The sequence below is a fragment of the Vicugna pacos genome, chromosome 18, assembly GCF_048564905.1.
Source record: "Vicugna pacos chromosome 18, VicPac4, whole genome shotgun sequence".
NCBI lineage: Eukaryota > Metazoa > Chordata > Mammalia > Artiodactyla > Camelidae > Vicugna > Vicugna pacos.
This window is the reverse complement of record NC_133004.1, coordinates 3,982,110-4,053,665: the sequence shown is the minus strand read 5'-3', so window position 1 is coordinate 4,053,665 and position 71,556 is coordinate 3,982,110. Positions and strand designations below refer to the sequence as shown.

The 71,556-nt window shown below is 41.9% G+C and overlaps 1 protein-coding gene and 1 long non-coding RNA gene across 3 annotated transcripts; both read right to left on the bottom strand.

Annotated features, from left to right (window-relative positions):
* Positions 1 to 14,578: 14,578 nt before the first annotated feature.
* LOC140686868 (trafficking protein particle complex subunit 9-like) lies at positions 14,579 to 45,252 on the bottom strand. Its single transcript, XM_072942046.1, has 3 exons — positions 45,211 to 45,252; positions 28,168 to 28,222; positions 14,579 to 15,026 (listed from the first exon to the last, which is right to left on the bottom strand). Exons 2-3 carry the CDS (start codon positions 28,213 to 28,215, stop codon positions 14,847 to 14,849), a joined length of 228 nt encoding a protein of 75 aa, XP_072798147.1. The 5' UTR covers positions 28,216 to 28,222; positions 45,211 to 45,252; the 3' UTR covers positions 14,579 to 14,846.
* Positions 45,253 to 45,398: 146 nt separating this feature from the next.
* LOC140686881 (uncharacterized) lies at positions 45,399 to 70,050 on the bottom strand. 2 transcript variants are annotated; one of them, XR_012060861.1, is made up of 3 exons: positions 69,822 to 70,050; positions 68,266 to 68,435; positions 45,399 to 45,435 (listed from the first exon to the last, which is right to left on the bottom strand). It is a non-coding gene; the product is annotated as an uncharacterized lncRNA (long non-coding RNA). The 2 variants fall into 2 exon arrangements; XR_012060862.1 differs by lacking the exon at positions 45,399 to 45,435 and adding an exon at positions 47,263 to 47,318.
* Between the last annotated feature and the right edge of the window lie 1,506 nt (positions 70,051 to 71,556).

The following is a 71,556-nucleotide window of genomic DNA, read 5'->3' as shown; positions in this document are numbered from 1 at the left end:
AGGTGCAACAGACTTCTTTTCAAAAAGCTATTGTGTCTGGTTAGAAATCATCGAATCCATGGGTCAAGGGAAGAATAAAAACCTAGTGACCACGTGACTGTTTCAGGAGCTGGTAGTAAAATGACAGTTGACAATTGTGTAAATTAGATATGATATTGATGTCCAACTGACCCAATGAGTTTTAGTCCATGTGCAAAAAATATATCAAGGAATAAATACTGATTTATGTTTTCTCAGCTCTGTTGCCCCCCTTCAAGCCTGCATTCTGATTGGGAAACTAAGAACTTCTACTGCAGGGAGGGGGATTTTCAAAAAAGGAGTGTCCCCCAACCGAGAAAATAAAGAAAAATTAGACGTACACTATAGAGACACAGGGAGATCTCTTGAGCCAGATGACACTTACTGTGAATTAGTAGGAGGCGCAGCTTTTTGATGTGTTGGGTAACATATTGCTGACTTTCTCAAGGTATTGCCCACGGTTCTTGAGAAGTGATGAAGTGGGGCCAAGGAATTAGCCTCCGAATGCCCTCTGCCATGGATGTTGTCTCTATTTTCCACTTTTAAGCTTTAGCTTAGACAAGTTGCAGTGTCTTGCCAAGTGAGCTACAGACAGTAAGTGCGTCTTGAAGCACACGGCTCTTTCCTCCTCACTGCAGCAGAGAACCTCTGCATTGGAGCATCCTGAGATGTCATCAGTGGTCATTTTTCATGTTAGGAATCAGTAAGGATGCTATGTTCACGTGGATGAGGAGGGTAAGGTTTCGGTCTCTAAAGTGGTAATGATGGGTTGACATTTCTACTAAAAATGTCTCACATCAACAAATGCGTGTCTGTTCTGGACCAAGAAGAAACAAATGTTTCAAAAATAATAGCTTGAAAGGTCAGTGGGATAAGTCAGGCATCTTCTTCATGTCTTCAAGTTCGGGTATCAAACATGGTTTTCCTATCCTGAGTGATACTGACAATTTGTCATGCTCTGTGCCTCATGTATACCGAAGAATTTCCTAGATAAAATGTCTAGAAATTGTATCATTCTTGATATGTGTTAAACCGGGGGAGATGAAGGAATTAAAATTGGTCCCTAATATGCATTGATTTTTTTAAAGACATCAATTTTATAGAAACTTTTGAAGATTTAAAGTGACAGAAAATTGCAAAGCACCTTCTCCTTCTGGTAGAAAACTGTTCTGTTTTCCTTTTTTGATGAATGTGACATAGAACCAGTACTAATATTGTTTGTATTGCACTTAGGGTTTACAGAGTGATTCACAGCTATTCTCCTTTTTCATCTGTGCAATGACGTCTGGAAGATAAGATTTCCTAGTTATGCTTTTTAATGTCTATTTCTTAACTGTGTCTAAAAGCAGATTGATTGAGATCCATTTGCTCAATTTAGAAGGCTGGACTGATTAATTGTGTCAGAACATTCCAAGAGGCAGAGGAAAGGAAGAGACAGGGGTTCTACATGATGGAAGCTGTTCCTGAAATAATTTGACCAGCAGCCTTATCCATTTTTCCCATGGCTGGGAACAAAACACAACCCAAGAAAAGGAAAACAGGTAGCCCATGTGACTCCAGCCTTGTCACGTAGAGTCACAGCTGTCCTCCTGTGCCTTGGAGAAGAGGATGCTTTGGGTCTCTGTTCTACAATCTCTGTTTGGCTTTTCCTCCACAGTGTCTTATTTTACTAGCATATGCTGAAACTTGACTTACATTTCATAGCATTAAAACAAAAATCAGGAACTCTATCATTTATTAACTATTTGGTAAATAGTTTTTGGTGAAACTTTAACTTTGTTATTAGGACTTACCATGGCAATGTACAACAGCTACTTCCCCAGATAACAGCAGTGGCTTACACATGCTAAACTTGTATTTCCCTCTTACATAAAGAAGTCAAGCAATCGGTACCGCAGGGCTGGTTTGCATGAAGGCCCCGGGGTCAGAGAACCAGATGCCTGTTATTTTCAGCCCGTCAACTTGATGGCCCAAAGTGGCTGCCTGAGGGTCAACCATCAAGTCCACATTCCAGGCAGCTGAGAGGAGGGAAGAAAGGTGCTTCAGTTCCCTTTTGGGATGGTTCTGTAAAGTCCCAGGTAGCTTTCCTGCTTTTATCTTGCTTTAGACAGAGGGCTGAGAGACAGCTTGCTATGAGGTAAGCTCAGCTGAGGACCAGCCATCTCCCTCGAGGGGAGGGGAGGGAGGGGGCGGGGAGGCACCTCTCATCCTGCACGTGATGTAAGGCACCATGATGAGGCGCCAGTGGCCTCCTCAGTCCGTCCATTGCTTCGGGCTGCACTGAGCGGTTGGTAACGATTGAGATTTTCATGTAGAGCTGCGTGTATGCTGGAACAATTGCTCGGTTCATTTAAACTAGTTGCTACCAGAGCACGTTGGAGAACACATTTGTTCTCACCTTCTAGCCAGGGAACCTCCCGCCAGGTTTCTGTCCTGCTGTTCATTTCCACGTTATTTTCCAAGACTTCTGGAGGAAATGTAAGCAGCCTGATGCTCAAATGCTTTTCTGTGTGACTCCCCCCTTGTTCTTTGAAGGAACAGCAAATTGCCAAGAGAACAGTGGACAAAATGCCAACACCCCATTTAATTAAGGGTCTGAGATTTGGTGTTAGGAAATAGAAGAAATTTCCAGGAACACACTTAAGAAACATTATTTCTTTCAAATGTGATTTGGAACAGCAAAGGACAATATATTTTATAGCACAGCTTTTAAGACAAATGAATTGGCAGTAAGTTCCCATAATGAAACGTCCAACAATTCTTTATATGTCTCCTGGAATTTCCTTGGTTCTTGATGTAAATTTTTAAAAATTAATATCAGCTTTCTATTCTTTCTGTTCCTGTAGTTGTAGAATTAATGTGAATGTAGCTCGTTGTCTCACTGAGAAAGCCTCCTGGTCAGCCTTCTAGCTAAACAGCTTGTGTACGTTTTGGTGGCAGGTGTGCTAAATAGTAGTTTTCAGGCACTTGAGCGATGCCCATCACACCAGCACTGCGGGAGCCTATTTCTCACCCACGACCAGGTGAGACCCTCCTTTCTTCCGCTGCCTCACCCAGGTCCCCATATTCTGATTCTTTCTCACGACCCATTTTCATAAAGTTCAGCCCTGCACCAGCAGAGGAAGCCTTGGTTTCTCAAAGACCAGGAAATTAGTTCTAGATTTTCTGTTATAGGACAGTGTATAAAATCAGGCAAATTGATATGTCTTTTGAGGTCTCAGGATCCCTGCATTTAAAACAAGAACTTGAGTTACAATACTATTCTCTTCCACTTTTGAAATTCTAAAGCTCCACACAATAGCTTTTTTTAGTTGCTAAAATTTTTCTAGACTATATTTTTCGAAGTTTCACAAATATCTGTTAATTTATATTTAAAAATGTTATATTTAAGAAATGGAATAATTATTTACATTTAAATAGGAATTTAAATCAAGAAATGTTTGATACTGGATGTTTACTATGAGTTCAAGTATGTAAACTTGATTTCTGTGGTACTGTCGATAAACCACAAAATTTGAGAGATGTTGGTTAAAGTTTATCTGGGGCAAAATGAGGACCAGAATCCAGGTGACAGTATCTCAGAGAGCTCGGAGGAACTGCTCTGAAGATGAGGGGGAGCTCAGAATTATATAAGATTTCAGTGAAGAGGGACGTGCGGTCCAGTACACGTTTAGGCAGAGGCTGCTGCTAGTCAAGGAGCAGGTGTCTCTGTTAATGATTTTAGTGCTTTTCTAGATAGGAGGAGATGCAAGAGTTTGGGCTCATAAAATTTCCTGAAAATGTCTAACTATCTGAAGACTTTTCTGCCCATTTTCCCAGAGCACAGAGTGCCCCATTCCTGATGTTCAGAGGGTGTTGGAGGCCAGCAGTGCAGTGGCTCATGACTTAACCAAATCAGAGGCAGATGACAAGTGCCAATTTTTAGTTGACAATATGTATATATTGTAGGAAAAAATATTACTTTCCAGCCCTACCCGTGTTCTAGTTTTAGTTAGAGATCAACGGATTACTGTGTTAGATGACTTAGGTCAGACGAGGGGGCGACGGATTCGTCTCGTGAGTCGGCCGGTGTTCTATGTCAGCCTCCTTGATCACATTCAATTTCCTTTCTCTTCAAACAGCATGCTTCTGATTTTGTGAAGTATGGAGCCTATCCTGAGCACATGGGGTCTGAAGGTGGCCCTGATCCTGTGGTCTTTGTTTATTCTGTGAATAATGGTGTGAAACTTTATGTGCCCAAGCTTCATCATAATTTCAAACTTAAAGGATTTAAATATGGGAGATGGATGCCAAGTTCTGGGAATAGATTTTCAGGATAACAGCCAGGATTGGTAAAAAGTAGGGAGAATGGATACAGCCTTCAAAAAAGAAATGCTATTTTACAATTTCTGGCAGATAAGTTAAAGTGCTTGTTGGGATTCTATCAGGAATGTTTAATTGGGAGACTTGTCTTCCATTTTCATGAAACAAAATAATTTTATTATTTGTTCAGTGCCTACTGTCTGGCAATGAGGTAGCCCGTTTGCATATAGTTTTATCATTTAATCTCTACAGAGTCCTAGGAAAACACACGTGTCACAGGTGAGGGAACCAAGAACATCCAGGGTATGTGGCAGGAAGGCAGATGGGCTGGAGGGCTTACGCTCCTTCAGGCTGAGACAGAGACACCAAGGTTTATTGACAAGCATGTTGCTGAAGTGGTTTACTCAATACTTTCCTTCCTTCATGAAGTGGATCCCTTGAAATTGTTTATGTCTGGCTTATTTCCCCTCTCTCCTCTGCCTCAGGACTTCTCATAAGTAGAATGAATTTGGCCTGAACATATTCAGAAAAACCAGAAAATATAAAATTAGGCCACACAAATGTCTGATTAGTCCTTGTAATTCAGTACATCCTAAAACTCCAAGAAACGCAAGGAAGGTGTGTTACCTTTGGGACTGAGTGCATTTGAAGTGTGAGAAATGTCGTGTGATCTGGTAAAGGCACAGGCTCTAAAGACAAAGATCCGGGTTTGGATCCTGGCTCCACCAAGTACTGGAAACATGACCACCCATAGCCTCAGTTTCTTTATGTGTTGAATGGGCTGATGGAGCTCACCTCCAAGCCGTCAGGTCAAAATGAGATGATATGAGTGACTCACAGGCAGAATGTTTGACATAGTGCTAGTTGCTCTTGCTGCTTTATAATGTCTTCTTAGGTAATTCCGTTCTCTATTGGCTTGTGAATACCTCCTCATTTGGTTTAAGAAAAATAGCATGCCTTCAGAATTTTAAAAAAAGGAATGAAGATATACTGATTAATGCTGGGTGTATTCTTATAGGTCATTTATTAAAAAAAAAGTAGGTGTTCTCTAAAGAGAATTTATTCAGTGTGCCTAGAATATGATTCAGTTAAATATGATTTTCCTTTAAATTCTTTTCAGAAATTTCCTGTGATATTTTTATTGAATAGTAGTTGAAGTTTTCTGAGGAGGGGTTACATTCTAAAAAGTTTATTCTGGTAACAATTGATACATTAAATTAATTATTGATATCCCTGGACAGCTTAAAGCCCTTTTTTTTAATATATATAATTTTGGGGGTTAGTTCTATGACACTTTATTGGGCAGAATTATTTCCCATTTCCATTTTACAGGCAGAGAAGATGAGTCATACGATACTCATTATACAAGAGCAGCAGAGGCTGATTAATTTGGGCAGAAGAGGAAAAGTGTGTGGAGAAAAAATTCTTGATTCTCAAACTGGACACATTCTGCGGTGCTGTGCAGCTGAAACGGTTTTGAATTTGTTTCTCCGTTGTCCTAGATTTCGGCCCATGTGCCTGGAAAGGTCTCTCAGGCAAACATGCTAATTTAAGAAGTTTTTCATTCTAAATGCTCTTAAGAGGATTAAACAAATTCCACAGCAAATAAATGAACATGTTTGGAAGGTTTTCCACCCTCATGCAATTTCCAGAAAACAGACATTATTCACTTGCTAAACCAAACACACAGGTATATTAATGAGCCTGGCTCACATGACTGGACAGCACGGAGGGAGCCTCATCTATTGCCGTGAGTTCTGCTGCAGGAACCGCACCTGAAGGTTTAATTAGAATTTATTTCCAGCGAGTGCTTCTCCAGCCTTTTTCTCCCCAATGTAAGAAAGCGCCCTCCTTGCCTGGCCGTTAGTGTGCAGAGCCCCGCGGCTCACACAATCCCCTGATCATCAGGAGGGTGATGGAGCCAGTTTGCTTAGAAACGCTTAGCTACACTCGCAGCGGGGATCATCAGTCACTTCTGTGTGTTCACCCCCCACGTGCAGGGGAGAAAATCGAGTTTTGCTGGAGACAAACGCTAATTGACCACCAGTTGTTTCAGAGGGACTGTGATGTTGAAAACTGGAGTCCCTTTCATTTTTATATGTTGGATGCAGACAAACTGCATGGCGACACCCCCACTGTAAGTACACCCACCAGGGAGGGGGTCGGAATTTGGATCTGCACGTATTCAGATCCTGGCACTGGTCAGCTTACTGTGTTCTCGCTGGGTTTGGGAGACTGTTTCCGTAGTGATTAATTTGGTTTCCAATAAATTTGCACAGCCGTCTCCTTCAGTCGAGTTCTGATGAGTTCAGTTGGGAGGGGCATGTGAAATTGGGGCAGGCAGAGAGGTGCAATGAAGACTAGACACCATCTGGTTTCCTCTCATTTTTTATGGGCCCAAAATGGTTGTCTTCTTTTCTTTTCCCCTCAATCCACCCCTTCATGTCAGGGAGTCGTCTTCAAGAATATCTTCCTAAAATATAAAGTAATGAAGAAGGCAGTGTGTCCCTTTGGTTGATTTCGTTTGAGTTGGGTTCATTATTAAAGATTTTCTGGTGAGGATTTTATGAGCTCTTAAAAGCTGGAAGAGCAGCACAACCAAGGAGAGAAAGTCAGAGAAACGAGTCAGCGGCCCCTGTGAGGTCTGGGGGACGAGGGCAGGAGGTGGTGCAGAGGCAGCACCGTGGCCTCCCCTGCAGCCCTGAGGGCAACGTGCACATGTAAAGCCAGCGTCTCTTGTCACCATGTGTTCTAACAGGACTCCCACTAAAAGAATGCTTGGAGATTTGGGGAGGCCTTACCCTTTACCCTCTTGTCAAACATCTTTAATGCTGACTGTATTTATTCAAGATGACACAGAGATCACCTGCAGAGCTTGAGGGAGCGGTGCTTGCTTCCTGTCTTGCCCGCCCCAGGCTCACTCATCAGACTCCTGATTCTTGCAGGCACTGCAGTGCCCGTGGGGAGACCTCTGCTCCTGGGGGTCTCTGCTCCTGTGGTGGGAGCTCTGCTCCTCGGGGAGGTGGGCACGGGAGTGCTCACATTGGTGCTGGTCACACCAGCGCTGATCCCTCTCCACGTGATGAGCCCTTTGTGTAAGTAGTAGAGGTGGGATCCAGAGTCTTCCTCTGTCTACAGAGTTCTCCAGTAAAGCCAACTTGGAGGAAAGAAAGAAAATGCCTACTGTTCCATGACTGTGTCCTAAGGGTTTAAAGCTCACTGTGGAGCACACGTGAGATCTCATCCAGTAAATACTCTGGGGTCTTGACACTGACTTGTCATGAATTTGGCATTCTCATAATGTTATTTCTCTTATAATATGTCTAAGCAATCATTTTTGTGTGATGGTTATATGTGCATAAATGTCCTGAAGAAACTGTTGTTGATGGAAGTGTGGGCATCAGTGATACCACAAGGGCTGGTGGTCCTGGGGGCTGTCCGAGCCCCACACCATTTGTTACCAGCAGTCTTTCAGATTGCATCTTATTCCAGAGCTCACCGGGGCTCCCATCTCTCACTATGTGTCTTGAGAGGATATTTGTTCAGGGGGGAGGGGACAGGATGCTTCCAAGTCTGGGTTCTGGGGTTCCCTGTCTAAAGGTGGCACTGGCACAAATCCTTTATTCATGGAGTAATGAAGCCCCACAGTCTCGTGGCTAATTGGGCCTCCCTGTCCTTCTTCATGTGAGGAGCCGGAGGGTTTGGGTTAGGCCCCCAAACCTGTTATTGGTGAGCTTTCAGCCCTATCACACCACCTGGGTTGTCCCGTTTCAGTCACATGACTTTGATTTTTGCAGGTAGGTGTGACTCCTGGACAGTGCCTGGGACATCCAGGTTTCCCCTACAGTAGGGACAGTGAAGAAATTTCAACCCATAAGGTGTGTTTGGGGGCCTCGAGGACAAGTAGGGACCCACAGACAGATATCTGGGTGGGTGGCGATCAGGCCCGAGTCTTGGAAGGACAGAGATTCCATTACTGTTGTAACAGTGAACTTAAGGGAGGAATTCGGGAAGGTCTGATGCATTTGAGATTAAAAGTATTATCTGGCTTTTATTGTTAGAAGTAGTGGTTTTTAACCCTTAAACTCATTCCCGCTTTTTATAAGAAATATTTTGTAGCCTTTCTTTTTTGGTGCCCGGAATTGAACATCATAGAAAGTGTAACCTAAGTATAAATATGATAAACAAATAGACAGGTAGATGGAAAGATGCGGTACCTCAATTCTTATATTATGGGGTATTTTATATTTATGCTAATTAGTGACCTCTCAGGACAAAAAGCACATACAAAGGAAGTCACTTCTAATAAACTATTTTTCCAAGCCTTACCTAACTGGGAAACAAGTGGCTTCACAATGTTAGAGCACCTTCCAGGCCCCGGGGAAATCTCCTTGTCACAGTTACACTTGCTGATGGTGTCTTGTGCCAAGTGCAAGCACATGCGGTTCGGAAGCTGCCCGGAGGCGGACTCCGGGGATTCCTTCTCCGTCGCAGCTGTGAGGGAGCCTTGCCTTTCCTGACCACAACCACAGAGGCGATTTTAAGTCTCTGAAAACTGCCATACCAGTGTATATCACAACCCCCACAAGATATGTTGAATAAAGTAGAAAACTTTAAGTGCCTCCTTTAAAATAGAAATAAGATATAAAATAAATCATGATTTAAAAAATTCTAGTGCCCGAATTAGTGCTACATTACACTGGATGCATTATTTGGTTAGACAACTTCATTACTGCTTTCCATACCACATCTTCTAGTTAGATTTTATTTATCTGTTTTTTCCCTAAAGAAAAAAATCATATGAATCATTCTTGTGTCAGAGGTGATGAGCAGAGAGCAAGTGCAAAACCAGAAATCGTGATGCTGGTCAGTCTAATATCAGCTTCGTCACTGCACAGATCATGTTAACTCATTTTACTGCACTTTTTGGAATTACCTTCTTACTTGGAAAAACCTCTGTGTCAGTTAGATTTGTTAGTAAAACAATTCTTTTTCTTACTTAGTGCATCAGTGATGTTTTCAAGATGATAAAAAATTTGCCCATGGCATTTAAACAGTTGCTTGTTCTCGTAATTCATGGCTCACGGTCTCGTACTTGTCACAACTGGAGAACTGTGTTTTCTGTGTGCAAATTCTCATTGCTTTGGGGACACAGGGACACGTGTCCTTACTGGATGGAGTATGATAGTAGTTGTTTGCATTCTCTCCCTAAATCCTGTGTTATGATTCCTGTTAACTTACAAAATATGAATATTGTTATTTACCTAAATAGCTAACATCGCACCAGTGATGAATATCAAATTGGCCCAACTAGGAATTCCAATATTAAGTGAGATAGTAATTTCACAACCCACACTTCCAAAAATTTGGATTGATGGTTCAATTATACCAGGGACATTACCTGTTTTAATTGAGTCAATCACTGCTTTCTTCAATAAAATTTCCATTACATCTGCTCTTTTGGTTTATTGTTCTTCAGTGTTTTGTTTGCTTTCTTTCCCAAATATATGTGATTTTGGCTTTCGTCATTGAAAATCCTTGCTGGTTTTGCTACCTCATGCTGGAGAGGAAGCCTTGTGACTGTTTTATAGTCACTGGTTTCATGGTTGTATGAGTGCTTAATGCCACCTTGCAGGGGTGTACAGACCTAATGAAGTGTGTACATAAAAGGCTTAGTCTACACTGAGTGCAGGGTTAGTGTGAGCAGCTCATGTCATCAGTAACATAGTTAATCCATTACAATCATCCTCTGTTAATCAGTGTTATCCTTCTAACGTCTCCAGGAGAGGAAATGTAGTATTCTAAATGCAAATTTTTGCCACTCTTTTAGTCATTTCAACACCTTTAAAGCTTTGCATAATAGGACTGTGTGCCTGCTATTCCTACTTCTGCTCCTGACCCAGGACGCGGTCCCCACGGCTGATGATCCACAAGACACTGGATTCTTGGTCCCATGGCTCTGTGTGTTCTGGGACATCTGGGGACTTCAGCACTGTTTTAGGGTCTTTGGGTCCCACCTCTTCATAGCATTTCTGAGATGAGATCTGTGGTTTCACCCTCATTCTTGAGTGTACGGTGCATTTTTTCTAGAACCAACACACACCACCGTGGCAACACTGCTTTGACCATGTGCTGGGCCAGCGAATGCTTGTCAGTTCTTGGGTTTAAATTTTCTGTTCTAATTTCTAAAATGGGGTATATTGACAGACACTCTCCATGTAAACAGAAGCTCTGTGGGGTTTTCAGCAACTTCTAAGAGCATAAATATTCCTGAAGCAGCTAAACTTCCTCCCAACAAGTGAGGAGCAAGCAGGCAAGTCCTGGGTGCCTGTGGCGGCCAAGCTGTGCAGCCCAGGCTGCTCACTGAGGAGCAAGGAGAAAATCTTAAAAACCTACTTTCATGCTGTCTTTCACAGAATCTCAGAAATGAAAGGTTTAATATCTAAAGAGGGGTGATTTTTTTAAATAAATTTTTTATTTTTTTCCTTTTTCAGTTTTATTAGGTAGAATTATTACAGTTCAACTTAACATACACAAATTGCATGTAAATACATGTATAGAGTATACTGCATTTTTTAGTTTACATATATGTACTAATTACTCTTTCTAAGAACAGATTAGAAATTTAGATTTTTAAAATTACAGTTACCAGAGGAATAAGGACATCTACAAAAGAATAATAAACAGAATATGGTAATCCAATCACAAAGGACAGTCAGATGTGCTTACATATATTCAAGAAATCAAAATATTTAGTTCATTTGTGGTCTTATCATTATTGCTATTAATTTTACATTTCCCATAAATGAAGTCATGTGGCATTTTTCTTTCTCTTTCAACCCCAGTTCACTTAGAATGACGGTCTTCAGGTCCATCCATGTTGCTGCAAATGGCATCTTTTATGGCTGAGTAGTATTCCATTGTATATACGTATCAGCTCGTCTTTATCCAGTCATGTGCTGATGGACATTTCTGTTGTTTACATGTTCCTTGTTCTATGTCCCTTCTGGCAACAATTACGGATTTTAAATATTTTCCACTTTAAAATCCTTCCTGAAGGAGATGTGGTAACTGGAATCAAAAACAGTTACAGCACAGGGTGGTGTGTGATGGGCCCTGGGGGCTTGGTAGAAAGGTTGGCAGTAAGGATTTCAGATTCTTATCAAATGATTCCACCTCTTGTAGCCCTGCTGACTGCCTCTCTCACGGCCTGCCCTACAAGTCTGACCAGTCCCTTCTATGAATCCTACTGTATTGTGCACAAATTTGTCCAAATGGTGTCATCCAGCAGGGACCTTAAGTGAGGCACCCAAGCTCCTGTGTTGGTTTCTTTCATCAGCCCTTAAACTTCCTTGGGAGCCAGGACTGTCTCATTGCCCCAAGGATCCCTAATGCCTAGTGAGATGCCTGATACAGCTGGTATTTAACGAGCACATCGGTCAAATGGAAAAACCTGATTAAAGAAAAGGCCCTCATTTTTCAGACATGCCTACCTGATTACATAGGGTAAAATAACATGTCTTCTTGGATTTGCTGTCAAATACCTCAACAAAGGACAAATAAAAGAATGAAGGTCTGAATAAAGGAAATATGGAAAAGTTTGTGAATTCCTTAATCTGGGTGATGGGCTTACTCTACTATACTTACTGATGTATACTTAAGTTAGTTTATAATTTTACTGTCATTAGCAGAATAGCAAGTATTAATACTTATTAATTGAAATCCTTAGAACTGACCAAACTTACCCCACACAAAATCCTTAATATCCAAGTAGTCTGTCTTACAGAAATCTTTTCCCACAAAGACAGGAAAAAAGGGAAAGGCAGATCCGTGCAGTATTTCCACATTGTCAAAAGACCAAAGGCCGACATAAAAGAATAGGTTGCAGAAAAGATAAAGAGGCTGAAATCAATGTCCGGAAAACCTAGCTAAGAATCCTAAATAGCCGAACTTAACTAACCTCAGCACTGCCGCATCAAGAATGGAGCAAATAGCACCTAGTGGATTTTATTTTTAATAAATAAATAATGATCCAGTTCCTACCACAGGCAATTATGATAAGACTGAGTATAAGTTCCACCAACAAATAGTGTACAAATCATAATTTCTACTTGATTCAAACTGCTTCTTCTATAAAATTTGGATCTTTTTATTCTTAAGACAGATTTGTGGCATATGACCTAGTGATAAAATTTTCAACTGGCTTGTATTAAAAAAGTTCACCATAGTGAGGGTTTATTACATCAGCTATTCCTTTTTGGGAAACCCATGTGCCTTGTCACTCTCTTTCATAAGATTTTCTGTGGAAAATTCCATCCTTCATTCAGGAAAAGGCTGAACAATATATCTTATGGAAAACCGTCATAAACTGCAACCCAAGAAAATGAAAATGACACTGAGCATCCCGTGAAGCAGGCAGACACACACAGCGCACGGCTGTGTTCCCGCCTAGACTTTCTGTAACCAGCAGGGAAAATTTGCATTTAAAGAACTAAACATAAACACTTTTCAGGACCTGAGCACACAATTTTCATTTCAGGGTTTAATGGGCTTCCATTTAATTCTATGAGAAATGTATAAAACAACAGAACAACAGCTGAGATAGGGTTTAAAGTAACTTTTATGTCTTAGTGAAAATAAAGCCAACTGATAGTTATCATTTTTACTTTATTTGATCTCACTCTCTTACTTTACCTCCCCAACCTCCTCCACAAAATGATGGTGAACATCCCCTCCTGGGTCAGAAGGCGAAGTAGAAAGTACCAATCACATGGAGGTGAGATTTGTTGTTTTGTTTTTCAAAACGAACAAGTTTCATTCATGTGATTTAATAATTAAAATCAGAAACAATGTCTACTCAATAAATGGCAGCCAACACATGTCGTTATAGCTGCTCATCAGGTTTGGCCCCACGTTACACACTTTTACATGGACATGTGCCATGTGCTGTCATGGGAAACGGTGAGTGGAGACAGGGCCTCTGCTCTCACAGGGCACACAGCCTGGTGGGGCAGGCGGTGTTCAATCATTGCCCTTTTCTCTTTAATGTACTTACAAATTATGGGAAATGCTATTTAAAAAGAACAAAATGAGTCAATGAAAGTGAAAAATACAAGGACAGTATTTAGGCTGAGGGAAGACAGGGAATCTCTTTGAAGATCTGACACTCCACTGAGACCCAAAGGACAACTCCGGTGCTACAGGTGAAGGGCAGGGACACACTGATAAAGGGCTGACATCCAGAATATACCAAAATTTCTTTAAACTCAACAAGAAGGATGAATAACCTGATTAAAAAATGACCAAAATGCCTGAACACACACCTCATCAAAGAAGAAATCTAGATGCCAAAGAAGTCTATGGAAAGATGCTCCACAGCATCTGTCATCAAGGGGATGCAGACTGAAACAGCGAGGTATCACTGCACACCTGTCAGAACTGCCAAAACGCAGAACACTGACAGCACCAAATGCTGGTGAGGCTGTGGAGCGACAGGAATTCTCATACATTGTTGGTGGGAATGTAAAATATCCCAGATACTTTGGAAGACGGTCTGGCAATTTTTACAAAATTAAACGTACTCCTAACATATGATCCGGCAAATGTGCTCCTTGGTGTTTACTCGACGAAATGGAAACTTATGTCCACACACAAATCTGCATACAGATGTAAATAGCAGCTTTATTCATAATCACCAGAACTCAGAAGCATCTAAGCTGTTCTTCAGTAGGTGAATGGATAAGCTGTGGTCCATGCAGAAAATGGACTATTATTGGGTGCTAAAATGAAATGAGTTATCAAGGCATGGAAAGACACAGAGGAACCTTATATGCATATTACTAAGTGAAAGAAGCCAATTTGGGAAGGTTCTGCAACTGTCTGATTGCAACTGTATGGTGTTCTGGGAAAGGGAAAACCACAGAGACTTAAAGATCAGTGGCTGTCAGAGGCTAGAGGGGAAGGAGCAATGAATGAGGTGCAGCACGGAGCATTTTAAGGTCACTAAGACAGACGACTCTGTATGATGATGTGATGGTGGATACATGTCATTGCACATCTGTCCAAACCCACAGAGTGCGCACCACCAAGTGTAAATCCGAGTGTCAAGTATGGGCTCTGGGTGATGATGACTTGTCAGTGTAGGTTCAACCATTGTCACAAATGCACGCTCTGGTGCAGGTGTCAATAGTGAGGAGGCTGTGGGGACAAACTACAGTTCATACACCCTATCCAGCCCCAGCCACTGCTGTTAATAAAGCTCTGTGGGTGTGTGGACTGTCCGGCTGCTCTGGCGTCTGAACAGCAGAGCTGAGCAGCTGCACCAGAGATCGGGAGGTTTGCAGACCCTGAAATATTTACTCCCAAGCCCTTGACAGAAAAAGTCTGCTGAGCCCTGTTCTAAACGAATCAAAATTCACCCTGATGAGACAGGACAGCAGGGCCCAAACCAGGCATGGTTAATGAGACTGAAGCAATGTTTTAGTTCCAACACCTTTGCTGAAGTCCTGCAGGTCCAGCGACAGAATTTAGCCAGGAACCGTCTGCAGGAGGAGGCGGGAGCAGGCCTTCCCGCCAGGCTCCGGGATGCCGGGGGCCTCGCGCCGCAAGGGGGCCACCCGCTTGAAGGAGGCGGACTTGCAGTGGAAGCCGATCAACTCATAGAGCTCGGAGAGGAGGCTGCACTGCTGAATTCTCTCCTCGGAACGCTGAAGCACAGGGAGAAAAGCAACAAGCTTCTGAAAGAAACATGTCAGTGAAAAAAGACACGTAAAAAGATTTTCCCATAAAACAGAGACCCGATGACACAGGAAGGAAGAGGAAGGCTGACTCAGTGCCCTGACGGGACCGGATGCAGAAATGCAGGGAAGCAGCGCTGTGCAGAAGCTCCAGACCCCTCCGGGCCCCACCTCTCCGTGTTCCGCCTGTCCTTTTACTAGAAAGGCCCGTATTCCCTGAAATAGAGGAATCTCCTACCTAAACATGGGACACCGAGAAGGGAAAGAGGAAAAGGAAGGGAAAGAAAAGGAACAACAGTTCATCTAGACCCTAGGGTTTGGGCGGGACTTTCACCAAACACACAACCTCTCAAAGCACAGAGCGCACAGTGAGAAGCTGACAGTGTGACTGCGACTTCTTCTCCTTAAGCACCAGCTACCTGCCAGCACACGCTGCACCCGTTACTGAATCATTACAATCATCTCAGAAACTATTACTACCCGGCTCACAGGCAAGGAAATCTGAAACTCGGGGAGGAATTATTATCATCCTGGACAAATTCCCACAGACCAGAAGTGTCAGAGCCTCTGGCAGACCATGGACTAAAATGCTCCTCATCACCACGGGCCCTGAGCCTCAGGCTGAGGCCACGTCAGGTCTGCACGGACCCAGAGCACAAGTCTGTGGGACAGGGAATGCTCCCACTCGAAGTGCCAGGCGAAGACCCTCAGGAAGCTATCTAATGAAACCAAATCCCCAAACTCATTTCCAACCCACTGCTCTGTCCGGGAGGACTGCTCAGCCCATCTGTGCTGTCACCTGTGCACAGGCTGAGCAAGGGGCCCAGACAGGGACGTGACGTCCCAGTGGACGTGGCTCGGAGAGCGCTTCTTCACAGGACAGACTCTCCCGGCTTCCAACGCTAACTCTTCGTTCCATTTCCAACTGGAAAGGAAGTTTAGACTTGCTTTCCTCTCCAGAAACAAAGAGAGTGTTAACATCAGCGGGAAACTCAAGACTGAGGAAGAGTCTCCAGGCCATTTGGAAGGATAGGCCGGGGAGGGAACAGAGACAGGGATCAGAAAGACCTGTGTTCCAGTCCAAAGTCTGCACGTCACTCGCTTTGACAGTTTCCTTTTTAATGCAGGTGATAAAGTCTAATTATGATTGTTGGGAAAACTAAATGAAATAACGTACTCCACTAGCATAGGTGTAAAATCCTCCATGAGTGTTCCAGAAATGGACGTGATCGTGGTTAGTTACTGTCTGCCAAGTCTTGTGTTCTAAGCTCACATCACCCAACCAGAGATGTGCCAGAGAATGCCTTACCAGCCAGCAGCCTTCTCCAACTTGGAAACTCACAGTGTCCGAAGAGCAGGCAGTGGTGGATACTTTGGGGCACTCTGGAGGTAGCACTCCAGTGATGACTTTAAAAAGCTGGGGAGAATTTAGGGGACCATACAGTTCAAATACAGAAAACTCATTCCGTGTCTACAAATATTCATCTCTAGCCATGATGATTCAGAGAGGAAATACACATTCAAACGTACATCATTTTCCCACATAAGTGCATCAAAACAATTTGGAAAGAATGTAACTTTCTTCTCTAGATCACACAGTGGGGATTACAAGGTTTGTACTGACAGCCCTACTTGTAAGTCATCTGCAAACGTAACTGGGTCCACTACCAGTCATCATCATTAGAAGAGAAGGATGGAAAAGAGCAAAGCCAAGCTAATACGCTCCAGCCTTTTGTTTGGTTACGATGTCACAGAGGAGACGGACAGCTCAATAAGGAACCACTCTGCCGTGATCACGGAGCCTGGGAGCGGGATGGGCGGCAAGATGTATGATGCACCAGTAGCTGTGCCGCGCTTCTAGGCAGCTACCAAGACTCACCTCGACAAGATATCAAACGTTTATGCCCACGTCCTCATCACCTGACATGTATTAAAGAGAAATGAAAACATATAAAAGGCCAATACCCTTGGTTGGTACACCGTCCAAAGAGCAAAGTCACAGTTTGACAACTGGCCATCACGGTTCCCTGGGATTCATTCTTGGAGAACCTTAAAAGCCTCTCCTCTGTCCTCAAGAAGTGCTGCATACTTGTCCTATCTTTGGCTCAGGGATACAGCACGTTCACGTGGACTTTAATGCCTGCACAGATTTGACTGTCTTTCTCCAGGTTCACTTGTCCATTCTGAAGAGGCCTGAGTTAAGTCCATCTTCCATAAGATCAACTCCCTCCAGTGAGAACTCAACGAGCCTGCAATTACAAGCCAACTGAACAGGACTGTCCTCAGCTAAAAATATCACCCACCCTTCATTGCTTTCATAATCTCCTCTCCTGGCTAATTGCAACAGACCAACAACACCCTCCACCAAGTTCCCAAACTATGTCAAATAGAAAGTAAGGTCCATAAAAGAGGAGACAACTCCAAAGTCACCTCTGAATTCCTAGCATATAATAATGTCAATAAATAGAACTATGATTATTGCTTCTTTCCTTTAAAACCTTTCTGGTTATTTAAGTGAGACCATGGAAGGGAGGTATTTGGGTCCAGTATCTTGATATAGAAGACTCTGGAGGCCTTTTTCGGAATGGCAGTCCACTGAATCTTCAAAACACAACTTCTCTTTCCGGGAGGAGCTGAGATTTTCTATCAGGAGTTTGTGGTCACTCTCGTGCCATAACAGCTTTAAACTAAATCCTTACTTTGTATATGTTATTTTTCCCCTCTTCGAAAAAAATTGACTTTCCTTATTTCCTTGCCTTGAGGAATGTATTTTTTCTTTTATTTCAAATTCACCCTTTTGTAAAGCAGGATTCTCAGGATGTACTTGGCCTTACATAAGAACAGCCATCCAACACCCAGTGTGAGAGGCCTCGGGCTCACCTCCTGCCCTCCTGCCAGGGCAACTGAATCTCAGTTCAGGAGCCAACCTGCACCCCAGGGCTTCTAAGGCACACATATCTCCCAGAATCCCTACTTTCTGGTTTGTCTTGGCTTCTGAGGATTTCCCCTCATTTTCTTGACAATTAGCCTTGCAGCTTGAAAGATGAAGAAGGAAGGTTTTATTTCTTAATATGCATTTTAAGGAACTTATGTAATGAAGGTTTTCACGAGTTTTTAGAACCCTCCATCCCCGAGACAGAAAGCATAATAGATATTTTCTAAATTTAGCTATCATGTGCATCTTTTCTTTGCTTTTATTTTCTTAACTGCTAACAGACATTTTTTAATTAAAAAATAAATTAAGGCCCCAAATAGGATAGAAAATTGAAGGGGCAAACAATATTAAAGGGCAAAGACAGAAAAATGATAAGTACTCTACAAAGTTAATAGAATACATACACTATGGATCAGATCAGCAATTCTCAGTAACAGCTAATTGAAACCTGACCATGAGGTAAAACGTCTCTCCTGTCAGGAGATGGCCAACAGAAAATAGAATTAAGCCAACAAACTAAAATTCTAAGTCTGGTGAGGTATAGAAGTCTACCAGCTAAATGTGTCCTCTTCTGGAAAAGAGGGAGAATCACCAGCTCTTTTCTGTGGAGCCTGATCCCAGGAAAGGGCGGTGAAGTGAGCTCTGTAAGTTCCCAATTAGCAAAGTGAGTGATGAATAAAGAGACGTGAGCTTTGATGACAGAGATGATACTACTATTCACTTGTCCTGTCAAGTATGACTTCATACTCAGTGATCAATACCTGGGCGTCCTCAGGGATTGAGATTATAGGAAAATGCACAGCCCGGGCCCAGACCTCCTCTGTGAGCTCGTGACACTGCACTTAGATATCTCAAGGGTACCTCCAACTCCACCTGTAAAGAGCTGACTTCACGGTGCTCCTCCAATAGCCGTCCTGCCCAAGGCCCCTGGTCTGGGGGCAAGATCTCCCTGCCTCTCCCAGCTCAGGCCCATCACTCACAGTTGTGACTGGACCCCTCTTTCAGGGCCCAGATATCCTCAGTCACCAAGTCCCACCACCCACAACTGACCTACCATGTACTCACTGGCACTCACTCAGCACTGACTCTGTGCTGCGGACCACACTGCACACTGTGCACACGTTATCTCACTGGATTTCCACAGCAGTCCTGGGAAGTCGGTACATCATTGCTTCAATTGATTAGGTAAATTGTTTCACTTCCTTGAGTGCGTCATCCAAAGTTTCACGGCTACTGAGCCACAAACCTGGGACTGAATATCACTTGAAAACTGAACACTGCTACACCTCACAGCCACCGTACTCTGACTCATCACATCATCTCCTGCCGAGCCTTCTAAATGTTTCTAAGCATTCTACAAGACAAAAGTGACCTACGAGAGCACCCCACTCCCCTACATAAAATCTGTCAATGATGGTCCACTGCCTTTAGGAGAATGCCCCACTGGGCCTGAGCATAGCCCAACGGCCCGGCATCTGCGTTCCCTGCTCAGCCACGCCACCTCACCCACCACGTAGTTCTACATGTGCCGTGTGCAGACAGGGATGCTGATTCTGTTCAACCCGGGGCTCGTCTCACTCAAACAATGATCACCCTCTTCAGTGGTCACCCTCTTCAATGCTGACTCTCAGAAAAATGTTTTCTCAGGATGAATCAATATCTTTTTCTTTACAACTTTCCATCATTGATAATGAGCTCCCCACAAAAGAGAGAAGACTTAATCCTCAGTCTCCTTATCTGTAAAGTGCGAAGAACAAGGAACTATGAGAGTTTTTAAGAGAAATAATTTTCATGTGAGGCTGCGGGACAATTCCCAACATACAGTAAGCACTCAATATGTGCTTTCTTAATATTAATAAAAATAGATTCCATTCTAGCAACCTTCAATCACTGCTTTATGGCTTTGTCCATAAGACCACCAACAAACTGTTGGGCGAACCGCTTTGAGCAGATCAGCATAAGCGTACTGGGAGAGGTAAACGCTGACTCCATTTACAGCTGCAGCCAACCAGCACTACGGGGTGGGGGCAGTTTGCTCAAACTCTTACATGTTGCTTGAGCATTTAGTTGTAGCTATTGAATAAAGACAGGTATTATTTAGTCAAAGCTCCTGAAACATAAATCTTCAAAGATTGATGCAAATTAGGTTTCAAGTACAACACACACACTAGAAATTATTTGAAAATTTTACTCTTAGATCCTCTGCACATCAAAAGGGCATGTTCTTAATGTATCTGACTAAATACACTGAAAGGATTATTTAAAAGTAATTAAGATGAACCACCCTGAATAACCTCAGTATCATCTGCACAAAGCCCCACCCAAGGGTCTCATTTCTCACGTCCACATAGGTGTTCAGGCAGCTTAACCTAGGTCTTGGTTTCTTATAACACAGGGATGGGAAGAATTGTGGATAGATTTATGTAGCAAATACAAACCTAGGGTATTTGCTGTGAAGGAATCCTAGAAATAAATAAATTGATATATAGTCCCACCCTTAGGAAGCTCAGCCTTTCCATTTACAACAGCATTAAAAATAAAATGAGAGATACATTTAACAAAATTTTACAAGATTTGTACATTGAAAATTTTGAAGTATCACCAAAAAATATTTAAAAGATCTACATATATTGAAGGCATCCCATGTTCATGGAATGGTATACAATATTGTCAAAAATGTTAAGACTCCTCAAAGTGATCTACAAATTTAATGGAATCTCTATCAAAATTCCAGCTGACTTCTTTCTAAAAATTGAAAAATTGTTCCCAAAATTCATATGGAAATGCAAGGCGCCCAGGTCAGCCAAAACTATCTTGTAAAAGAAGAGCAAATTTGGAGGACTCACTCAAAGGTTACTACAAATCTATAGTACTCAAGTCATTATGGTACTGGCATAAGTTTGGAAGCATAAATCAATGAGACTCAATAAAAAATCCAGGGGGAATACTTACATTTACAGTCAGTTTTCCACAAATTTGCCAACAACACTCCATTGAAAGAATAGTCTATTCAACAGATGGTGCAGAGACACCTGGGTATCTGCAGGCAAAACAATGAATCTGGAATCTGGACCCCTGTATTTTATATAACAAATAAATATTAATTCAAAATGGATCACAGACAGAAACGTAAAAACTAAATGTATAAATTTTCTAAAAGAAGACATAGTATAAATCTTTGTGGTCGTAGTATAGGCTATGGCTTCCTGGATACAATACCAAGGGCACAAGTAATTAAAAAAAAAAAGCAGATAAAATTGACTTCATCAAAATTAAAACCATTTGTTACAAAGGACATAATCAAGAAAGTGAAATGAAAGAGGAAGGGGGTAGCTCAAGTGATAGAGTGCGTTCTAGACAAAAATAAGAACAAAGAAAAAATCTAATTACCTCCCCTATAAAGAAATTGTTTTAATGTTTAAAAAAATTACAGTGAAACGACAGTCTGCAGAATAGGAGAAAAATTTTGCAAAGCATATATCTAATAATAGGCTAGTATCCGGGATATAAAACAAATGCTTACAACTGAGCAATACAAAGAAAATCGACCCAATTTTTAAATTTGCCAAGGATTTAAATAGATACACAATTGGCCAATAAGCATATGAAAAGATGCTCAGCATCAATAGCGAAATCTAAATCAAAATGAGATCTCATTTTACACACACTAGGATGGTTATAATCAAATCTTGGACAATAACAAGTGTCGGTCAGGAGGCAGAGAAATGGGAACCCTCAATACACAGCCGTTGGAAAGCGGCAATGGTGCAGCTTCTTTGGAAAAGCCTGGTGTTTCCTCAAAAGATTAGAGTTATATGGCTCAGCAATTCCACTCCTACATATAGAGTCATCCCTCAGTATCCTCGGGGGGTTGCTTTCAGGAACACCCCACCCTGGATACCATAATCCAAGGATGTTCGAGTCCCTTTACAATCAGCCATCTGGATCCATGAAGAGGAAACTACAGAAGTGGCGGGCCAACTGTACAGCCAACAGAATGAAAACATATTCTCGCAAAATCTTTCACATCAATATTCATAGCAGTATCATTCAGAGTAGCCAAAAGTTACTAACAATATCCATCCATCAATGAACGGATAAACAAAATTACCAAGAATAGTCCGACAAATTTTGGTCATTGAATCTTTGCCAAAGGAGGTGAGAACATACAATGGAGTAAAGGCAGCCTCTTCAGCAAATGGTGTAGGGAAAACTGAACAGCTGCATGTAAATCAATGAAGTTAGACTACTCCCTCACAGCATACACAAATATGAATTCAAAATGGATAAAGACTTAAACATGTAGACAAGAGACTATAAAACTTTTAGAAGAAAACATAGGCAAACATGTGACATATATCTCAGCAATGTTTTCCTAGAGCAGTCTACTCAAGCAATAGAAATACAAGCAAAAATATACAAGTGGGATCTAATTAAACATACAAGCTTTTGCACAGCTAAGGAAACAGTAAGCAAAACTAAAAGACAACCTATGGAATGGGAGAAAATATTTGCAATAAATGAAACTGACAAGGGCTTAATTTCCAGAATATGTAAATAGCTTTTATACTTAATAAGAAAGAAAAACAAACAATTCAATTCAAAAATGGGCAGAAGTCCTAAAGAAACATTTCTCCAATGAGACATACATATGGCCAATAGGTACATGAAAAAATGTTCAATATCATTATCAGCGAAATGCAAAACAAAAGTGCAATCAAGTACCAACTCTCACCAGTCAGAATAGCCATCATTGAGAAGTTCACAGAGAATAAATACTGGAGAGGCTGCGGAGAATTGGGAACCCTCCTACACTGTGGTGGGAATGCAGTTTGGTGGAGCCATTGTGGAAAACTGTATAGAGGTTCCTCAAAAGACAAAAAATTGACCTCCCATATAACCCAGCAATCCCACTCCTGGGCATATATCCAAAAGGATCATTAATTCAAAAAGACACCTTCACCCCAATGTTCATAGCAGCACTGTTTACAATAGCAAGACATGGAAACAACCTAAATGTCCAGTGACAGATGACTGGATAAAGAGGTTGCAGTATATTTGTCCAATAGACTACTATTCACCGATAAAATAATAATAAAATAATGCCATTTGCAGCAACAAGAATGGACCTAGAGAATGTCATTCTAAGTGAAGTAAGCCAGAAAGAGAAAGAAAATTACCATATGAGATCGCTCACATGTGGAATCTAAAACAAAACAAAACAAAACAAAACAAAACAAAACAAAAAAACCAAAGAAACAATAAGATAAACTTATCTACAGGACAGAAACAGACACAGAGACACAGGAACCAAACTATGGTTACCAGAGGGGAGAGGGTGTGGGAAGGAATAAATTGGGAGTTCAAGATTTGCAGATGCTGAGTATGTATACAATAAACAGCAAGTTTACACTGTATAGCACAGGAGAATATATTTAATATCTTGTAGTAACTTATGTTCAAAAAGAATATGAAAATGAATACACGAATATTCCTATTTAACTGAAGTGTTATGCTGTACAGAAGAAACTGACACATTATAAACTGGCTAGACTTCAATGAAAACATTTTTAAATAGACCAAAAACGAAAAAAAAGAAAAAGGATATTATCAAACAAAAAGAATAAAGTACTGATTCAGGCTGCAATATGGATGAACCTTGAAACTTTATACTAAAATAAGCCAGACACAAAAGGCCAAATAGTGCCCTTTAAGGTGAACAGTATCTAAGTGTTTATTGTACTACTCCTGTAAATTTTCCGTAGGTTTGGATTCTATCAATATCAAAATAAAATGTATTATTCATTAAAAACATAAAACACTTCCTCACAGGAGGGCTTTAATTGTTAAATGCAGAAATGCATGTAAAGCTTTGGAACAACATTTTGCACGTCCACAGACAGTCAGTATTGTCACTGCCACTCAGAGGGTGGTGCCAGCGCTGATGAGAGCTGCCTCCACTCGCTCCCCTGCAGACAGTTGTGAGGGCTTGAGCTCTGACAGGCAGGGTTTGCGTGAAACTGGGTCAGACACATCCACGTCCCAGACTCTGCGTTACCCAAATTTCTTATACAAACTGCAACATGAAATGTAAACACGCTAGAGGGATGTATCATACAACACAGGGAATACAGCCAATATTTTTCAGTAACTGTAAATGTAGCATCTATTGTACAGCTGAAACATATATCATATATTAAATCAGCTATATAATTATAAATAATTAAAAACTATTTTAAAAATTTTATCACTGTAATAGCCAATTCGGTTTTTAAATAACTACTAAACAGCTTAGAATGTATAAAACCATTTAAGTGTGCTGTTTGTTTACATATTATTTACTTAGAGCCTCCTGCTAAAAGAGAAATTAATCAAATATTTTCAACACAGCTTAACAACCATAACAACAAAAAGGCAAAACTGAGTGAAGAGAAAATGGAGATTCAATGCTTTAATGATACCAGGGGGAGATAAAGTCATAAAAATGGATTCCATGAAGTCAGGGCAAGTGTTATAGGCCGACTAGAAATTCACCTGTAAAATTCTTGGCAGCTAAAGAAAAAAGAAAAAGATGATAGGGCTGGTGGTAGAGCATGTGCTTAGCGTGCACGGGGTCCTGGGTTTAAGCCCCAGGGCCTCCACTAACAGATAAATGCACCTAATTACCTACCACCCCAAAAGAGCCCCAAAGAAAAGAAAGAGAAATTCTTTTCCAAAAAACCTTGATATTAAATTTGGATTAAATACTTAAAGAAGAAAAATAGGAAAGATAAGTGACACAGTGAAGGAAAAGCCCAGCTGGGCTAACAAGCTAAGTCACATATCCAAGTGTGATAAGTGTCGGTTTACTGACCTAAGTTTTGCTGGGCTAACTCGTAAATCCAAGGTCAACAATTGTCAGTAACGTGATCTGTTCCAAATTGATAAGCTTCAGTGCACTGATTCCTTGCTTTTTCTTGTTTGAGCCTTATTGGCTAAGAGCCCCATACTTGTAATTAAGCCTATAAAACCTCATGTGCAGGTCTTGGAGGTGCTCAGACCTTCAGAACAGAAGCCGCTCTGAGCCCGCTGGCGTTGTAAATCTCAGTACTCCAACCCTCCGAGTGGTGCTTGTGTCTTGGCTGGTCTGTTTTTTCCACAACAACACAAGCGATAATGCCCGTGACATAAATCTGCGGTGGCTGCTGGCAGGTCACCATGTCTCACGTGGGAAAATCTGAAACATCCTTCTCACCACTCAGAGTCATCATAAGCCAACCCCACACCTCCAACTGTTAAATGCAGGAGAACAGGCAGGGCCCGGACTTTGCTCTCTCTGTGTCATCACAGTGAGACAGGATGGAAGGGGGCAGAGAACAGCCATTCAAGGAAGGCCACAGCAATTAACAACAAAATGGTGAAGGATTCAACCCCCAATAGGCCTTGAGGCTCAGGATGAAGAGATTTAACTTCTAGCAGAGCTTGAGCTTCATTAAACACCCATTGTAATAGTAACATTGTGAATAACCCGGCCCCAGGCACCAGGGCAATTGCAAGGCTAGCCACAAAAGGTCACAGGGTGGGAAATGGCTTACTCACTGGGAATCCCGGCCCCTTGCCCTAAGGCTGGTCCTTCTACTTATTAGCATATGAAGCCACCAAGCCCAAGAAAATGAGCAACACAGCGCCACCTCGCGGGCACCCATCTCTCTCCCTCTTCGGAGAAGGCCCACACTCAGTCTGTGGAGTGTGTACACACTTTTAATCTGAGCATCAAACCCCCACACGTCGTGACGTTTCTCTTGCATTTCAATGTATCTCTCTGAATAAATCTACCTTTACTCAACACTGGCTTGCTCTTGAATACTTAACTGCATGAAGCCAAGGAACAAAATCTGGTTGGGCACATCCCAGGGGCTCAATCAAAGCCTGGGACACAGCCCTTCTCATGCCCTACTTTTTTTTCTTGTATCAAAAGGACTGGGTTGTGAAGGGAGCTCTCAGGCCCCAGCTAAGGGACAGAAGCAGCCAACAGGGCTCCAATTGGAGGGAAGCCTCTCCCCCAGCAGGGGACTTGGGGGTCGGCCCGGTTCTCTGTGTTTGTTGTGATGACACCCCAGCCAGAGAGCGTTCTCCTAGGCCTGTCCTCACAAAACCCTTCTCTCCAAAATACAAGCATATCATGTCACAATCCTTTTGTTCAACCAGGAAATGTTCAACCCACTTTTTCCCTCCCCAGTAAAGTACCCAACTGTCCTCCCTCCCATCCCACCACTTCTTTCTTTGTGAGAATTCTGCACTCTCCAAACACCATCCTGAACGCAGGTGCCTTGCTAGCTGGACCCGAGATGCTTCATTCTCACACACCCTGTGTCCTTTCACTTTCCCCTTTCTACCTTAAAAAAGCCTTTCCTGAGTCACCCACTCCTCTGATTTGACTTTCACAAAATACTGAGGTTGCAGTCACTTTGTAAATACCTCCCAGGTTTTGGCTGGGTTTCCTTCCCAAGATCTTCATTAAGGAGCTGCATGAAGAAGTTTAAAGAGGCTAGTCTTACATCTGAGCGGAGGAGCCTGCATAAAATTAAAATGGCTTTGAAGAGAGAGTTAACCAGGAACAGAGAGGTCGCAGGTCGTTGTCAACAGTGTCATGAGGCAAAATGTTCTTCAAACGCTCAGAGTGGTTTCTGAACGCGGAGTTGGCAGGGAGGAGATGCCAGGAAGTGAGTGGGGTGAGGGACACAGGGTAAGCTCCCCCAGCTGGGGAAGAATTGGATTTTTTTCTAGCTTTCAAAACAATTTCTTACTACCTTTTTCTCTTATTGTCACATACCATTTCCTACGAATTAAGAATATCAATGTGAGTCATTTGGGCCGCTTCGGAGAAGTTACACGATGCCATTCACATGGCTGGGATATGACAGCCACACCAGTCTAGGTGGAAAGACCAGTGGGGTATTTCCAAGGAAATCACGGGCATGCAGCAAACTCCCCATTTTCAATTACCTCATCTCAAAAGTGGGGCCAATAAAACTACCAAGCAAATTGCGTGATGATTATGGCCGACATGTGTTTACTAGGTAATTGCCCGTGACAGCTGCAGCTGAATGGGGAGTGATTATGATTAACAAGGCCCTGTCTACCTGGCCACATGCGCCCTGCCTTCCTGCCTTGGTGCAGCAGCAGAACTTGTTTAGCTGAGATGAACGCCCCCAGAGCAGCCCTGACGGGAAAACCCCCAGCTCTGCACGGCAAGGCCTGTTTCTTTCCTTCTCAGAGTTGATCACAGTTTGCAGTCGTCTGTTTTTATGTTAATCCCTTTTCTAACTGCCTCTCCTCCGGAGTTTTTGCTCAAACAGCGCAGGGCAAGGTGTTTCTTGCGACCTGCCGGATATTCTGGGCTGGGAGACAGCTGAACCCACATCTGGCTCTGGTGCTGAACGGAGAGGGCAGAAGGCCCAGGGACCCATGCTGAACTGAGGCCCCTGCACCCAAAATTATGGTCTGACTTTGGACAAATACTACAGTGTTTTTACCCTGAGATTCCTCATCAGTCCATGAAAATAACTGCCCATGGCACGTAGAGTTTCAAGGATTAAAGGAAATCACCAAATTCACAACCTAGCCAAGGGGCTGCCAGTGCGTCCTCAAAAGACAAATGCTGCCTTTCGGCTCTGACACACGCCAAGCGTGGCGGCCGCACACGGTAAACACTGCTAAGTGCCAGTTTGTTAAGTGCTTCTTGTGTGCTATAATACTCTTTAGAATTTACAACAATCCCAGGAAGAAACGAATATTATCACGCCCATTTCACATATTCACCAACAGGTTAAGAGAGGTTACATTCTAGTCCAAGGCCCTATGTTGGTGAAATGGCGATTTAAACCGGAATCTGGGCCCAGGCCTTGGCTCCAACTCTCTCCCATCCACCTGACCACTTGCCTATGAATTCCACCTGTCCAACACACAAGTTTGCAGCCGGCCAGCTCTTAAATGCAATGTGTGCCAACGTTTCTCAATGTTGGTTAATTACCATAAACTGTTCTCAGAAACCACTACAGAAAAGAAAGGTGGACTTAAGGAATTCTGCATTGCGTTCTCCTGTAATGTGCAGAAACCCTTCCCTACACCACTAAATCCTTTTGTATGCTTCCTCCATGTTTATGTATGCACACGGCTTACTAAAGTAGAAGGTACCTGCAGTAATTCCATCTCGGTTGCTTTCCAAGGTTGCAGATTATCCATAATCAGCCTGTGAACGAAAATACCACAATGTGAATGAAAATACTGCAACCATGTCAGTAAACAAAGAATGCTGAAACCAACTCATTAGCGGCTGCCACCACCCCCAACGAGGACAGGCCTGCAGCCCAGACTCTCAGCCACTCACAATGGTGCCCTCTGGGCAGACTCAGAATAAGAAAGGACAGGATACTTGCCCTAGATAGCTAGGTGCTCGTCTAAAGTATGAATTCAGTGAGTCCAAAATATTTGCTTCCTCCCATACATAGAAAAGCACTAAAGTCCTGAACTTGAGATACCTGGCTTTCTTTAGATAACAAGCAATCTTTTATTGTTCCAACAACCTGGTCTTTGTTGTAAAGCCCCTATATATACTAGCTCCTCCGCAACCCATTTGGAGTAGTCCCTCAGAGAGATCTGACAGGCTGTCATCCCGTCTCGAGTCCTCCCACCAAATAAAACATAACTCTTAACTTTTAGGCTGCACATGTATTTCAGTCAACAGTTTTGGACACCATGAAGGGACCCACGGCAGACTTCTCTCCACCTGGACTCTCCGAGTAACTGAAGCCTTGGTACCAGCAGTGGCCCTTTGTGCCCATCAGCCTCCTCGGGGAGTCCAGATGAATTTGGGTGAGTCTCTCCTGTTTCTCAGATCTCACATACTGGCTGATGATCCTGAGTTTCATCTGGCGGTGTATCCAGGTACATGGCCCTCCAGTTGAAAGAAACTGGGGTGAATTACCCACCCAGTGGAGACATACTGGGTGGGCCCTGGTTGTACAATAAAGGGAAAAACCCACCTTGAGGAGACGTCCGAAGTGGGGTTTTGGAAACATATGAGGAAAATACTCACCAAGTGGAGACATCCCGAGTGGGTCCAAGTTGAAAGACACTGGGTTCAGGACTGAGTGGTCAGGTAAGAGCCTGGTCTAATGTTTTCCTCAATTTGGTTACATCCATTGAATTTTTCAGGATAAAAGTAAAACTCTTATGAGGAACATTTCAACTCCAAAAATGAGGCCCTCCTCCTGGCTGGTAACAGCTTTCTCGGGTGACAGAGAACCTTGCAGGAGTGGTATATGCAAAGACTTCATGCCATTAGAGTTGTCCCTGTGGGAAATCTTACTAGCAAATTTATTCTGAGAACCCGACCTTACAATGGGGAATAGAACATTCAAAAAGAAAAAAAAAAAGAAGAACAGAAAAGTAATTAAAAGAAATGACAGATTGCCAGGCTCCAACTGTTACCCCAGCCAGGTTTATATACGTACAAAACTTACAACATTAATTGGGAATTAGAAAAAATAAAAACTCACTCTGAATGTACCTAACCAGGCCCGATAAAAACATTTTTCACAATTCTGAACTTATAAAAACAAAATCCCCTTTAGGGGGAACTTGGATTTCTCTTCCTGTGTCCTTGAAATGTAAATGTTGTATCTTTCTCTGGGTGTTTTAAGTGTGTGTATGTATGTGTATATATGTGTACTTTTTTTTAAAGGAAACCTTGGACTCTGCCATACAAAACATAGAAGTATATTGTACATATGGTGGCCACGCAAATAAATTGGATTCTAAGCAATTCTTTGTACCAATATTCAGATATTTTACCATCTTAAACTTTGTTGCATCAGCCTGGACCACAAAGGCCTTTAGCTTTTGGAGAGTAAACCTTTGAAATTTATTTAGGCAACACCCCACTCTCATGTGGAAGGGCCTCTTCAACTGATTTTAAAACAATCACTACATATATATATTCTATATATATAGAAAAAATATATATATATAAAAATATTTATATATATATTATATATATATAAATTGATGGCCATATGATGATCCTTTAATTTGGAAAAACTTTTCAATTTGTGAAAGTTGAAATGAGATCTCATTATAAACAGCTGTTTTATTGGTACCTATTAAATCAAGTTTAAAGGTAGAAAATTATATCTAATGGTTAACCTAAGAACTTAGTTAAAAAAATAAACCTGGTTTGAAAAGCTACATTTATGTTTTTCCTTTCCGATAAATGGTTCTAGAGATGCTAATAAAAACTTAGAATAATTAATGTTAATTAGTTTGAATAACTGGAAAAAGGATCGTAAAAATTTTGAAAAAAAAAAAGAACAGGGCTTATCCCAAATGGATAAATATTTTTATATGGTTACTTTGAATGAGGTAAATAAATTGCATATTTTTGGATTTAGATACAAAGTTTTGATACTACACTATTTAAAGCTAAAAAAAAAAGGGACAAAGAGATCAACTACTGCCCCCCAACATTAAAGTTTAAACAAGTCCGTTTTATTTACCACAGTTTAAAATATATGTATATATAGACTGACATACTTGATCAATGATTGGGACAACAGACCAATTAATCAAATTAAAAATTGAGAAGGGCCTAAGCTCTTTGGCTGAAACTTGGGCATCCTAGAGACTGTTCTATAAAATTAGATACAATGCACAAAAAAAAACAATGCTTCTGGCACTCCTTCTAGAAATAAGAATTATTGATTAAACCTAATAAATATAAAAATTAAAGGTATAAGATTTAATAAAATTGAGATAAATTTTGTAAAATTGGTATATTTAAACGGTCTTTATATAAAACTTTTGCTTAATTATGTTGTGGGATAGATATATTTCAATGGAAATATGCCTCCCCTTCTTGGTATTATAAGGCTGGGCACATACCTGTCCCTCAGAAAATATTAATTGAACAAAGTAAAGGAAACCAGTAGAGTTACATGAGCCATTCAATATAACGTAAAACTGAAATCTAATATTCAGTGGCTAATAAAAAATATAATAAATGTTTTAACCTGGGTTTAACTTATAACTCAAGGAAAAGAGACCTTACTAAATGCCTTATGCAAGCTTTGGAAGACATGATAAAGTAAACCTTAAAGTTTTAAAACATGGAATTCTTCGTTTACTGCTCTTCTCACTGATACTAAAATGCCAATTAAGGAGATAAAATTGGGTATGGGTGACAGCAGTTCTCTGGGGACCTGGACGCGTGTGTCTTTGTCTTGCAGATCAGAAATATAAATACAACAAACAGTGACCTAGGATTGAGCCTAATTAGCTCAACAAAATAAAACTTAAGGCCAAGAAACTTTTGGCATTTGAGAACTCAGAACTCTGACGGGTCCTTCAGACTTTGTGAAGCAATCTTAACTGTCTATTTCATAAATAGTAAGCCTTAGTGATTTGAGCCAGCAAATTCAGCTTACTCCAACTATTATTACACCTATCTTATAAGTAAGTTTAATAGTTAAGCTATGAGATCTCTTGCTTTTGTCTGTTTATAAGCCTGTGTACACATTATAGATGTGAGATATTTCTACTGCTAAAAAAGAAAAATCAAAGTCAAAGAGCTCTGCTTAATTGATGTAAAAAATAAGAGCTTAAAAATTAAGTATTTTTAAAATAAAAACTGAACAAATTCACTTTCAGCATCACGTGAAATGGAAAATATTCAATATTAAGGTAATATTTAATATTGTTTAGTTTAAGTATGTTCTAATTAATATAGACATCTTTAAAGTCATCAATATTAAGTATAATAACTTTGCTGTACCTAGGTTAAATGAAAGTCAAATAAGATCCTGTTATATCTGTTGCAGATTTGTCAAAAAAAAAATAACAGTAATGGGGTGTGGTAAAATTTTAAGGAAATTAAATGCAAATGAGATGAGAGTTTTGGGTAAATTTTTAAAATATATCATTAAAATGTATGCTTAAGATAATCTGTAAATGTTTGGTATCTTTAAATTCTAGATTTGTGCTAAATTAAGTTAAATGATAGGATTTTATTAAATAGCTATGCCATTTTCAGATAAAATAAAATTGAAAGATGAATTACTTAACATTTAACTTCCTCTTACAGTGAAACTAAAGGTGTTTAGAAATATTAATAAATGGTTGGTGCCACCCTGAAATAGTCTCTATTAGTAAGGGAATGATCTCAGTTTCCTACCAAAGTAATATAAATGTGTAAAGGAAGACGTAACAATGGAATTATATTTTGTTAATGAAACATAGTGAATTTCTCCTGAAGCTGGTTATTTCTGAATGGAAGAGAAAATAAGGGACACACTAATATGAGTATAGAAATCTGTGGAAGGCTTGTGGAAGAGGAAACCTGAGGAAAGAGTTTTGTACGTGGTTAGAATTGGCTAAGTTTAGAATCAAATTGGGCAAAGTAAATGAATCTTAGAAGTAAGCTGGTACAAGAATAGATTTGGTTTTCTCTCTGTTAAGAGGAAAAATTTTTCTTAAAATGTTAATCCACCTTCAATAACAGATTGTAAAACTTCTTATACCACTTAGCTGGTATGTTCTGCCTTTACCTTTGATGTATTTTCTTGTTAATGAATAAGTACTACTTTACAGTGATCTATATGTTTATCTGACCAAGTGTTCTGAAGTCTTTAAAAAGATCCCCAAGTATCAATTTCTAATTAAAGTTCTTTTAATCTCCAGTTAAGTTTGGGATGCTACAGAGGGCCCCTGAAACATCCCAAGGAGAGATTTTGAACTAGTAAGTTTCATTTGCCATGTTAAATATCATGGTATTGTCAAATGAATCATAAATCTTCTAAGGTTATATTGCATGAGAAAATATTATTAATATAAATACTGTAGAAATTATATGGACTCCCTAAAATTCAGGTATATCTGAAATGTTAAAAGTGATATTTCTGGGTATAGTGACGAGGTTTCTTTATAGATTATTGTGTAACGGTGTTTAACCATGCTTTTAAATCTTTTGTCATATATAGACAGCTAATTGTTTTCTTCTCATGATTTTGAAAATGCTTGCTCTTCATGGAGATTTACTGATTTCTAATAAATTTCAAACTATAGCACTGAACTAAACAGGGTAAGAAATTTTTAATATGCAATGAAAACTATGATTAAAAGGATTACTTTTGTGGGACTGAGTAAACTGATGAATATGGTTACAGTTTTTGATTTTGTTTGAAATACTACTGGTTTTAACCTGTTTCCCATTCATAAAGAAACTCTTCCTCTTAGGCTAGTTATGAATCACAGAAATTTGATAAATTATACCTATGTAAGCAGACTTGAAACAGTTATCTTTTCTCTCTATATGATCCCTCAAGAGACTAAAAACTCTTAGGTCCCCAGTGGCTCTATGAGACAAATGAGGAAGATCATCTCCTAACAGATATAGGAATCTCAAGTTATTTTAAGGATTTTAAAGAGGAAAGAATTTACCTAAATCTGTAAGGCAGAAATCCATGACAAGCACTTGACATGGCTTTCCTGGCCTTAGCAAATCTTATTAACATTCTACCCTGAGACACCGTATTAAAACTTCCAACACAGCCAATTTTAAAAACCCTATATGATCAAATAATCAGACTTTACATGTAAAGAAATTAATCTTGATTTAGCTGTATTTGAGAAAAATGAGTGTAACTTTAGAGAGAGAAAAAGACTTTATTTTAGTGAATATTAAATTCTAGTTCTGTTAATCGAGGTCTATATTTACTAAGACACTTCCCAAATCATTCCTTGCTGTTATGTCACATTGCTGTACAGTTTAATTGAATTATGAAAAGGATACACTAGGTTTGTTTCTGAAGCTCAGTAATCTATCCTTGGGTTAAGTTCCAATGCCCCATGACCTGCAGCCAGGGGATTATACACACTGGAACAGGCATGACTTAAAGAACTGTCTCCAACCTAAACGGAAGGACAGTTTTTCAGGTACTCTTAACTAGACCATACACACCAAAGCTGAAGGAAACGGACTTTCAGATTCATTTCCTATCAGAAACAGCCCCTGCAGTGCACTGGCCTATAGAGCACTGCTCACCTTAAAACAATGCCCAAATGGAGAAAAAGCTACCAGGCCAGGATCAGTAGGAGACGAGATCTGAGGTAGAAAGCTGACCCAAGACACCAGACCAAGTTTGTATAACAATTACTTTGACAATTTCTCCTAAGTTTGTTTATGAACTACTCCAATTGTTAAGTTTATGGTAAATTACCTATGTATAGTATTTCTGTGTTACCTTGGTGGGTTTCCTTACTCCAGCGCTCCAACTAGATAGCCCTCAGAAACGTTATTTTAAAAGAAATTATAGTTATGTTTAGGCAACTGTTGATCTTACAAGGTGAGAGACCTCATCTGGCCAATTAATACCTGCTCTGACCCTGACCATAAATATGAAATTTCTCATAAGAGCACTCAAACTCAATCAGAAATACAAGCAAAATTTTAACCCAAAAATATAGCTTCTAGACTATTAAATTCTTACTCGTGACTTCATTAACGTTACTACCTGTATTACTTATATCCTGTCTATTTTATAAAATTGTTGTCTCTTACATTTCCCAATGTGTAACTAGGCCTACAAGATTGATGATGGCTAAACATCTTGAAGAAATAGATAAAATTTATAACCCTGCATAAAATAACAGTAATAGTGTGATTCTGGGTATGGGAATTAGCAACAAAGGGTAAACATTTCCTGGATCAGAAGAGACTAGTAAGACAGGCGATCCAGAGAACTTTTAGTATCAACAGGGCCTGATAAAAAACCTAACACCTTGAATGGCAGCTCAGAAAATTCTTCACCTGAACTAGGAATGAGCCATCCTAGCACTGTGGGACAAAATTCGTCATGAAATGTCTCTCAAAATATTGGTCGAATTTAGGAAAAAGGGGGAGCACTGTGAATGAAAATACTACAATGTGAATGAAAGTACTACAACAATGTCAGTAAACAAAGAATGCTGAAACCAAGTCATCAGCGGCTGCTGTCAACCCGCAGCGAGGACACGCCTGCAGCCCAGCCTCTCAACAACTCACAGTGGTGCCCTCTGAGTGGACTCAGAATAAGGAAGGACAGGATAATGTCCCTAGACAGCTAGGTGCTTGCCAAAGAAATGAATTCAATGACCCATATGTTTGCTTCATCCCATACATAGAAAAGCACTAAATACTTGAACTTGAGATATCTGGCTTTCTTTAGATAACAAGCAATCTTTTATTGTTCGAAGTACCTGGTCTTTGTTGTAAAGCTACTATTTATCCTAGCTCCTCCCATACCTCTTGGAGCATTCCCCCAGAGTGATCTGAGGGGCTGCCTTCCAGGCTCGAGCCCTCCCGCCAAATAAAACATAACTATTAAATTTTAGTCTGAAAGATTATTTCAATGAACTGCCAGAATAGACACAACTCAGCAATTCTGTAATTGAACGCACTGAATCAAGAACCAAACGCGTGTTCTAGTCCAGAAAAACTACGGTTTCCTCTTTCTTCCTGTCAGTATACAATCCCATCAGAACTCATTACTTTGCTGTCTGCTCCTCTGGCAACCAAACTCAGAGAAGAGTCAACTCAACAGAGCGCCCTGCTGGGAAGAACCCCCCGCAGCAGCACGGCTGGCTGCCTGCCTCCCGCACGCTCTGCTGACCCCTAGTGTCCTCCGTGGAGACCAGGCCAACAGAATTGCTCCAACAGCTGCAAAGCCCCACACATTAAATAAAAACATTTTATTTTATACTATGTTACGTATATACTCATTTCGGAAAACAGCCTTGCCAGAAGCCCAAATCTTCAACATTAATCTGCAAAGTCAAATCAGGTCCCCAAGGGAAAACAAGTCTTAAGACGATGCTAAGGCCTCCAATGTCCTCTCCACGACCGTCAACAAAACTGACTGCAGGTCTGCAGATGCAGGCGGTTACATGTCCATTTTTAAAGCACCCCCCCTGCCCTCGGGTGCTATAATGTCCCTCTACGCCCTCCCATCTCAGGGTAAGAGCAGCCGCAGCAGAACCTTGCAGGGCAGCACTGACGGGACTAGACAAAAGGATCATAGCTAAACTAAGCCTCTGATGACATGAGCTTGTCACTCTATCACTTTACAGATGAAGATATATATATAGAGATGTGGGGTGACGGTGATATTGCTCAAAGTCACACAGCTAATAATTGGCAAAGTCTATAACTCTGCTCCTCCCTCTGGCGTGATGCCCCAGCTGGGAGGCCTACAGATTTATCTCCTGCCTGCCTGACCAGTCCTTCCCTGTCACTCATAACCCACCACAGTGTCTGATCCTAGCCTGACTTTTCGGCACCTTTTCCCTCCAGTCTGGCAGGAAGAAGGCTGCTCGGGCCACTGTATGACTTCCGGCTTCCCAAAACCTCTGTGCTCAGGCTGGTCTTGCCTGTGCATCCGGCCTCCTGCTCAGAGTCTCTTCCTCCCCTGCAGGGGGACGTTTCCACTCTCTGCAGGGACACCCCCTCAGGGAAGCCCTCTTCTCGCCCACAGCAGGGCAGGTGTCCCACGCCACATCCCGAGCTGCTCCATTAGGACTGCGGGTGCCCAGGTCTGCTAGTCAGACCAGCAGCCTCAGACCCAGGGATTATGCCCGGGCCACCGTTCAAACCTACTGCCCGCCTCACAGCCCCCAGCCAGCAGGTCACCTAGAAGTCACAGCAAGTGCCCCACCCAATCAGAAGCCTCTTCATTTGCCAGCACCGCTGATGACTGGTCTCCAAACTTTGGTCAGTTTTGCAAAAAACAGCACCTTCTACTGTGAACCGGGGGTTTTCGCTTCTGCTCCCCATCCTTACTGGAAACATCGAGGGAAACCAAAAGTCCTTTTCTCAACACTTTTCTAATGACATCCTCCCACCCACAATATTCACATGCTCAAGAGATTTGCGTCCACGTGATTTTGTTTCCCTAACGGTAAGTGGCTCAAAGCACTGCAGGATGTTTTCTTTTTTGAGGGTATTTGTACTCAGTTTATCGGCTTTAATCTGTTTTTGTCTCTCTCTTCAGTATCCCTAGCAGTTACCTATTCTTACTCCCTTCAGCAGCCTCCCTCCCAACATCTAGTCTAGGAAATCAGCTGTGATGAGGGGGCCTGGGGCAGTCACAGAAGATGCAACTAAGGCACAGAGAGGCTACATAATTTGCCCAAGAAGATCAGCTTCAACCCCCAACAGTGTGTGTCACTTCCCTCTGTTTAACACTTATGATAAGCAAGGTAACTTTTTGTAGATTATGGTTATAAACAGATGAGGTATCAAAATAAATATAAGGACACACATCAACTCTAAGATGTTCATTAAATCCACTATTTTGTTTCTATTTATTTTATTTCTATTAAAAAATAATTAAGAACCTCTGCAGTCAATATAGCAAAATGTTACTGGGTTTTAATCCAAAATATAGAAATGTTAAGTGTGTCATTACTCATCCTTATTTGTATGTTCACAAGACAAAATGATTTGAAGGTCTCTCTCCCCTCCCCCTACTCACTACTGGCTCTTACCAGAGCTCCCAGAGCACACATCTAACAACCTTTCAATTCACCCACAGCTGAACTCATCAGTTTTCCCCCAGAAATCCCTCTGCAGTTTTCCCTCCTCAGAGCACAGCAGGACCATCATTTACCTCATTAATCCACCCAGAAACCTGGGTCTTACTCCATCCTACCTTCAGACACAGCATTCATTCTTTCCTTTTTACCATCTAAACATGCCTTCAATCTGTTCGCTTTTACCCACTGACCATCCCACCACTGTAGTGGAAGCCACCAACACTGCCCACCTGGACTCACGAGTCTCCCAAGTGGCCCCACAGCCACTCTCCCCTACTTGACATAAATGGGATTGTGTCACTCCCGCGCTTTTTGGTGTCTTTCCAAACCCACTCTTCTTAGAAGAAACTCCAATTTCTTTACCTGGTGAAGGTCTTTGCTATGAAACTGTCAGCTCAGGGAGGGCAGGACACACCCTCTTCCCTCGGACCCACCCTCTGGCAGAACATCAGCTTGGGAGGACCTGCTGAGCTACACCTGCCTGTATTCTAAACCTGGTTTTGAGTTCTTAGCAAACTGCTTCACTTATCCATACAAATCCAAGGTAGATTAGAAAGATTTTAGATGTTGAGCTAGACTATTGATTTGAGGATTTTGCACTAGCAACCTGCAAGGACATGTTCTAATGATTCTGTCTTCTTAAAACCACACCCAGATTTAGGTAGTATTTGTGGAATATCTTCCAAGTAAAGGGAATGTACTTTTACAAACTTTATGTTTTATAACATGAACATCCAGGACAGGGTCACAAATAGAACAGCCTCACAAGTGACGGAAGACAGGTGAGAGGCATACAGAAACAGGTAACAAACATGGTAAGAAAAAAGTTGTTTCTCCAACCCCCGAAAAAATTCCTCCAAGAACCGAAAACTCTGAATTTTGAAAGTAAAATTCTATCATATAAAGACATGAAATAAATAATCCTCTTCATCAGGGTTTCAAGATCTGACTGAAGAATTTTTAGCATGCCATACTGAATCCCAGCACAGAAAAATCAGAAGGACTAGTGGTGAGTATTTTCCAGGGAAACGGCAGTAATTCCTCTACTTGTAAGGGGACACACACTCACTTGACGAAGGTGATTGTAAACCACATTCTGGAGAAATTCAAAAGATTCTGTCACCACTTCAAGATGGTGATGACATGGTAGGACGGCTTGGATGCATGCTTCTAACTGACTCACCGGCATTCTTGCACTGCAGGGGGAAAAGGAGGCCCCCATTCAACAGCAGAGATGTTCCTGTCATGTCTCCCAGGCCGTGCCTCGGGGAGTCAGTGCCCTGTAGCAGCCTGGCACCAGGCGAGGACCCGCAGCCTGGCCCACCCAAGCAGGAGGGGCACTGTGTTTGAGAAATCCCATCTCCGATGGGAGCAACAGGGGCTGGTGTGGTTGTGTGAACATATAAATGCTCATTGAAATACACCTGCATACAATCAAGTGATACAATTAACAGTAGCAGGCTATTAAACAAAATTTCAATTGTCAGTGTTAATTTTACCATTCCTTTCCTCTTGTCCCCTGCACTCTGAGACAGGCTTAGGCTCTCTCACACCTGCAGCTGTGATGCAATATTTGTGAAGTTATTTTAGTTTGCTGCAAGTGTCTTCACTCCCCGTGTCGCTGTGACTGTCGTCTCTTAACACAGTCAGATGTCTTCCTAGATCTCTCCATGAGTTCCTTGTTCCTGCTTCTCAGATGCTGAGATAAAGAACCGGTGAAGGCACATGACTAGAAAAGGCACTGTGGACTTGACCAAAGTCCTCAGTGACCCCCTAGATGAGTGCCTCTCACGCCTTACCTTCGATTCTCAAGGTTCTGCCCAGGGTGACATCCAGACCGGGAGAGAGTCTTGGGCCCAATTAATGCCTGTGTGGTTTGGGTGCGGGGACAGGTGCAGGAGCTGGTTCCGGAGCCGGGCCCCTCCCCACCTATGCTCCTCTCTCTCCCGAGGCCCCGCTCCCAGGTCCCCAGGCTCCCTGATCTTCTGTCTTTCTCATCTACTCTACTCCCAGCCCTTTTCCTCTTCCTTTTTCCCCTGATTATCCCCAGCTGGAGTGATTTTTCCATCACAATATCTGAAAAAATTTCCTGCAGCTGAAAAAGAGGTCTCCAGAGGGCAATGCCCATATGCTGGTACCTGAAGAGAGCCCCTGGCTAGGGGGACCCTCACCAACACTCATCGGGCATCAGACATGTTGCAGGGTAGGCCACCCCCAAGAAGAGTTTGCTGTGACCCCAAGGCACGCACAGAATCCCTGCTCATAAAACTTTAGTTGGCCCACATATCCGTAATTAAGTAACAAAAACAAAAAAATTGCTCATGTTTCTTACTAAAATTATTTATGAGGTGGAAAAAGAAGTTGTAATACAAAAGAACAAATTTGACTCCATGTTAGATATGTTCGTTTGGCTTTAGACCTGTACCCTGTTTTCTAGGCTCAGACTTGCTATCTCTGAACCTTTTGTAAAAGATAGTTGCCTTTAGCCTGAAATATCCAGGGGAGCCTATTCTCCGGGCTCTGATCTTTAAGGATGTTAGCTCTTCTACACTTACGTAGAGATGAAAAGTTGCAAAATAGAGAATAACCTATTTTTTTTTTAGAGGTAATACGGGGACACCATGATTTGACCCACATGGACAGCTGCAAGATCAAAGGATTTCAAGGACAAACAATTGGTACAGCAAGAAGTTTGCAACAACCGACCACAACCCCGCTGCTTTTTACTATAAAATGAGACTGAATTCTGACTTGGGGAAGAGAGTTCTCCTGGATATCAGTATGCCATTTTCTGGGTCTGCCAGCTTTTCAAATAAAGTCACTATTCCTAACTCCAACATCTTAACTCCCGATTTATTGGCCTGTCATGCAGCAAGCAGAACGAGTTTGGACTTGGTAACAAAATGACTGCATTGGAGGTAGTATGTCTCCATTGTTTCCTCATTTCCAGTATGTCACACCCTATCAATTTTACATGCTGTTTAACAACACGACCAAAAAACCTATTATACGGAATTGATTCCACGGAAATAAAATTATTTCTACTCCTTCAAAACTAATTTTTTCTATTTTATTTTGTTGCTTATTGAAAAGAAAATAAAAGACAAATCATTTTATTTCACATATTTTTATAGCTACATATTTAAATACTGATAAGGTTTAAATTACAATAAAAATTGTTCATATATTAGTATAAAGATATATACACAATCAATGCAGACTAGGAAATGAGTGGATATTTACTAAAAATCCACTGCACATCCAGTCTTTTACAAGCATATTCTGGAATATAAGCTCTATTATCCAGGGGTCCCCCACCCCCATTCTCACTGCCGAGTCCCTTAGTAATCAACTACCAAATCACCAGCATAGAACCACACGATCACTATTTCAGGTATAAATGAGGGAATTAGCTCATTCAATTCTAAACGAGAAACCTTAAAATACATACAGAACTTATTTACAGATAAAGAAAATTGGACACAAAAAAGAACAGTTTCTCCCCCACGTCACAAAGATAATAACTGGTAAAGGCAAGATTTGAGCTCATCTGCCTGATTCTAAAAACTAAGGTGGAAAACCCTTCGACTGGAGAGGTCCAGCAGCACAGCCTATCACCCTATCTTTGTTCAGATCTAGCTTTAGACAGCCTAAGACAGCACCTCATTCCTATGGAACTCGAGGGCAAATGATAACAATAAGGATTTTATATTCAGTAGTTTCTTAGTTCTCATTTATTTAAAGTGTCAGCAGGTCAGCAGAAAACTCTGGGAAATATGAGTGGGTCCAGAGCTTTTTGTTGATAACAAACTCATTCTATCAGGACAGAGTGACCTTCCCATGAGAGGTCTCATGGACATAAACTAAAGGCAGCTGAGCAATAAAAAGTAGCATGACCCTGGAACTCAAGCAAGAAGGAACCCTGCCATCCCCTGCCCAGTTGCCTCTTCAACTACGTGGACACAATGGCAGAAGACCCAAATTCTTGTCAAAGTTACACCATCATGGATACTCACCCATAAATAGTTACGACTCCATGCTCTCTTAAGCCCTTTCCAAGTCAAATATGATGACACCAATATCTCACCAGAATCTCTATGTCTCCACTTTCTCTCTTCTATTAGGAGACTATATCTATGGCGACAAAGCAGAAATCCAATTAAAAACACCATGCACGAAGCCTGGTGAATGTCTGCGTAAGAGACTTTGTCCTCATGCTCAGTGAATGAAAACTCAGAAAAAGTAGTCCTTCTCCCTCTGCAAGTGGAATGTAGCCTGATTGTGTGTGTGTGTGTGTGTGTGTGTAAATCAAATACAATCAAGTCTGGGATATGTACAGGTTTTTTTTAATGTCACTGTCATTTCATGGGGATGAGCCAACATTTAAAGTAATTTGAATCTAGTGTTCTGAGAGTCTCATTCTCTTTTGGTGGAGGAGGGGAACGGGGAAAGGAAAAAAGGAAAGAGGTAAATGAAGCAAAGGAGTAAGAATATTGCTAGGGAAAGGCAAGACGTTAATTTTGTTCCTACTTGCATCACACAAAAATTAGGGGCTGGCTTCCCCCATGTCTTGTCAAGCAGTAACTTGCAGAAGAAGAGGCGACAGCCCATTTCTCACTGAGATTGTGACTGTACGTGGCATCTTATAGAAACAAATTATTTACCCTGATCAAACACTTTAGCAGCAGGCGGTAATTCTCCTATTTTGAGAGACAAGAAAACAGGAATTGAAAGAGGGTATATAACTTGACAAAAGTCAGAGGACCAGTAAACTAAAGAGGATGAATTCATACTCAGATCTGAATGCAGAGTCTGAACTTCCCACTCCCAGGGCTCGAAAATCCTTAACACACAGGCTCCCCAGCTCCCCTGCATTGTTTCCAGCACCAAGCATTTCCCATGGCGATGGTCTCCAGTTCTCAGACACAGCACATTTTGCAGCCAATAACCTCCATTCGACCTTGATCATCTACCAGCCTCGCCCACCAGGCTTCACCATACATGCAGGAATGCTGGCTTTCAAGTGCATACAAAACCACGCCTGGTCTGACCTGGGATCTTCCGTGGCTTTTCCAGCGAAAAGACAGCCTTAAAACTGCTCACAGTTTGTACATGAGCCCCACTACCTCGCTCCATCTGTTTCCCCACCTATACTACTTAGCTAAGACCATTTTGAGAATCTTGGAAACAAATTTTTAAAAACAGAAAAGAAAGGATTCTGTAACAATTACTTAATATTTGCAATTTTAAAGTACAAGTTACAAAGTGAGTATTTACAAACCGATTCTGCCTTCCTATGTGTCAGTTTTAACATTTACAAAATATAATAGCAAAAAATTCTCACTTACAAAATTAACAAAAACATCAACAATAATCTGGAATACACCCAAAAACAATGCCCATGTTGTACATGGAGAAAGTACAGGACTGTACTGCGGGGTAAAGAAAGATGTGTGAATTTAGAGACATCAACATATTTTGTGGAGGAAAGCAGTTTTGTAAAGATGTACGTTCTCCTAAAGATAATTCAAAACTTACTAAAATATCCTATGATAACCCTTATCCTTTTTTTTTAGCTTGAAAAAAGTATTTTAGAATTCTTCAGGAATAATAAAGTCATAATACTAGCCAAGAAAATTAGGGATGGAAGAAAGAATCGAAAAAAATCACACTGTCAGATATTAAATAAATTTTTACAATATGTGAGATATAAAACTGGAGTAAGAAAGTAAGATTGACAGAAATAAACCATGACCTCAAAAAGAGACTGTAGTATGCATAAGTATTTTTTACAGGTGGGATTTCAAATCAAAGAGCAAAGTATGAATTCAATAATTGTCTTGGGACAATCAGAGAATCACCTGGAAAAAGCAAATTCTATTCCAGTCATAATGACCACTAGAAAAATTACAGATATTGATGTAAATATTAGAAAGTATTTCTAAGAATACTATCAAGGATAAAACCAAAAAGAAGACATTTACTAGCTTAAGATTATTTTGGGCCACAACAGAAATAAACCTACTGAACAAAATGAAAGGCAAGAAATGACAAGGAAAATCTCTGTGATACATGTTGATGAAGACAAGTGGTTAATGTTGATAACATACAAAGAGCTGTCACAAAGCAACCAGAAGCTCCCTCACTTAAATGTTTGCAAAGGACAAAAGGGATCATTCACTTTTTAAAAGTCAGAAGGCTAATGAGTGAAAAATGCTCAATACTTCACTGGTCATCAAATGCAAACTAAATCAATGAAAAAGCACTTTGGCTCACCATATTGCCAAACATTTTTCAAACATATTCTAGCTAGTGTCCATCTGTGGGAGAAAAAACTGTGTGAGATCTTTTTAGAGGATGACATGTCAATGGATATGTAAACTCTGAAAAACGTGTGTACACACAGACACAACTCCACTTTTAGGAATCGTTTCGTTTAGAAAAAAATCAGTTCAAAAGATGTACTCATCAGAGCATTTACACAGCACTGTATACAATGGTGGGAAGAAAAGCTGAAGTGAAATCATATCCAGCAATAGAGAATTGGTTACATAAGTTATTTTACATCTTTTCATTCCCCACTGGAGAAGGAATTTCTAGAGTCACTTGAAAGAAGCCTGTGATGTATGTAATTGTCACATCCAGGGACTAAATTTCAGAATCCTTAACTAAACGAATACTCATACAATATCACAGGAATGTTTGTACGAGAATGGTGCCAGTCAAACATACTTTCTGACAGTGGAAATTGGAGAAACCTTAAGTGTCCACCATAAAGAAAATCATGTGGCAAATAAAGGCGAGCTGTGGGCACTAAGGGGCCGGCGTTTCGGCGTGGCCCAAGGCCTTGTCCACAGCACTCTCCCACCAAAGTTGTCCTTGCAGAAGAGACCAAACCTGTACATCAGGAGACCCCTCTATCTGAAAGGACCGGGTGAGTCTGGAGTGGGAGGACGTTTATGATATACACCTGAGTGAATAAACCGAGCTTCAGAAAACATATAGTATGGCTTTATTTTTCAATAAAGTATATATACACACACATATACATAGATTTCTCATATACGTGTATGTATGTATGTGTATATATATATGACATTGGCATAAAGGTCATTAAATATATTCACCACATTGTCAGCAGTTTTTACTCTCAGGAAAAAAGGGGAAGGGATGTAGGGGCCTTTCGGTACAACCACAGTTCTCTTTTCAGTATATCAGTTACGTATACTTGGAATTTAAAAGTTTATTTAGTCCGAAGTAAAATGGACGATGCCTCCACAAGACAGAATGCTATACTTGTCATTAAAAATCATGCCAGGGGAGATAGAATATTGTAGAAAAACGTGTAATAAGCCGAATGGAAAATGGAGGTCTCCACATAGTAATCAGGCATAGAGTGCTCGCTGGTTTTTATGACAGAGGTAATACACATTGATGAAAAGAACAGAAAATAGATGTTAAACTGTTAATTATTATCTCTGAGTAGTGGGACCAGGATAGACACTTTTGCCCCTTTTTTCAGACTTTTATATTAAATACACATTATTTTTCATCTGAAAAAAGCATTTTTAGATGTCTAGTAAAACACATTGATAAACATGCACGAGTACTTACGGAAACAAATAACTAGGAGACACCACAGCAGCGTCACACAATGTAGAACGGGCGATCCTGAATAACACCACACAGTTACATAAGGACCCACAAAGTAAGAGCACCTGCTGTAACAGGGCGTGGCCCCCTTCTAGTTGTCAGTTGTGTCTTCAGGGCTGAGGCAGTTCTGAGCACGGCCAGTGTCAGTGCTGTTATCTGGATGGATGCCACTGGAGGTGAGGGCACCTGCAAGCCGAGAGGAAGAACAGAAATCATCCTCTGCTTTTCCTGTCTTGTTTCTTTGTTACTTTAAAAGAGAGGCTTAAATAAGATAAAGAATCTTCCCTACTGAAATTTCAGTAATGAAACAGTTTTTAAACTGTCTTTTCAACAAAGCATCATATTTATTAAATGTTAATTAACTCTGTTAATTAACTATCTGTTGAAACCCATTAAAGAACATGAAATGCACTATGTAAAACCACCGCGCCTGCAGTGACTAGCTCAGCTGTCTTGACGGCAGTGCAGGCATCTCCCATCATCCCGTGGCCCTGAGCTCCTGATGCTGGTAAGAGAGCACGCTGCCTCCTCAGATGGAGAGAAACGGTGAAAGCATTTTCTGAAATCTACAGCACTGACAAAACATAACTGACAAATCCCAGGCTCCTTGGAGGCTGTCATTTTCTGCTTCTGGCCAACACCCGTCAATGAGCAGAACCACCCCATTCCTGAGCCATGGGACTCACATGGGAAGCAGTTTTGGAGAAATTTCCAGGTATAGAATGTAACCAACTATATATAGAACTCTCACAAAAGAAAAGATGCAATACTCTGGTATTGGAACACACTCAAAATATTCTCCTAAGCCTTAGTAGATGGAAATGCTGGGCTTCTCCTCAGCCACTTATTAATTTCACAGCCAGTGAGCGTCTCCCACAAACCCTGTTTCCCTGTGTCTGCTGGGAGGCTGAGGCACACTGCTGCTGTCGATCTTATAAGTCACAGGGAAGAGGCGAGTGTCTCATGCCTGCAACCCTCACACAGGCTCGCCTCCTAGCCTCACTGTCTGAACTTGGCCACATTTTTTCACCTGTTTATTTTGGTATCTGTTTTTCTGTAAGCTGCCTGAAATGTGTTTTGGAACAAGTCAGAAGAATCAGTGGGTAGGTAAATGGACTGAAGGAAAGGTCAACAGAAAGAAGAAAGGAAAGGGGAACAAAGAAAATTTCCTATGCAAAACCCTCTTCTAGTCAGGGAAGGAAACCACCATGGAGAATTGTGAAGAGGCAGGTAGCTTAGGACTGTTTCCTGGATTCCATGAAAAGTCACACCAAGAGATGAGAGGGTAGAATTATAAATAATAAAAGAAAAATAGCATGCATGGTTGAAAAATATACCTACAATATGTACTTTATAATGAATAGATTAAAATCAGCAGGGCCCAATAACACAATCATTGGGTATTCACAGAAATGAGAATCCCATCTCCAAACCACAAGGCATCCCTTTGGAGCAGAGAGTCAACACGGGACGGTCACAAAGCCGTCACCACAAAAGCTATGCTATCCTGCACTTACGAGGAATGAGCAGGTGTACTCGGGCTGCCAACGCGCGTTATTTATCACACACAGCACCTCTACGGGGGTGGGGGGGACGCCTAGCGAGCCCCGTCTCTGCAGGACAGAAAACAAGTCCGTGAGAGGCTAAGCCGACCTACCAGTTCTCCATCTCACAGGACTGGTCAATTCAGAGCAGGACTAGAACTCGGACCCACATTTGTATCCACAGTACTACCGTACATTATGTCCTTTTTGTGTGTATAATACATTTGTTTCTGGCATGAAAGGATATGTAATAAATGTTCGGTTGTTTTGTCTATCTCATTAGCTCACAATCATTATATTTTTGAACTGCACTCTTTTCCCCTGGAGAAAGAATGGAAAGAGCACGTGTCAGAATGAGTTTGGGCTCCATTCTTTATCTGTTACCTCATCTCATCCAAGTCCCCAACCTTGGAGAAGGAGCAAGTATTCTCTTCATTTTAAAGAGAGGGCTCCAGTGATGGTGACTTACTCAACTCGAAAATGAAGGCTGGGGAAAGGCACATGCAGCAACCAGAGCAGTATCATCTGTAGGAAGGCAAAAAGAGCTCAGGGGAGGGCTCAGGGGGTCAGGTTTATTTAACTTCATTCGATAAAAGAATACCAAATTCTAAAAATACTAGCATGCAATGTATTTGCTCTTTCTTGATATCTAAATATTTCCACAGCCCACATGTAACATTATCGTGAACTAGTGAAAGGAAGAGTCCTCAGGCAGGGAAAATCAATGCCACAGGCAGGCTGAAACCCAGGCTGGAGGAAAGGAAGATAAAGGGCATAGATAAGAAGAGGGGAAATTTTGGGAAAAAGACATTATCACAAGGACTCTCAAGCATCATCCAACAATCATATAATCATTCATTCAAGAGAGAGTTACTGACATCCTATTTTGTGCAAGATTTTACAGACGGCAAAGAAAGACCGCAGCGTCCATGGTGGCAGCAAGTGGTGGGACAATAATACAATTCTGATCCCGGTACCTTGCACACTTGTACTCAGTATAAAGGTAAAAAAATAAAGTAAAATAATACTATGTAAACTCTATGCATTTTTGAAACAAAATTAAAGAAGACCTAAATACCTGGACAGACACACCACACACATTCATGGATCAAATGACAGAGCTCTTGGCATGGCAGTGCTCCCCAGAACGATCCGTATACTCAACGTGGTCTCGATCACAATCCCAGTGGGCTCCTCTGCAGTAAATGACTAGCTGCTGCTACTATTCATATGGGAATTCGAGGGTCTCAGTAACAAAACAAGAACAATGTGAGAGGACTTGTAATTCTCAATTTCAAACCTTACAACTGTATCTCCAGGTGAGATTAGAGGCCATTTTTAAGTTATTACTGTGTTTATCCTTATTTTCTAAATTCTGTACCATGAATATACCTGTTAGAATAAGAAAAATAAAAAGTAAGATATATTTTAAAACATGCACAACAATTGATTCATTGGGAAAAAAATTATTTTAACTATAAAGAGGTAAATAAATATCAAGTGAAAAAGGACTACTTAAAAACTAGTGTGCATATACAATTTTCATAATTTGAAAACTGAAAAGCACAAACACATCAAGTATCTAGGGAGACCAGTGAAACATACTAATAGTTATTTTCAAAAATTCTAATTGAACAATGAAATCTCAAGAAAGGCAAAATCCTAATTGGCAGCCAACTGCAAACACATGGAGAGCAAAGGCCTAGAAATCACAGCTCCTTTAACTCTGCTACTAACTCAATAGGAGAGGAAATTCCTCACTGAGGGGACAGTGGAATCCCATGCATAAGGCAGGATACACAGTACAAACTGCTGTATTAGGGGAGTGTATTTCTTAGGAGAATTCTAAAGTTACAACATTGCTTAAAAACTATAAAAACACTGTCAGACAGATTAAAACACACAATCATATATATTATATACAAACATATGAAGCCTTCTCTCATGTTGCATAGAAATACAAACATATTTGTTCATTTATAGGCACTGATTAAATTATCCCAGTTGGAATATTTCAACTAAAACAAATAATCAATTCTACACTCCTCTTGTCAAATCTACTTGATAAGTTATTCTGCTATATAACCACAAATTGTCTAAGATAGATCTAAAATTATTGAAAAAGATCTTTGTATGGTTCCTTGAATTCTTCTCAAAATTCCAAGCTTAATTTTAAAATAGATCTGAGCAGTATTTCTATATTATCTATTCCCTTATAAAATAAACAACACAGTCTATTGTCAAAATTCTGTCCTTACAATGATTCATGAGCACCGTATCCTCACAAAATTGCTGGACTGAAATGCACTATCCAGACACTGTGACCGAACCAATGAAACACAAGGAAGACAGTGACCCTATTCTGGAGGGCTTATAATCTGTGTCAACACCGGGGTTTTTATTTGATTGGTTTGATTGGGTAGCAAAATAAAATCAATCAAATACTTCCTTCTTTGAGCATTCCGTAAGTCATGACTGTTTTTAGTGTCATGAGCAGGAAAGACTTAAGCATGACTTGATTAGATCAACTAGCAACAATCATCACTGGAGAGTGAATAATAAAGAAGTTAACTGATAGCAATGCTTCTGCCTACATGAGACCTAAAATAAACCTACACTGGTTTCCGAAAGGAAAATGAGGAGATGAGGTCCCCAATGAGAAAAGAAACTAACAAGAAATCAAAAAAGGAAAGACGTTTTCATTCACGATTCCAGGCAGTAGTGGAGCATGGTGGTGAAGAGCACAGTTGCTGGGGACAAACATGAGGGTCTGAACTCCCACAGCACTGGGTAGCTGTGACACTGATATTTCAGTGAAATTTTCTGCATCTCAGTCTTCTATCCATAGACTGGGGAGAACAACCACACCCATCTCCTAGAACGGTCCTACGAATTAAGTCATTTTAGATATACAAGTTTAAATAAAATAATTCAGATTTTAAATAATACCCCAAAAGCACAAGGAACAAAGAAAACAGAGATAAATTGGAGTTCATCAAAATTTAGAACTTTGCTTCAAAGGGCACCATCCAGAAAGTGAAAAAACAACACACAGGAGAAAACTTTTTCAAATCATTTATCTGATTAGGAATTTGTATCTCCAAATGTAAGGAAAAAAAAAAACTCCTACAACTCAACACTAAAAAGGCAACTCAATTCAAATGTGAATAAAGGATCTGAAAAGGTATTTTTCAAGGAAAATATACAAATGTTCAATAAGCACAATGAAACGATATTCAATATCATTAGCTGTAAAGGAAATGAAGTCAAAACCACTAGGAGAAACCGCTTCACACTCACTACAATAGGTTATAATAAAAAAAAGAATAACAAGCACCAATGAGGACACAGAGGAAGCGGAACGCGCAGCCCTTGCTGGTGAGGACGTAACACAGCGTGGCCACTTTGGAAAACAGCCTGGCAGGTCCTCAGAGAGTTGAACATTTGGTTTCTGAATGAACCAGAATTCTGATGTCTGGGCACACACGTAAGAGAACTGAAAACAAATGTCCACATAAAAACTCCTAAAGGAATGTTAACGGCAACACTACTCATCACAGCCAAAAAGCAGCAACAACCCAAATGCCTATCACGTGATGAATGGGTAAACAGTGGGGCCCAGCCATACAGTGGAATACTATTCAGCAATAGCGAAGCATAGAGCACTGACCCAGGCCACAACCTGGACAAACATTGAAAACGCTACTCAGTGTGAAAGAAGTCAGTCACAATAGACGGCTCCACTTACAAGAAGTGACTGGGTTTACATGAAATGTCCAGCACAGGCAAACCCGCAGAGAGAGAAGAGTGGCTCCTTGGGGCTGGGGAGGATGGGAAGATGGGAATGACTGCTTATGCATACGGGGCATCCTGTTGGGGGGATGAAAATGTTCTAAGATTGACTGCGATACACAATTCTGGGCATAGAGTAAAAACCGCTGTACATTTTAATGGGTGAATTGTATTAAAACTGTTAAGAGAAAAAGCACCTCTGGCCAGTACCTTCCATAGTAAATGCAAATTGCTAACTTTTGTTAGAGGAAGAAGAAACTGTCCTCAGCATGATAGCAGGAGATCAGCAAATGTGAGCTAACCGGAGTTGGACAAGAGCATTTCACTTGAAACAGTAGCTGAGTGTACATGAAATATTCAGAAATACGAAAATCAGTTTGACATTACGAAGAAACATTCTGCTTCAAATGCAGATCAAGTATTGGGCAAGCCCAGCAGCTACAAAAGTACAGAGAAGAAACTTGGTTCTTAAAACAAGCACCAGAGCCATCAAGGAAATCGTGGTGAGGAAAGCAGGCGGCCGAAAATCTGGAACAGTTTGCTACAAATAATTTCTCCACTGAAAATTTAAAAATAAAATGAAACTGATGAAATTCTCTGTTGACCTCACGTGAATGGGCTTCCTCTGGTGCTAGACTCTTCTGTAACCCCGATTGAAAGACTCAGGAAAATCAGCATGGCTCCTGGGAGTCCCCAAAGGACTGCCCATCAGCACGCTGACCACCATCAAATCTGCCAGCGTTGTATTACAGAGAAGAGACCAACTTCTGAAAGGCACAGGAAATGTTGAAAAGGGAAGAAAAGGCTGCAGTCAGTCCTGGGACAGAGGCCCTCTGAGCAGAGGCCAGAAGGCTGAAGGTGAACTGGAGTGGCCCTGGGGCAGGAAGGGACCACGAGGGAACAGATCTCAATTCTCTTCTCTGTCTTCATCTGGTAGGAGAGATAAAGCCTGCATCGTTCTCACCTGGAACTGTGGGTTCTGGCTGGCAGAAGTCTTACCGATATGGAATGATTATTCAAGACTCTGTGGAAAAAGTCAAGAAATCGAGAGGGAGTAGGGAGTCAACTCCAAGAGACTCTCAAATGCTCCCATATTTATTGTGTATAATCAAAGGAAAATTCATTAGCAGTTGTGTGATAGTAAGGAGGAATTTCGGGAAAGACAGGGTGAGGCAGAGATTGTAGAATACACAATGAGTACAAAGGATTAGTTTAATTTTAAGGAAGTAATGGGGTGAAGGGAACAAGATACATTTTTAGATATGTGAATTACAAAGCAGACCACCAGACCAGCCAGGTCCTTGTTTTGGGGATAATTGACTTTCTAACAGCACACAAGCCCAGCGTTTATAGCTGAGGGTCTCGGTCCTTGCTTTGCAACCAGCAGAGTGCTATCTAAAACCTCAGCTATTCAAGCAAAGCATTGTCTCTGCTTTTTAAGGCAAGGAGACTGCAGTGAGGATGCACAGGTACTTGCTTACTAAGCAGTTTCTAAGCATACTTTTCTCTTCTTAAAGTTCACAGGCGGCTGGGGTGTGTTACAATTTGTTAACGCAATCATGGGCTCTCACATGGAACCATTATGGAGGACAGCCTAGGATGACAAATCCTGGCTGTCAGTCTTTTTCTGCCAGCTGCAGCCACTCTAGCAGGGACTAGACACATCCGTGAATAACGATCCTACATAACCACCGACACTCTTAACTCCTGGTGCTTGAAACTTAATAGTAGCTCTGCACAACTTACCGAAGAAAAGTTTCAGAAATAAAAGTTATTATAATCCCATTATATCTCATCATATTACTGATTTTTCTGATTGCTCTAAGCTGTTTCTACTTAGTAAAGCACCTAATTCTGCAGGTGAATTCAGTAATTCCCATTGGGCAAATCTAGCCAGCTTGGGCTCGCTAACTCCTATTAGTCAAATTCCGATAAATGTAATTGATTTCTTTGTTTATCAATTTCAGCCGGGAGGAGAGGAAGTGTCACTCTCTTCCTCAGCCCACCCTCAACTCTTTTCTCATCAACTCAGGCCTCCTGAAAACATAACAAAGAATTTTTTTCCCTTCTACTCTTTCCACAAACCCAACAGGAAACATTAGCTTGGAGAAATAATTAAACACAAATGTTAAAACAAAAATCTATAAACCTGAAGCAACCCCATCTCCGAATCATGATACACAATGACATGAGAGTAAGTGTGTCAGGCACAAAGCATGTGGGAGCCTGACCACCTGATTTCTATTCTTCAAAGGAAGGAAGGTTTTCATATTTTTTATTATAATTCTTTGTCATTGCTTCTGATTATGCCAAAAAGTAGTTTATGAAATAATTATGCACTGCAATAACAGACATTTATTGTATAAATTAAAGAAGGCATTCAGAGGGGTAGGAAAACCCACCTCTGTAAAAAATGCAAAATTTCTTCCCTTGTTAAGAACACGTATACAAAATACAACAGAGAATTCAAATTCTTGTGGAGAAGAGCAAAAGTCACAGAACCAAAGCAAAGTCATTATAATGAGTCAATTCAAAATTCACTGGACAAACATGCTCAATGCATTCAAATAATATTAAAGGCACACTGCTAACCATTCACTTAATGATCTGCAGGCTACAGGAAGAATTTCCCTCTATAACAGACAAAAGAAATCAATAGGTTGCCCCAACAAACAAGGACCAAATAACAATCAGGTTTTTAACAGTTCTGATAAATCAGCATGTTCTAAAGATCAAAATCCAGAAATTTTAAACATTCATTCAAACCACAATGAAACAAGCCCTTAAAAAAAAAGCCATAGAAACTAAGCACATAGATCATGTACATAGATCAATGAGAATTTCTTGTGCTGCTGGAAGAAAGAACAGGCAATAGCCTTTTACTTGAAAAATAAAACTACTTTTAAAGATAACTGCTAAAACACATTTCATCATTCATGTTGCCTTGAAAAATCTGAGGCACTTGTATCTGATCAGAAAAGCAATTCTGAGTAATACTAGGTTACAATTCAGTACCAATTTGCTTTAGAAGAAAAGAGAAATGAAAAGCTACTGTTTCTCATATCCTGCACAAAGTGTGTAGTGCCTCCTTGACTCTTTCTCCTCCCATTTTCTAAGCTCATTCTCCCCAAACATTCTGAAACAAGTATGAGAAGCTCTTATTCCCAATAATATGCCAAATGACAAACAATATCAATTTATTTGTGTATATATATGCCTAAACCTTGAACTGGAGGAGAAAGGTATCCGAAGCCTATATGGAACTTATTTCTACCTTCCTGAAATCACACACACAAACGTTCACACAGACACAGACACTTACCCCTGGATTACTGGGCACTTCACAAGCTTAGTACTTACAACTTCTAGAAGATAACATTTTAGTTAGTTTAAAATACAAAACTGTCAGCTTTTGAAAGACTTGATCATCTGCTAAACCATCCAAATACCAAAGAGACCCAACTAGCCTTCTCTGTAGAATGTAATTTCCCTTGATGGCAAAACAGACCCTAAGAATTACTGGATCAAAGATTCGTGTTTATCACTACCTATGATCGTTTTTAAGCACATTAACAGATTCAGAAATTATTTCTCAACAACAATTATTCTTATTAAAATAGCATACATGTTCAATTGTGTATACCGAGACTAGGTACCTTGATGGTGTTTAAGAGCTATTTTGTTTATTGCAATAGTTATTTTCAAGTGCAGACAAGGAGGGTGTGTATTACTCAGTTGTAAAACACCTGCTTAGCATGCACAATGTCCTGGCTTCATTCTGCATTACCTCCAAAAAATAAATAAAAATAAGTGCATATTTAAAAATAATAAAGTTATAAAAAAATGCAGACTAAAAACCACTGCAATCTATGGGCTACAATTATACAAAAAAAGTGTTTGTATCAAATATTGACTATATGCCAATCACAGAGACAACCACATATCACACCTGACCACCATCACGTGTGATTCTCAGCAACCCTACTAAGTAGACACGGATGAGGAACCCGGCTCCGCGGATGAGGAGATGGAGCTCGGAGGAGCCGGGGACGCTGACCGTCCTGCTCCCCGTGACGCCGCGTCAGCCCAGGGCAAGCGCTGACAGAGCTGCACTGAGGGGACACCCAGCTGCACGGAAGTTTGGGGCACTGGGGGGCCCCAGAAAACACTAAAAATTGTTCAGTGGAAAACCAGCTCAAATATATTACACTGTGCCGCATCCTTTAAAAAGGGAAAATGACTGAGACCTTTTTGATGCCTCCGTGTCCTTTCTGCCATCATCAATTATTTGCCCTCTCAGCATCACAAGTGATGAACTGGACCCCATATGAAGTGCACTCAGATAGAAGAGCTTTTAAAGTTATTTTATGAAGTTTGTAAGACTCTGTCTATGCCTCACACAGGCGGTCATCCAGCACTTCTCACCTGTGTGGATGTAAGACCTGAAATCACTCCTTTCTGCTTTTTAAAATCCCTTCATCTAATCGAGAGTTTTCAACAGCAAAGAAGCAGCTCAACCACAGACAGTGGACAGCTTTTCACCAAACGGACTCGAACATCCCATCAGACAACCTGGAAGCCCTTTTCTTCTATTAAACCCACTTCTAGGTACTTCATCATTTTCTGATTGGTGGACTTGGCCTCTGACTGGCTTACTCAGAGAGCACCCAGCCTCACATCCGGGGGTGGGAGAGGACCCCGCTGTTGGGGGAAATCAGTGCGGTTGGTGAAAATCCTCCAGCCAGGTCTGCTCGAGTTGAAGTGACACACGTTCTCAGAAATTATACCGTCAGCACCCCTGGGCTCCAATGGACTGATTTCACATTAACCAAACTCATCACACACTGATGAAAGAAAACCAGAAACTTAAATTACTAATGTAACAGAAGATGTGAAACTATGAACCAGACTGAAATATCAGAGTTCAACCATGAGTACATTTTCTCCTCCACCGCCCAATCACGGGCAGGCAGTCACATGGCAAACATGGACAGAAGCAGAGCAGGAAGGGATTCTAGATTAACTCAATGGACTAGATTTCTGTTATAAGAACTGATATACTGCCTGGAAAACAATTAACGCTAATCACAGTGCACTTTCCGTGGACAGTGGCCAAGATACGACTATGAGCACCTGTGTAACTCTCCTTTCCCTCTCCTTTCTGGGCTAACTTATGCACAGGGGTACATAGATTCAGGGATACAGATAACGCTAAACACCCAAAGCCCATCTCTGGTAGCCTCAAAACAAGACAGCCAGGGTTTGAATACCAGCTCTGCCACTTACTAGTTCTGTGACTTTGGCCAACTTACTTACCCTCTGTATGCCTCAATTTTCACATTGTAAACCTGGGACAACAATCAAATCTTCCTTACTCGCTTGTTGAGAAGATTGAAGGATTCATTTCTGTAAAACTCTCAGAAAAGAATGTGGCACACTTTTGGTGCTCAACAAAGGTTAAATTAATATCAAAGTGATTTACCAGTCTCACTTCTAATCATTTATGTGTTTCCTGGTTAGTCTAAGTCACAAAGAAAATCCTTATTTCTACTTTTATAAACTCTTGGGGAGCACCTTTTTCTTCTATCTCACCACCTGTTAAAACCGTGTGAGGGGATGCCTCCTAACCACTCCTCTGGGCTATGGAGAGTGCTTCTCCCTTCACACCCCTGGCCCCTGGCCCACAGCTAGCCTTCATCACACTAACAGAGTGAGGTGTGAGTCTGGGAAGACAAGCAGAGCATTTGAAACCCTTCCTTTCCCTCCAGTGTTTGTTACCATTGGGAAGCACCCGGGATGCTCAGTTTCATGGCAGTAAAGCCCTGTGCATGAAGGGGCAGGTCCTCTCAAGGGAAGGCTCGCTGTGGCCCAGAGATATCTGGGACAGCGTGAGTCTCTAATTCTGGGACACAGTGTCATGACATGCATTTCCCACAGCCCTGAAGTTCATGGAGAATGTGGCTTCATCAGTAACAAAGAAGACATTTATAGCATGCCTACTTTTTTGTGTCATCTCTCAGTTGGCTGCTGGAGAGAACATGTGTATAAGTATTGGATCTCCTTAGGCCCCAACATATATGAAGTAACAAATAATTCTGTGGCTTAACGTTGGTTCAGGACGACTGTGTAACATTTCTTACTATGCTGATGCTTAATTATGGGTATAGGAACTATGGAACCTCCTCAAATATCTCTCATCATAAAACCAGCTTTTCTTATTTTCCTGTTTCTTAGTAATTGCCAAAGACTCTCAAATGATGGCTTCACACAAAACAGCAGCTAAAGTTTTTGAGCCCTCTTGACATACCAACTGTGGTAAACACTTTACAAAATTTCTAATTCTCACAATTCTACAAAGCAGATATGTATGTCCCCATCTCACAGATGAGGGAAAATCTCAAAACGAACTGACTCAGGCTCACGTGGCTCAGTGGCAGCCCGTGCACGCAAACCCAAGTCAAAAACTACACCCCTTCGTAAATGCACCAAATCTCCTACCACCAATTAACACACAGGGGCGGAGTCAATACTCAGGGAACTCAGTACACTTTTCAGCTTTAACGTGCTCCAGAGGCTGCTTCTAGCTGCTTTATAAAATCCCAGCTCACTGGTTTCTAACACTGGAAGACAAGACGAATTTTGCCATTGTTTGCAAAGCAAGTCTGAAATGTTCACAGTGACATGACAGAATAAAACTAAGATATAAGCAGAATAATTTTTCCAGGTAGACAGACATAATGGACATTGGGCTATTCTGAAACATTAAGCAAAGAAATCAAAATAAAATAACGTTGTTTAAGCCTTCTTTTACAAACAGGAAAATCAAGACTGTAAGAAAGTGCAACAGCGCCACCTATGGCTAAAAAGACCTTCCAGGTTTCCGGGAAAGATGCAACAAAAAAATTGCCTGTAGGATCAGAAACGAGAATCAGATAACTAAAAGCTTATGTAGCACATACTGCACTTTGCTTCCGGGGAAGGGAGGGGTATTCAGTATTTAATCTGATATTGCTAATACTCCTGAATATAAACAAAAGACATAGGCTCATGGAAACTCATCTTAGAAAAGGAAAGAATCCAGTCCAGCCACTTCATTTTACAGGAGGGGAAACTGAGACATGGGATCTGTCCTCCTGGCAATCGGCAGCAAAGCTCTCCTAGGCCTCATGTCTTGCACTGTAGCAAAAGCACTGTACTAGGCACTATATTCATAAGTCACGTTTGTATTTTTCCAACAGTAGGTTATCTAAGTATTTTGCAAAACACTTCTGAAAGAGTCAGGATATCATACAAGTTTATTGAAATACAGAAACATTTATTTGCATAATAAAACAGCATGAGCTTTATTCTCTCTATTAGAAAAGTGACATGTCAAATCAATATTTTGATATTTTAAACCTGTTAAGAGTGCAGGAAATAAAATCAAAATTTAATCGCAAAAGAGAGAAGCTTATTCCCTAAAAATGATCAATGTGGATTTTACTAAACTTAATGGATCTGGTCAGAATCCCACGAATTTAAATGTCTGAGTGGATGGTTACACGGCAACATAATTTCTCAGTTGTAACAATACATATTCAGTGTAATTAATCTTCAAGGTCATCTGATTAAGGCAATTTAACTAGTCCCTGTCTCACTAGAATGATACAGATTTCATTAAAACTTCATACTACACTAAAAAAAACTGAATCCTTGTTACTTTAAACCATATTCAAATATATCATATATACATATTGAATATGCATCAGAAATAAGGAAAACTCTTTAGTATTCAGAGTTGATCCTTCTAAAATATCTGTCATTGTGACAGCACACTTTTATTAACCACCTCTTAGGTTCTTTGTATACAAGGCTCCTAACTCTCACAGTCAGACAATTTAAAAGATATTACTCAAATTTCACAAATGAGGAAATGTACTTAAGCCATGAAAACAATTTACATTTTCATCAACAGGAAAGAGAAGAGTAAAGATTTTACTTACAATATTCACTGACAATCTTTTCTTCCATATTAAGACTACATAAAGCAACTCAGTCTTTGTAAGTATTTCTGTCAATAAGGGCCACTAGAGAAAAACAAGTAACATCCTTAGCACTGGTTGGACTTTCAAAGCCCTCTTCTCTTTTTCACTATAAGTATTTTTAATGTTGGGTTTTTAGTGCTTACAGAGCACTAAAAAAAAATAATTAACTTTTTATATAATTACCTGAGAACTAAACATTTGTGAAAATGTACAATTTTAATTTATGCCACTCTGTCTCACATTCTCAATGGTGTCTCTCCTTTGAAGTCCTCATCTGGCTAAGATAACTAAAATCGGCCATTTATGGAGCCACAGGAATAAGGGTAACCACTTAATGGGAGGCTGATTAGAGGAGCAGTTGAGAATGCATAGTGTGCAGCCTGGATTCCAGCACCGAGCTAGCCACCGCCAGCTGCGCGTGATTCGGGACAAACTGCTCCATCTCTCAATCCCTCAGCTGCAAAAAAGGAGACACTGATACCTACCGTCAAACACCTGCTATGAAGTAAAACACGAGGAAAGCATTTTAGACTTAGGTAGGTGTTCACTCAGAGCGAGTTTGGTCATTATGATGATGAGGATGGCTGTTAGTAAATTAAGCTAGGCCAAAAAGGAGAAATCACCTTAAAGGAGAAACATTTTATGTCAATGAGCATTTCTTTTTGGATGGATTGCAGAATATTCTATTGATTTTTTTAATAAAACAAGTTTTGTCCATTAATTATAGATTTACAGGTTCATGACAAGTCCCCAGAAAAAGAATTAGAGGCCTCTAACCTCTGAATACTAAGACAATAAAGTTTAAAAAAAATTACGGGGGAGATTATACCTCATTTTGGAGAGTATATGCTTAGCATGCATGAGGCCCTCAGATCAGTCCCCATTAACTCCATTTAAAAACTAAGTCTTTTAAGAAATGGAGAATTAAAGCAAAAAGATGGAGGATTACAGAATTTTTAGAGACTCATCTCAGATTTTAGATTGGGAAGAAACAATCCATTTCTCAGAAGAAATCTTGAGAACTATGTAACCTGGATCTGAGATGTCTAGTCTTCTAACATTATTCATGAATTCATATTATCAAGTCTTAAAACTACCTGATAACCCACAGTGGTGATACTGATCATAAAAGCTGCCAATGCGGATCGAGCTCCGGCTAGGACTGCTCTGTTCTGACATCTCTGCCCCTGAGGCCTCACCAGGCTGAGAGCACTAAATTCGGTCATACATGAGCATCTCATGTAAGTCCTCCATTTGCGTTTCTCACTCTCCCCTCACCACCCCCTCTAAGGGAAGCACTGTTATCATCTTCCCCACCCGCATACAAGGCCACTGAGGCACAGAGACTAAACCCGTTCCAGGTCACATTGGCATTGAAGGACGTCTGTATATCTGCTGTTTTGCTTTTGACAAAGGAACCTGAGATATCAATTCAAGGGAGACTGTTAAATAATCAAGTCTGTCAGGTCTTCACCTCAAAGAGCAGATGCTATAAATTCCTGATGTAGGATGAGGCTGCCGCCACAAAATGACTCAGCTAGAAATTAATATCCAAGATGAAGCAGCGGATACACGTAAATATTCCCGACTGTCAACTCCGCTCATGGGTCTGGGCCCTTCACTGTCTGAACGGGGGTGAAATCCCCACCCGTGTCCGGGAGGGAAGCGTGGCTCTTCCCGGTCTCACCCAGGATTCACGGGCTATATCCCCACACACACTGGCCTCAACGATTAAAAGCTGTCAAGATTTTTACACCATGCAAAACTGAAAGACATTTCTGCAGATGGAGCACTTCCTCAGGCTTAAATATTTTTTGCCTACACTCAGCAAGGGGGAAAAATGAAACATGATTCTACAAAGTCTCTGGCCCTCACCACTCACAGGAGTAGAACGGCCACAGCACAAGATGACTCTTGACATGGCAGGATGAGAACAAATTAAAGCCGCCCTACAACAGGCACAACCAGACACAGCGCTCAGCAGTCTTCTGCACACTCATGGTTGTGCAGCCCTCACCACCATCTATTTCCAGAACACTTCATCACCCCAAAAGAATCCCCCTTTCACTAGCAGACACTTCCTAATCCCCCTCCACCAAGCCCCTTGCAACCATCACCTGCTCTCTGCCTCTGCATGTGCCTATTCCGGGCATTTCAGATCACTGAATTCAACAGTATGTGGCCGTTTGTGTCTGGTTCCTTTCACTTAATGTGCTGTTATCAAGGCTTGTCAACTTTGAAGTGGTATCAGCGTCTCTCTCTTTTTTTTTTTTTGGAAAACTTTAAAGATTATTAGAAGGTGGTAAGTACTATCAAAAAGAGTAGAGTGGAGCATAAGTGATTGGGTTTCAAAGGGAAAAGGGTGGGTTGAACAGTCAGGGTGGACTTTCCAAAACAGGTGGCCCTTTTCATTTTCCTCTTTTTTTTTCATTTTTATTCACTCTTACGTGTGAATAATGTTCCACTACATGGAGATACTACATTCTGTTCATCCATTCAACAGCTATGTATGGACGAGGTTCAGAAGAATGAGTGTAAGTGGTGACTAGCAGGGATGGCATTTAAGCAAAGGGCAAAATGTGCTTTCAAAAAAAAAGCCAACCAACAGAGGCACAAGGAAATTCACTGCGTTTCTGAGCAAAGTGCATGCTTGCTTCGGCAGGACTACCGTGCAGGGCTGGGGCGGATATTGGCAGGAATCACGGTGTGGGAGTCACCTGAGAAGACTCCTCACTGCAAGCAGCTCAACCAATTCTCCTCCCTCATCCTGTATTGTTAGAGCAATGTTTCTAGGTTACTCTTATTTCAAGTAATAGCAATTTACTGCACATCTGAACATCTCCATCAGACCGCATTACCTCCAAGCCACAGAAAATCACTCACTGACCAGAGCAGCTCCAGGATATAACGGTGATGGATCAGGGAGTCTTGCAGCATTCCAGCATGCAGGCACAAACCCCATATGTGCCCTGGTGATGTCCGGAAAATAAAATGCATGGAAATATCTCACTGCTGATACACGACATCTGCCCTCAAATTGCCCCAAAATCATGCTGGCAAAGCAGTACTCAACCCTCTCAGTACAAAAAAAAAAAAAGGTAAGAAGGAAAATTAAGGCTCTTCCATTGAAAACCAGCAACCATCACTGCCAGTATCTGAGCTGGAATGCTCCTGACTTCGAAAACCACTGTGCATTTACTATTCAAACGTGAAACTCATATATGTATTTCACGTAGATGATATTGCAGTAGGATTTTTCTTTTCAAAATTTCCAGTTGCAAAATTAGCACAAGAAAGTTTATGCTTCAGGTTTAAAAAAAGTCAATTATCCTCCACTTTCTTAATTTTGAACTTACTATTATTTTATAAATGGGGCTATGCTGCGGATTTTAAACAAACTGTTTGATTTCTGCAAACAAGACCTTTATGATCTCACTATTTCAGAGCAAACTTTAACGATTCTTTGAGAGGTGAGGCCTGGGGGGCTCACTGACAGCTCTTTAAATACTGACAAGGATGTGCTATTAAGTAATGCAAAGGCTCTAACTCCACAGTAGCTCAGAAAGCAAAGAAACTACACCAAAAACTTACTTAAACAATTTTATATATTCCTATTCTTTTGAATATTAAATTTCTTAAAAGATATGATTTTTTTTGAAAAAGACAACAGCTGTATTAAATTTCCTCTCACCAAGCAATCTTTATCAAGAATAAAAACCCCTTTGGAAATCAAAATGACAGGACGTTTCTAGCTAAGTGAACATCCAGAACTGAACACAAACTTAGATCCTATCAGATCTCACTCGAACGAGCTCAACAGCATCCTGGGCTACCCTGGAAATTAGCTCTTTCAAATTTCCAAATGGAAATTATCAGTTCCAAATGTTGGCTGAGCTAAGATCATCACACAAGGCAGGGAAAAAGAGAAGAGGGAAGTCCAGCTGGCGGCCTCCATCAGTTTTCTTGCAGCCACAAGGTTCCTCTAGGGCGGCCCCGCTAACAAGGCCCCCCATAAGGAAATCCGGCATCCACACTGCCCCTGACGTCCCCAAGCAGCCCCAACGCCCTTCTCCGAGCCTGTGAATGGTCTTCTAATGATCCCCCAGTTGGTGGCACCCTCCACCTCTTCCCCGCTACACACACACACAAAGCCAAGGCAGCCTTCCCAAATCACAAATTTGATTACATCACCCCACTTCAAACCATTCAGAGGCTACCTGGTGGAATTCTATCCCCACCCCAGACCTTGCTCGCCCAGCCTCACCTCAGTACCCAGGTCCCCAGTGACCTCAGGGGCCCCCTGACCTGCTCCTACTTCCCACTTGCCTCCAGGCTCATTTTGACTGTTTCCCAAGGAAGCCTTCCCTCCCTCCAAAATCCACAATTTGTTCCTCTGTTCCTAGAATATTATAGGCTTAAGTAAACTTCTGACAATGCTAAGCTCTTAAGAAGCAAATACATTTTGCTTACTAATGTGGCTACATCCTCTCTCCCCTAGACTCAGAGAAGTGCGTGTGTTATGAATAAATAAATGACGGGGTGAGTCTCAAAGTGACAGACATAGCTACTCTCGCCCGTCCCGACCCTTCTGTCTGTAGAATATCAGAAGCAAAACCAGAAGTACCTTTCCTGAGGGTCACTTTCTGATGACACCCTTCACTGTATACTGTGTCAGTTCTAGTAAAACCCAAGTTCTTCCAAAGCCCTCCACCCCAGACTCTCTCCAGTGTCCTCCCCAGCAGGGGAACCCTCCACTCTGGACCACACAGGGCACTCTCCCCAGGTCCCCACGCCAAAAGCCTCCAAGCGCCTGCCCGGGCTGCACCTGCGACCTGAGCCACATTCTTGACTCCTTCTCCTGGCTGATTCTTACTCTGTCATCACAACTGAATGTAGAGCACATTTCTTCCAGGAAGTCCTCTCTGATAATGTCCTTTAGGTCTTGGCTGGGCTCCGTCTACAGCAGCAGTACATGGTGACCAACTGGGTAGTTGCCCCCTCCTTTGAGACCACGAAATCTTGGGGGCCACGTGGGAAGGAGTGAGAGATTAAAAGAGGGCTGGGGGAAGCAAAAAGCAAAAATCACAGCCCAAGTCCCAAATTCAAGGACACTTTCTCAGAAAAAATATAAACTATTTCACACGTGTGCAATTTGGCTAATATTTTTGTGGCTTGTGGACAGCAAGAACTTGGTGTTCTAGTCCAGAACCCAGGTTACATGCAAAGAAATGTATATATTCATATCCAAAGGAAACCAGAGCTGCTCAACAACAGTTTGCAGTTAGAACTGAAAGGAACTTTGATAAAGGCAATCTCTCTCTCTCTCTCTTCTTTCTTTTCTGGCATCATATAATTTTAGAAGTATTTGCGTGACTAAGAGATGGCTACAGCCCGTGATTATGCACTGGAGTTTTTGAGGCTGAGGAAGCCCAGATTACATGCACTGTGTAAATGCAATCACACCAACACACTGATAGGTGCCGTGGTGGCGGAGCTGATGTTCCAAAGCAGGCAGCCTTATGCTGTAAGAGAACACTAAATAGAAAGGAAGAAATGCAATGTCCTGTACTCAATTTCATTTGCTATATGGGCCATTAACTGATAGTATATCTTGACTAATGAAACCCAAAAATAAATTGTCATGTCGATTTTCTTCATCTGATCGTTTTATGCTAAATTTGGATATTAAACCCTCACTCCATAAGTAAAGCTCAGGCTTATGCTGCAGCACAGCTACAGCCCGTGGAATAAAGCCAATCAAGGGAGAACTGGAGAGTTTCCCTTCAGAAGCTGCTAAGTGTGGTTTTGCACCTGTAGGTCATTTGCAACCACGTCATCGACCTAGGAGTAAGACCTAACCTAACATCTGTGGGGAGAAAAGCACTGCGGTGCTTCCGAACCAACAGAGAAAACTGAGCTTTGTGAAACAGTCCTGAGGCACTTAAATCATACTTTTTCTGAAAGGCTCCAAAACTGACCCACTTCACCATTCCAGGTTCAACAGGGAGGTACCGGAATTAATAGAGAGTACATGCTCTTGAAGTCTGACAAGGCCATGCTTGAATTCGGCTATAGCACTTACTAGCCACTAAATGGACAAATTTCTGAACCCTTCTGAGAAGGCTTCCCAATCCGCAAAAGGGGGCTGCCACCGCCACCTGGGAGGCATGGATGTGAATGCAACACGCAAGTAGGGCGGCCAACTGGTACCTGACACGGGGCCTGGCTAGTTGCCTTCCGCTGCCCTTCTCCCCCTTTGAACTTACACTGTTCCCCCGGTAAGGATCAAGCCCCCGGTACAGACTGCCCGTATCTTCTGTGTATCCCCGGATACATGCTTTACCCTTAGGAGCCAAGAAAAACAACTGCCTCCTCCCAAGACACTATCAATGTTCTTAAGGGTCTGGGTATTTTTTACTCTATTTTGCAGGGAGAGTATTCGAGAACTTTCCAAGCACCATTCTCCAGGTTGGCTCCCCTCACAGCGCCCATCCCTTCTCACCTCAGATACTTTGTATGATTGCCTTCTGTTCATGGGAAAGCAAGTCCGGTAGGGTGGGACTCCATAGGCCTCCCTCCCTCCCTCACAGGTGAGTGTGACTACCTTGTCCCCACTCCAAATCCAGCTTCTAAGAAGTCTACCCTCCCGGACCCTGCAGCCTCTGCACCTTCCCAAGACACACACATAGCCACGACCCTCCCTTCAGATTTCTTCCTGGCTGGCCCTGCCCACCGCCCGGCCCCTTAAGGATAAACGCCATTAGTCGAAAAATCGCAAACGCCGCTGACTGACACAGCAAAGCTGCATGGTCTGGGCTTTCCTCCAAATCAGGCACAGCCCTGCCCCCCACAGCCTAATTCTGCACCTCTCGAGATGATCTAATTCACATGCAAGGCTGTGAACACCAGCTAAGAATGACGACCCCCAAAGTGTGTCTCTAGTCCGGCTCCTTCACCTGAGCCCCAGTCTCATAGACACCAGTGTCTCTTTGAAGTCCTAACTTGGATGACAAATGGCACCTTAAAAATGCCTCATGTCCACCATTTACTCTGGAATTTGATTCCTGGCATGTACCTCCCAGACTCCCCATTTTAGTAACAGCCCCAGTACCCATCTATGTGTTTGAGGTCACATTCAATTTCCCCTGTTCCCTCCCCCCGGCCCTGCCCTGGAATCTGTCATGTAATTTCCTTCACTAAGCCCATCTCAAGTCTAGTTCTGCAGGGACCATGGCCGGAACCCCACAAGCTCACAGCATGGTGCAGTGAGTCACAGTCCTCCGTAGGTTACTCCCTGGAGGGGGAGGCATCTCCTGGCACGGGTCACCTCAGAAGGCACTGGATTCTCATAAAGGAGGCCCAGGAGAAGTTCTCACGTGGTCTGAGCTTTGAAGGGCCCGAGGTCCGGGGGAGCTCCTAATTAGCAGACACATTTGCCAGTGAGCAGGTGAGGATGCAGGAACTTAGGCAAGACTGTTCTCACTCCGACCCCGGGCTCTCGGGAGCCACGGGAAGTGCCTGTGTCCAGGGTAGTACAGCCCGGCCATCACAGATACCAGTCTGCATTTGCCAACCTGGACAGCATAGACTCCATCTACTTGCGACACTTACTTCTATTCTGTTCCCCACCCAGAATGTGATGGACTCATTCAGATATTCTGTCCTGACCCAAGCGAGACAAATTCAGTGAAAAATGAAGTGTCCACATTTGGACCAGAGCATGAAAGGAGCAACAATGTCTCATGGTCAGCATGATGGTGGTGGCCAAACCCTTCCACCAGGTGAGAAGAACCATGGTGGGGGTGAGAATCCAAGGTCCTAGGTCGGCCAAAGCATCTTCCTTCACGGTTGACTGGGGTGTTGGAGACTGACTACCACAAACTAAAAGAAGCCGTCAGTGGTGGACGCCAACTGCAACAGACACGGATTCAGCTCTTTACTGCCAACATGGGTTAAAAGTAAAGGCCACAGCAGGGAGGTCTGCACGGCTGCTGAGGCAAACCACAGACCCAGCTGTGAATGCCCACTGGCTGGAGCAGAGAGGAAGCTACGGCCCTTTTTGCAGTCCCTGTGTCCAAAAGATCCAGGTGAGCCAGGTACTTAGGAGAAGGTCATGTTGTCCTGATACTCAGAAAAGCCAGCCTCATAAAGGGAACAAAAGAGTGGCATGGATTTTAGACCCACTTCTGCCCCTTTATGAAGGCAAAGTAAGGTAAATGGCACGGGGAAGTTGAATGCAAAGGAAAAAAAAACTGACTGCTTCCTCCAACAGCGTCCCCTGCAGCTGTTCCATCCCGAGCCTGACACTTCCTCATCAGTGACCACCGGCCAGGAAGCGCCGTCACGCACGTCACACAGTGACAGCCAGGAACCGCGTGCCGAGCACGTTTGTGTAAAAGCAGGAATCGAGTAAAATGCTGCAGAGTTTGACCTTACAAGTTTAAATTCTCCATGAAAAGAATCCCTCAGCAGCCGCCTTAATCAATTCGCATCTCACTTCTTCAAAACAATCAAACAAGTTTAATAAGGGCGCATTTGTCACCAAATATAAGGAGGACCAAACATGTCCCTCAAAGCAAGGATTTTAACAGGTATCAAACACCAGTGGGTGATGTGCTAACAAAGCAAATATTCCAAAAAATTAGAAATTAAAAAGATGACTAGGATAATACACGGATCAAGGCATCTGTTAAGTTTTTGCTTTTTAAAGCGATGGAGACAGCACGGAGGGCGATCTGGCTATTCCCAATGCAGCGTGTGCACAGCCCACATTTTCAGAAGCAACAACATGCTCACTGGGCAGTACAAGAGAAAAATGAACGAAGAAAAAGGAGAAGAGGAACAAGAGATAATTAAAAACACACAAGAAGAAAAATGATTTTTACAGCATGTACATGAATTTACGAGAGTGTGTGAGGCCAGGGACGCGGGGACGGTGAGACCCACCCTCACCTCCTGCTCCAGGGGAGGCAGGGGCCTGAGGGGAGCGGTGCTGCCGGGGGACCCCAGTGTGGTCAGCGCCCCTAACCAAAACTCCACCTACATGCATCTAGGCAGCTTTTGAGCTACAAATTGTGGTCACATTTCAGGCTCATTTCCACCACGAGTAGCAGGAGAGAATTAGGCTCTTCTCCTGAACCAAAGCATTGCTTTATAAATTAATGACTGTGGAATAGAAAAAGCAACAATGGAATAAAATGACTGGAAGAGAATGTGCTTGACCCGAGCTCACTGGTCGCGTTAACTCACTGACATTAAGATGCTGGCTGAGCCCTTATGGTACCAGAACAGAAAGACCCACAAGGAGGGAGGTTTAATGCGCTGCTGTATTTGATGCCTGGAGCCATGCGTGGTACACGAGGTTCTGGGTAAACAATGGTGACAGTGTCTTCCACTATGGGCTAAGCACATATCCAGGTACTCCGCCAAATCCCAAGGGCAGACTTCAAAAGTCAAAATCAAGCTGACATTCTCTGGTGTGTTTTTAGACTCAGAGCGAAGCAGTTGCTGAGCAAAAATGTCACCAGTGCCTCCTATGACAAAAGAGGAGGCACTGGCCTGGGGGCTGGGGAAGGGCTCCGGGCTTCGACTGCTCACCCACCAGTCTGTCCAGGGGGAGAAGGTGGTCCCTGCTTATGTTGCACCGATGCACCTACCTTGACTGACGCCTTGGGACTCAGCAGGTGGTGACAGGTGAGGTGAACGGAGCCAGCCTTGGTGTACCATGGTGCTGGCAGCTATGCTCTCAGCAGTGCCCAGGTTCCTAAACCTGACACCTCATCTCCAAGGAGAAGAAGGGGAGTGCGGGCATGTAGATCACAGGGCCCTGTGAGGACAAGCACAGATCATGGACACGAAATGACTTGCCCCTTCCTTAAGCCATAGAGGTATGTTCGGGAGGAACAGAAAATTCATCCAGAGCCCAATAGGCACCTCACGCAGGTGGGACTCGGGTCCCCTCTGCCTATCACTCACAGGGCTGGTCTCGACATTCTTTTTATCAATTATCTGGCATCTTCTCCTCCAACTTACCATCAACCAGAAAGTAGAATCTGATCTTAGTTAAGTTCAAGAATCACAGAGCACCGCCTCCACAGCGGGCCCGGCAGCATGTACCAGGTCCTCCGACCGTCACCTGTGGGACCGCCATGAGCGATCTCCAGACTCAAGGACTGAGGCCGTAGGCTGGGGGGACACAGCTTCTCTCACTCTCCCCATCAAAGGGGGACCACCTCTCGGCAAAGGCATCTCACCCTCTTCTGCATGAGGGACAGCACGATAGATACACGGGGAAACAGAGCAGAAGGTGGGAAGCCCAGAAGAGCTCGTCTGTATTTCCAAGGCAAAGTGGGGCCGTTGACTTAATCACAGTGACAAAGTGAGAATGAGCATTTCTCTGTTCTCTACCATACTCCGTGATATGCCTTTCCCTGCATTAGGAGTTAATTCGGAAGTCCCTGGCAGTGTTTCTGATATCCAAACCTGGCATGGTGGCTGTCGGGCAGGAAGAGAGGGCCTGAGCCTAACAGGTGCTGGGCCTGGGGGGCAGGAGACACTGGCTCCAGCCCCAGCTCAACCAGCGCCTCGTTCTGCCTCTCGGGATTCAGCATCTCATCTATAAACAAAGGGTTGACACTGTCTCAGGACAGGCTTCCCAACAAAAATGAAATGAGAGCCATGTAAAGAAAGTTTCCCAGTTGCCACATTTAAAACGGTAAACAAAGAAACAAACCAACAAACAAAAAACAAATACTAGAAACAGATTTTAAGAACAGATCTTACTTAATCTACTGTATTTAAAATACTAACATTTTGACATGTAATCAATATAGGAAGTAACATGATAGTTAATATTCTTTTACTAGACAAGCCTCAGCGTCTGATGTGCATTTGACCTACAGCACATCTCAACACAGACCAGCCTCCTCCCCAGTGCTCCTAGCATCAGTGACTGTGGCTACTATATTGGACAGCAAATCCAGGGGTCCCACCAGTGGTCCTGGCTGAAAAGCGGGAGTAAGTGTCCACACTAACCCTAAAAGGATCTCTCTGAAACAAAGGCAGATTCACTTTTAAATGTCTGTAAACCGGCGGGCTGCCCCTCCCTCCTCCCTTGGCTACAAGAGAGTCTTCTTCTTTGCTGATCCCTTTCTGGATGTAGGGAAGAAACCTGGCACACAGCCAGGGTGGACTGGTCTCCAGGGAAACTTACCTGCTGTCTGTCTTCAGTCCCATGACGTCCTCCTTCTCAAACGGGATGCAGAGGAGGGTGATCTTGTTCCCAGATATGTCGGGGGCCCCATCCAGCTACTTGGACTTGGGCAAGATGAGGAGTGACCCTGTGAAGTCCTCGATCCTCTTCTCCACCACCCTGCAGTCCTCGTAGATTGAAGGCCACGTTGGTGAGCGACTGCTCGGCTACCTCCCCATGCAACACAAAGACAAAGAGCTGAGAGTCATTAAGCGTGGTGTCATTCAGCTCCTCTGCATGTGGAGCTTCTCGAAGCCCTTGGCCGAGAGGCAGTCAGTAATGGTGACAAGGCCCACGACCTTGCAGTGGGTCTGGAAGTCGCTCCACCCATTCTCGGGCGCATAGTGGTGCCTGTAGTGGATACAGAGTGCCCACTGGGAGCCGCACGGGCTGGTCTGGCTCACCGAGGAGATTCGCTTATAGATGCAAAAGAAATTCTCCTCTGAGATGATCCCCACGGGTTGGAACACCACGGGAAGAGTCTCATAGTCCTCAGCACACTGCACGTTGTCAGGGATGCTGATGTTGCAGGCCCTGCTGAGAGGGGAGAGGAGATCGAGGTACATACTGTGCTGTGGGCTGTGGGCCCATCTGGGTTGCGGTGACCTGGTGTGTACCAGTCACAAGGCAAGGGAAGCCAAAGCAAATCCGGGGGTAGAGTTTGTCCTCAGAGTCTGCACATGGCTACCGTAGCTCGGATCACATTACCCAGCTTTTGGTCCAGGCTTCCTGCCCCTGCAGTGTAGGGTCATTTCTTGTTTTCTGTTTCCAAGCACCTAGCAAGGCCCTGATGGAAAATCACTGCTCAAAAATGCTGAATAAATAAATGAACAAAGGAACTGCTTTCCCCAACCCCCTTCAGCAGAATATAAAGAAATATAAAGATCAAAAGATCTGGATTTCTATCCAAATTATTTGAACTCCTAAGCTGCAGAATAATGGATAAGAAAACTCTCCTTGGGGAGGAAGGTACAGTTCAGTGATAGAGCACAAGCTTAACATGTACGAGATCCTGGGGTCAAAGCCCAGAACCTCATTTTAAAAAATTAAACAAATAAATAAACCTAATTATCCTTCTCAAAAAATTTTTTTAATTAAAAATTCAAAAAACACCTTCAATTGACACATCATTGTAAACTTGAATAAACTTCAATTAAAAAAAACTCCTTGACTTACAAGAATATATCTGGATTACACAAGTTTGCAAATGTAAAATGCCTAGGGTACCACCTTCATAAAAAGGAAGGACTGTACAAATTTACTATCTCTCCTTTATGAGCTATATTTCCTTTTGGCGGGATTATAACCTCTCAGAGTTAATTTTCTCAGATTAAAAAACAAACATTACCTGATTCTCAGTACTGCTGAAGAATCAGATAACCCTATGAAAGCATCTGACACACAGAGGTTACTCAATAAATGTTTGTTGAATGAATGAATAAACAAACAAAGTGAATGCTGCTCCCTGCCACAGACCATCATAATGGTAATACCTGGAAATCCCAGGCCCACGTTCCACCCGACTCTACACTAACCCTGTGTGTTTCTCTAAGCCCCAGTTTAATCGTGAATAGAAATGAGGGCAATAACACAAACCTCAAATTGTTACTGAGTCAGTAATGAATTGTACCTCACCATTGCAAGATGGAACCATGAAGGAAAACTGGGCAAAGTGTCCATAGGCCCTTTTCATATA

Coding starts and splice junctions, on each gene's coding strand:
- LOC140686868 (XM_072942046.1), bottom strand. CDS start 28,215: ATGGATAATCTGCAACCTTGGAAAGCAACCGAGATGGAATTACTGCAG. Junction 15,027..28,167: donor CCGAGATGGAATTACTGCAG/GTACCTTCTACT, acceptor CCTGTGCTTCAG/CGTTCCGAGGAGAGAATTCA.